This window comes from Neoarius graeffei, chromosome 4, assembly GCF_027579695.1.
Source record: "Neoarius graeffei isolate fNeoGra1 chromosome 4, fNeoGra1.pri, whole genome shotgun sequence".
In the NCBI taxonomy this organism is placed as follows: Eukaryota; Metazoa; Chordata; class Actinopteri; order Siluriformes; family Ariidae; genus Neoarius; species Neoarius graeffei.
Window position 1 is genome coordinate 82,237,005 of NC_083572.1, and position 72,089 is coordinate 82,309,093.

General features: G+C 41.2%; 1 protein-coding gene across 1 annotated transcript; it reads right to left on the minus strand.

Annotated features, from left to right (window-relative positions):
* Nucleotides 1–28,081: 28,081 nt before the first annotated feature.
* Nucleotides 28,082–58,384, minus strand: dpt (dermatopontin). The gene is made up of 4 exons (XM_060918339.1): nt 57,825–58,384; nt 29,021–29,146; nt 28,764–28,871; nt 28,082–28,583 (listed from the first exon to the last, which is right to left on the minus strand). Exons 1-4 carry the CDS (start codon nt 58,109–58,111, stop codon nt 28,517–28,519), a joined length of 588 nt encoding a protein of 195 aa, XP_060774322.1. The 5' UTR covers nt 58,112–58,384; the 3' UTR covers nt 28,082–28,516.
* Nucleotides 58,385–72,089: the final 13,705 nt, after the last annotated feature.

Genomic DNA, 72,089 nt, shown 5'->3' on the forward strand with positions numbered 1-72,089 from the left:
CGCGGTTGGGTCATACCATCATAAAAATGGTACCTACTGCCGTCTGGCAAGGCACACTGCAATACAGATGTGAGTGGTGAGTCAAACTCTTGTGGTTACCAGAGGACTAGCCCACCACTGTAACCCTAGCTATGTAATAGGCTAGAGGCCGAGGGCTACGGAAACGGAGATCGGCGCTGCCTTATGCACCATATGGCATGGGAAGGGACTTTGACTATTCCAAACAAGCAAGTTTGCATGAATGTTTGACCAGTTCTCTTCAGAGTGCTGTACTGCAAATTAAAGAAGTTTAGTGGCTAAATCGCCAAGTTATAATAGAATAATACTGCATTTCTGTTTACTGAGGGGCAACATAGTGGTGTAGTGGTTAGCACTGTCGCCTCACAGCAAGAAGGTTCTGGGTTGAGCCCAGTAGTCAACGGGGGCCTTTCTGTGCGAAGTTTGCATGTTCTCCCCGTGTCCGCGTGGGTTTCCTCCGGGTGCTCCGGTTTCCCCCACAGTCCAAAGACATGCAGGTTAGGCTAATTGGTGGCTCTAAATTGACCGTAGGTGTGAATGTGAGTGTGAATGGTTGTTTGTGTCTATGTGTCAGCCCTGCGATGACCTGGCGACTTGTCCAGGGTGTACCCCACCTCTCACCCATAGTCAGCTGGGATAGGCTCCAGCTTGCCCACGACCCTGCACAGGATAAGTGGTTACGGATAATGGATGGATGGATATTTACTTAGATAATGTTCCAGGGGTATTCATCTATACATATTGAATATGCTTTAAAAACAAAGTCAGTATCTTGTTATTTATTTGGCGGGTAATGTATAAACAGGGGATTTTTAATTAAATGCTTAGGGCTCCTAGCCTAGATTCCATTCATGTAATCTTATCATACTTACATAGAACATCATATGCAGTGTATATTTCAAAGCAGACAGTTAAAAACTTAAATCAAATCAATATTAGGCTCCAAATAAAATAATTTACATTATAACTTGACAATGAATTTCAATCTTGGATATGTTGGGCAGTTTTTGTGTGAACACTTTCTATTAGTTATGAAGAACTTCAAATACATCATTTATTGTTTTATAAATCCCTAATAGAGACGGATAAGTCTGGGAGCACAGGATTATTGCAGAGCACCAGTCCAGTTAAACTACTTGAATATTGTTTAGCTGTACTATAAATGTTATATGTTAGATATTGTTTATACTATTAGTCTGTGTGTCAGTGTGTGCATGGAAAAGTGGAATACAAAGGCTTTCTGCTTCAGTGGTGGTGGTACATGCTCCTAATGCAAATAAAAACATTTTTAAAAATATAACACCTGTGTGAGAGTAGTGTTAATTCTGCTGTTTCATTCCATATCATTAGGGTCCTCTAGATACATCATCTCATCTCATCTCATTATCTCTAGCCGCTTTATCCTGTTCTACAGGGTCGCAGGCAAGCTGGAGCCTATCCCAGCTGACTACGGGCGAAAGGCGGGGTACACCCTGGACAAGTCGCCAGGTCATCGCAGGGCTGACACATAGACACAGACAACCATTCACACTCACATTCACACCTACGGTCAATTTAGAGTCACCAGTTAACCTAACCTGCATGTCTTTGGACTGTGGGGGAAACCGGAGCACCCGGAGGAAACCCACGCGGACACGGGGAGAACATGCAAACTCCGCACAGAAAGGCCCTCGCCGGCCACGGGGCTCGAACCCGGACCTTCTTGCTGTGAGGCGACAGCGCTAACCACTACACCACCGTGCCGCCCTTAGAAACATCATGTAAATAGTAATTATTAATTGCCTATTTTATCAGTATTAAGTATATTTTGATTTAGTTCAATAAAAAATGGGCCTCTACTTTAGGCCTTGTGTTAAACTAGCTATTCAGCTGTTTAGTAAAAGGTGTGTGTGTGTGTGTGAGTATGATTAAATAAATGTTACAGTCTGACAGAGAGGACTCTGTAGACCGTTGCCAGGCAACTGAATGACTCATCATCCATCTCTTTTTAGCTGTATCAGTTAGTTGATGTCCTTATCTATCCTACGCAGCTTTAAGTCCAGCCATTTTGAGTACCTGAATCTTCTTTGCTGCCTAATATTGTGGTGGTGGTGGTATCCTATATTCATGTTTAATAATAATAATAATAATAATAATAATAATAATAATAATGATGCAAAGAATATATCTAGAATTATGTGAAACTTTTTAATTGAGGAGCAGCATTTCCATCCATCCATTATCTCTAGCCGCTTTATCCTGTTCTACAGGGTTGCAGGCAAGCTGGAGCCTATCCCAGCTGACTACGGGCGAAAGGCGGGGTACACCCTGGACAAGTCGCCAGGTCATCACAGGGCTGACACATAGACACAGACAACCATTCACACTCACATTCACATCTAGGGAAGAACATGCAAACTCCACACAGACAGGCCCTTGCCGGCCACTGGGCTCGAACTCAGGACCTTCTTACTGTGAGGCGACGGTGCTAACCACTACACTACCATGAGGAGCAGCATTTGCGTTTATTAATTTCATGGAAACTTTTTACAAGTCCAATGGTCGTGCTCTTTCAGTCCTGGGATTTGAACTAACAACCTTCTACTGTAGTTACCACAGAGGTACCATTGATATGGGTTAAAATGTATCCATCTTTCTTTTTTTAGGTTGTCTATTGAAATTAATTGGTCCTTTCTAGACTTAATTAACCTTCCTAGGGAAGGACCCTAATTATCTCTTGGATATGTCATTGTTGGAACCTGCTGATCTGACTAAGACTGTACTAGGTCTGTTTTATTTAAAAAGAAATAAAAGGGCTAATACAAGTATAGCATCACACTCATGGAGGGACCCGGATTCCATTATATTCAAATTGCTGACTATATCTCGGTGAAGAAGAGAAGGAGGGCTACGGAGAGAGCAATCACATCTGCAGCACCTCTGAAAAATGTTGCTAGGCAACCAGACTGACCTGTCACCTGCTCCTGTGATGATGTGTGAGCGGCATTAGTTTGTCCACACTCTTTGTGTGAGCAGCATTGGTTTGTGTCTGCCCTTATCAAGCCTACTATACATTCCTTCCACTGGAAAATTTATCAATGTCAGCCTGACACTGATAAATCAGCAATATATAAACAACTAAAATAAAAATGTGCAGGGTTACACCTGATCCTACACACACCGTCACACAGGTGGAGATATAGTACATACCGTATACACACACTCAAGGACACACATGTGCACAAACTTGGATGAGGAAACTGTCATGTACAGTGCACACATGCACAAGGTGTAAGAATTTGTTTTGTTAGAAAGAAAGTTGCACTAAATGCATTGCCTTGCTTCTGTCTATAAGACAGTGCGTTTATATTCTGGCTGATAAATTGGTAATGGAAGGGACAGAAATAGACATGAAGATGCCTAGCTTATGTGTCATTGCTGGATGTCTTTCCATCATAAGAAAGTGCTGTGCTTCAGCATGGCCTCATCTGTTATATAAATAGTCAGTTCTGCCATGTATGATCCGCAAATCAAAAAACAAATGATCCGTATTTTCATACTCACACACCTAAAAGGTATTTTTTGCATTGTTTGTTGCAAGTAGGTGACGTAAAAGTGTATAAATTTTCTACCTAATCACTATTTCATTCAATTCTAATTTATTTTAAATGTTTTCATTTGACTCACCATTGTACATAGCGTACACACAGCAAAATCTCTAATGTTGAAATGGCTAAAAGTTTGAGGTGTCATTTCATTTCATTTCAAATTTCATCCTTTAATTAACAAAAATTAAATTTTTGGACAAGTTGCTGAGGTGTAAGAAAAATTAAACTGTTTGAAATGTATTGTTATAGGAAACAACATGCTACTTAAGCACTTAAGCAGTAAAGAACAGACTAGGTAACACAAAACTGGCCTTCAAGGCATCAGTGGCCTTCAAGGCAATCATTGGGTTTTTTTTTTTGTCAATTACTAACTAAAATACTATTATGTGATATTTGATATTCTCGTTATGTTGGACACAGGAATTTGGCCACTGCTTAAGGAGATATACGCACTTCAGGTTTACGTAACATGGTGTGAATGTTGCTAGGTTGCCTACAAGGAAAAGGGAGGTGTGTGTCTGTGTGTGTTAGTGCATTTATGCTTGAATATATGATAAAGAGCTTTGCATTTTCATGTAGAACGGGGTCGCTGTTGTGCTTTCATTTGGTGTCAGATGGAACACTTTGTGTTCCTGCCAGGACAAAGGCTCTGAATCGTGACTTAGGCAGAACTGAAGGAAATTCCTCCTGATTCCATTCAGTGACTACAAACTACTACCTGTGTCCTATTCACTCATAAAAAACAAACAAAACAACAACAAAAAAAACCAATGTGTCTATTACTTTCACTATAAAACCCACAATATCTACAGTGGTGCTTGAAAGTTTGTGAACCCTTTAGAATTTTCTATATTTCTGCATAAATATGACCTAAAACATCATCAGATTTTCACACAAGTCCTAAAAGTAGATAAAGAGAACCCAGTTAAACAAATGAGACAAAAATATGATACTTGGTCATTTATTTATTGAGGAAAATGATCCAATATTACATATCTGTGAGTGGCAAAAGTATGTGAACCTCTAGGATTAGCAGTTAATTTGAAGGTGAAATTAGAATCAGGTGTTTTCAATTAATGGGATGAAAATCAGGTGTGAGTGGGCACCCTGTTTTATTTAAAGAACAGGGAGCTATCAAAGCCTGATCTTCACAACACATGTTTGTGGAAGTGTATCATAGCACAAACAAAGGAGATTTCTGAGGACCTCAGAAAAAGCGTTGTTGATGCTCATCAGGCTGGAAAAGTTTACAAAACCATCTCTAAAGAGTTTGGACTCCACCAATTCACAGTCAGACAGATTGTGTACAAATGGAGGAAATTCAAGACCATTGTTACCTTCCCCAGGAGTGGTCGACCAACAAAGATCACTCCAAGAGCAAGGCGTGTAATAGTCGGCAAGGTCACAAAGGACCTCAGGATAACTTTTAAGCAACTGAAGGCCTCTCTCACATTGGCTAATGTTAATGTTCATGAGTCCACCATCAGGAGAACACTGAACAACAATAGTGTGCATAGCAGAGCTGCAAGGAGAAAACCACTGCTCTCCAAAAAGAACATTGCTGCTCGTCTGCAGTTTGCGAAAGATCACGTGGACAAGCCAGAAGGCTATTGGAAAAATGTTTTGTGGATGGATGAGACCAAAATAGAACTTTTCGGTTTAAATGAGAAGCATTATGTTTGAAGAAAGGAAAACACTGCATTCCAGCATAAGAACCTTATCCCATCTGTGAAACGTGGTGGTAGTAGTATCAAGGTTTGGGTCTGTTTTGCTGCATCTGGGCCAGGACAGCTTGCCATCATTGATGGAACAATGAATTCTGACTTATATCGGTGAATTCTAAAGGAAAATGTCAGGACATCTGTCCATGAACTGAATCTCAAGAGAAGGTGGGTCATGCAGTAAGACAACAACCCTAAGCACACAAGTCGTTCTACCAAAGAATGGTTAAAGAAGAATAAAGTTAATGTTTTGGAATGGCCAAGTCAAAGTCCTGACCTTAATCCAATCGAAATGTTGTGGAAGGACCTGAAGCGAGCAATTCATGTGAAGAAACCCACCAACATCCCAGAGTTGAAGCTGTTCTGTATGGAGGAATGGGCTAAAATTCCTCCAAGCCAGTGTGCAGGACTGATCAACAGTTACTGGAAATGTTTAGTTGCAGTTATTGCTGCACAAGGGGGTCACACCAGATATTGAAAGCCAAGGTTCACATACTTTTGCCACTCACAGATATGTAATATTGGATCATTTTCCTCAATAAATAAATGAGCAAGTACAATATTTTTGTCTCATTTGTTTAACTGGGTTCTCTTTATCTACTTTTAGGACTTGTGTGAAAATCTGATGATGTTTTAGGTCATATTTATGCAGAAATATGGAAAATTCTAAAGGATTCACAAACTTTCAAGCACCACTGTAAATATCTAAACACCACTGTATTTGAAAAATACCCATAGTAGACTATATTAAAACCAGTTGCAGAGGCTGAATTGACTGATAGCTATACTGTTATAGATTAGATTAGATTAGATTAGATTAGATTAGATTAGATTAGATAAAACTTTATTGATCCCTTTGGGAGAGTTCCCTCAGGGAAATTAAGATTCCAGCAGCATCATTACAGATAAACAGAGAAAAGAAATAGAGAAAAACTTCTAGATAAATTAAAATAAATTAAGTATTTACATATACAAATATAAAAGAATAAGATATGGGGAAGAGAGAAAGGGGGAGGGGGGAAAGGGGGAGAAGTGGGGTTAGGGTAAGTGTGTGTGTAGTGGGGGGGGAGCAGAAAAGATATTGCACTTTATATTGCACATTATATTGCACATTGTCCGGTATTGCTTATTGTTAGGCTAGGCTAGGCTAGGCTATTGCTCCTTCCCATCCTCTGTCCTAGCTTATATAAGGCTATATAAGCATTTTCAAGTGCATATTACATATAACAGTATGGGACAGTGGTGGCTCATCGGGTTAATGCTCTGGGTTACTGATTGGAGGGTTGGGAGCTTGAGCCAAGCACTGCCAAGTTGCTACTGTTGGGCCCTTGGGCAAGGCCCTGAACCCTATCCACATCGAACCCACATACAAGTGAGGAAAAAGACAGAAGAAGAAGAGCACATATAACCCTGTAACACGCCTGCACCATAACTGTTTCATAATCATACAAGCATGCTTATGTGGTTATGAAACAGTGTGCTTTGATGATAAAAGTAGCTCTGCTTTCAGGCAATTTAATGCACTGATAGAGGTACTCTGCAAACACAAAAGATAAATAAGAGCGTAAGATAAATGTAATCGCTCTTCACTATCTGTCAGTGTGGTCTATTAACCATTTATGAAAAATGAAACCGACAAGGCTAATTTTCCATGACATCATAAATCAGATCGTTCATTAAATAAACTCCATCATATTTTAATCCTGAAGTCAAGTTTATTTGTATAGCTCTTTTAACAATAAACATTGTCGCAAAGCAGCTTTACAGGATTTGAACAACTTAAAACATGAGCTAATTTTATCCCTAATCTATCCCCAATGAGCAAGCCTGTGGCGACGGTGGCAAGGAAAAACTCCCTCAGATGACATGAGGAAGAAACCTTGAGAGGAACCAGACTCAAAAGGGAACCCATCCTCATTTGGGCAACAACAGACAACATGACTATAACATTAACAGTCCTAACATGAAGTCAGCTTCGTTGATGCTATAAACCCCCCACTGACGGAAACCCGAGCGCAAAATCGTTCACGACAACTGCAGTACCAAAGTCAGCAAGTCAACTGCAGGCCCAGCCATCTTGAAGGGCAAATGAAATTGGAAACACATTTTGAGATCAGGTGTGTTGTTTCTTGAAAAAAAAAAAGGCTTAAGATACAAAATGCGTGTATTTTTAGCAATGTCTATTATAACTTGGACTCTGCTTGAATTGAGAATGCACGCACGCACACACATACACACAACTACATAATTCTATGCATACACCTGAATCTAGCCCTAACCTTAACCTCAGTAAGAATAATCAAAAGAAAAGGGAGACTGTCATTGCACTCCTTGCACTTTGCCCTTAATTAAGATATTATAATGCCCTTGAAATGCACTGGGATGGTGGGTAAGTATTACTACTTAGGCGTAGTAGTAGTAGTAGTAGTAGTAAAGACACCAAGCCGGGACACATTACTTCTGTGCCCTCATGGGTACACCCTCAGGCTCTCAAATGTGTGTTTACACACATGTCCACTAATTAAGACTCATACCTGTTTACACCAGCAAGCCAGTGTTTATAGTATACATGATATTTCCAGCAAAATATGACTTTTACCACTGAAGGGCACTAGGCTCATTCACAGCATTTCAGTGGAGTGGAAAATCTGCTAATTTCTCAGAAAAGAACAGCTTTCATTCAATATCGCACCTGGATTTACTACGATAGGCTCTCTTGCTGGGAGAAAGCAGAGAAGGTAAATACTGATTCAACACTCGGATAAAAGCTATGCCTTACGAGAGGGAACTCTGTGTGTCATTTCGACTCCTGAAACTTAAAAGCCTGAGAGTTGTAACCACTGTCAGTAACTGTTAGTGATCCATTCTGTTCAGGAATGTTACTACTGTTATGTCTGACATGCTGAAACATGCTGTGTGTGTAAAATACTAAAGGGAATGGTAGTGATTTATCAGTAGGGGGCACACTAGTTCATTCACAACAACTCCATGGCATTCACTAACTCACATTTCAGTGCAGAGGGAACATGAAGCAGTGTCAGAAAAAGGCATAATAAAGGTTCTTCACTGCTGACACAAGCAAATAATATGAAATAACAGGCATGACAGACTGGGTCACTTATGTTATTGTATTCTGTCCTCTGAAATTTCTGGGTTGATATCGAGAATCCTATGCAGACGTTTTAGATCCATTTCTCTGGACAATAAAGTAAAAAGTCACAGTTTTGTATCAGAAGAGATATGATCAGATGACAACAGGTTACCAAACTGGATTTTCCAGACGTGATGTCCAAAACTGTGACTAGAACATATAGGAACTATCCAAGCTGAGGACAGAAAACATGTCTGCTTTGGATGAACAGCCGTTAAAGGTCATTTCCCTAAGGGAAAGAAGAAGAAAAAAATCTAGTCAAATGCTTCCACCTGGCATGCTGTGAGCAGAAGTCTTGGACAAATGATCTAAGAGAACCTCAGAAACCATTTTCCGTAGCATGACTAGTCCACATTTTAAATTTGTGGCTCAAAAAGTTACCAGTATATCAAAAGAAGAGCTGGAGAAAAGTGTAAGGCTACAGGAGTACAAGTTTCTGTCGTGGTTTGGGATCAATTTCATCCAGTGATGTAGGATATCTGGTGAAAATCAATGGCATGGTCAATGCTAAGGAATGTAAACAGATTTTGATTAAACGTACTAGGCCTAAGTGCTATAAACCTTCCTTTAGCATGGTAATGACTTCCTGCACAGACAGCACACATCATTAACATCTATGTCAGCTGGACGAATACTGTATTAAATCAGTCACGTCAGATTCCTAACATACACAGAGCTGTAGCCATGTGAGATTGGGAGAAAAGTTATAGTAGATTCATCATGAGGTACTTTTTAATTCTAAGTGAGCTCATGCAAATTAAGAATAATAAAATATGATTATGGAAATATTGTGTCACCAAAAGGAGTTGAAATAAATAATTCGTCTTGTACACGTTTCAAAGTTTTCCAGGTAACCTTGTTGACAGCTTTGTAGACTCTTAGTAGTAGTATTATCATGAGTTTCATGATGAGCCACAGGAGATGCTTTAATAACAGTCTTGAAAAAGGTCCCACTCATGCTGAGTGCTTTATTGGCTGCTTCTGTTTCACTTGCAAGTTATCACAACTCATAGTGGAATTAGTCAGATGCGTATTTATTTACTGAAACAAATTAAACATAAGCCATCATATTTAAAGGTTTTTAAAATAATTAAGTGCACACATTCTATTCAGATATGTCCAGACCTTGACTGTGTGTATGTATGTGAGATCATGTGTACTGGAAAAAAACAGACAAAGACAAATAAAAATAAAAATAAGCTACATTAACTAGCTCAGTTGTACATTCTAAGACAGCTCACTCAATGAAACAAAAAGAACAAAAAAAGTGTTCAACGGATCAAAACCATGTTATAGCTCTCTGTAGATAGAGTACATACACTCAATGGCCACTGTATTAGGAACACCCATAGACCTGCTGTTTTATACAGTTCTCTAATCAGCCGATCCTTTGACAGCAGCACAATGCCTAAAACCATGCAGATACAAATCAAGAGCTTCAGTTAATTTTCACTTCAAACATCAGAATGGGAAAAATTGAGATCTCAAAGTGTGACTTTCACTGTGGCATGGATGGTGGTGCCAGATGGACTGGTTTGAGTATTTCAAAAACTGCTGATCTCCTGGGGGTTTCACACACAACAGTCTCTAGAGTTTACACAGAATGGTGTGATAAACAAAAAACTTTAAGTAAGTGACAGTTCTGTGGGTGGAAATGCTTTGTTGATAAGAGAGATTAAAGGAAAATGGTCTGGGGTGGGTTTCCCAAAAGCATTGTAGCACAAAGATCATCATTAAATGGTAGAGCGAGCGGCACAATGAACACTCTGTCTCATAGTTAAGATGTTCTTAGTGTTTGGGAAACCCACCCCAGCTTGGTTGGAGCTGCCAGGAAGGATATAGCAACTCATAGCAACTCTTTACAACTGTGGTGAGCAGAAAAGCATCTCAGCATGCAACAGCAGAAGACCACATTGGGTTCCACTCCTGCCAGCCAAGAACAGGAATCTTAGACTCAAGAGCAAGTTCCTATTAAAGTGGCCAGTGAGAGTATTTATTGTATATGTATATATACACACAGTGTACTGTATATGCAGACCTATATAAGTGCATGTCTTCAGTGGGGTCTGTGATTGCCAGCGAAAATGCTTCTATTTTGCATTCTTCATTGCACAAAATTTTTAATTACAAATTATATTATCAGAAACAAATCATTGGACTCCACAAGTTTGTCCAATACTTGACAATCCATGTTAGATGGAAAAGATAAGACTGAAAACAAACAAACAAACAAACAAACAAACAAACAAACAAACAAACAAAAATGGTTAGAGAAGCAGCTTTAGGACCAAAAGGTTGCCAGTTTGAGTTCCTGGACCAGCAGGAACAGCTGAAGTGCCCTTGAGCAAGGTACCTAACCCCTAACTGGTCCCCAGGCTGTTCTGGGTATGTTGTACCCAGCGTCTGTTAAATGCCTGTAATGTAATGTCCTTGTTCAAATGGAGGCTCTTTTTTTTTAATATCTCGTTTTTCATCTGGGCCTGGTGGAACAATCAGGAAAGATGAAAAGCAACCCAATGCAAAAGCATACAGCTACATTGCAAAAGATAATCTTCACATACCGTCCATCTATTATCTCTTCGAAAAGAGATATTTTTCAGATAATTATATTCACATTATAGCATTGTAAAGAGAAAGATAGTAACACCTGTCTGAACCCAAATAGGCAACCGTTGTCTCTTACTGTTATCTGTGGGGTTACACAGAGGTCTGAAGGTCATATCATGAGGCTAATGATTGTGAAAATTGCAAGTGCTGTTGAGAGATTATGTCCCGTGTGTCGGCTAAGAGCAGCACATCAAACTAATAGATAAGAGGCTAGAAGTGCATGTGTTCAGGAGAGAACAGGATATGCTACAAGGTGACTTTTTGTCCCTCTGGAAAAATCCCAAGCGTTTATGAACATGTAAGTGACCTTGAAATCTGAGAAGACTTCCTGGAATCACCTTCTTGTTATTCAGGCGAGCTCAGACCTTTATATGATGCTAATTATTAACACAAAATACATGTTTTATTTTAAAATGCACCACTAACCTTACACTGAAATGCCATTAATAAAATTATAAATATCAATTGTTGATATCATATTGTATGATGAGTGCATTTTATACATTTATTCACATTGGCATAACAAGACCATTACAGAGAGTAGTGCTGTGTAGTTACTGTAGGTTACTTGGTCAGAGCTGCAGTACCAGTGTGACAGCTGGTGTAAAAACAGAGATGAGTTTAACATGAAACCCTGTTGGGAAGTGAAATGGTGTCTTTCCAATGCTCCGTACACAGAGAACAGGATTAGTAACACCCTGATCTCCCCTCCCCAACGCCTCCATTACGCAATCAAGCCATGAACTCTCAGCTATTAGCTTGGCATGGCTATATGAGTGAGCCACTCCTAAGGGTTGTGGGATCAAAGTACTGCTATTGTTTCCAGTAACTTTCCCATCTAAAGTGTCTCTCATTTACCACATTAAGACACTGCTTCAAACTTCCTATCAAAAAAAAAATCTTAAAGCAGTTTTGAGGTGCATTAAGGAGGCTATTTAAAACCTGAAAGCATGCAAACGAGAAAATAAATAGTAAATATTTAATGATCTAGACACACTTCCACTGATGCACTCCTGCATTCATTTCAACAGGAAATGACGGAAGGCCTAAATGTAGCCAAGGGAGATTAGTGCACTATTCATTCTGCATTGGTATTAAACCCGTGATTTATCCTGTTTGGACTAATCACCCATGAAGTGACCCCAGCACAAAGCACTAGCAATAATGAGACCTTTGTTAGCGTACTCTCTCACCACATCGAGAAGAAAAAACAGGAGTTAGTGTCTCATGTTATAACTAAGGGCCTCTCTGTTTCCAATAACACAGACACCCACTCAAACTAGCACACTAGCTGTGACCTTAAGTTGACATTGCTGGGAAAGTGGTGATGGATGACTCTGAGAGAATCAGCAAAAACAATACAGTGGACTGACTCGCTTGCTTGGGAAGTTGCTTAATGATATGCGAGTCATTCAAGGTTTATCTATAAAAACTGCTTAAAGGAGTTACTGGTGCATAAGTACAACCTTTTAACAATAGACTGTGCACTTCCGTATATAACAGTCTGTTGCATGTAAGCTCTTTTAGTGAAGCGGGGAAAGCCATCATCTCTTTTATGCATAAAATCAAAGGGTACTTTATATTTCTATCATATTTATTAGCATACCCTTTGGTTTTAATGTTCCCTGGAAATGCTTTCAGTAGGATTAAACTGCATACCTGCAGCTGTGCAAGTTCTCAGAAACCTGTTTATCTTCTGTAGAGTTTATATTAATGTAAGTTAATAAACACCCGAGTGCTTTCATAAAAGCCAGTTATTTGTAGATATAGAAAAAAAATTGCAATTTAATTACAAGCTTAATCAAAACAGAAAGAAGTGAGGGCAGTCCGAAGGATAACATGAGGGAAGAATGTTTAAAATAATGGATAATGTGCTGACTCTTCTTCATTTAAGCTTGACCTTGAAATGAAGACCTGAGTGTCCGAAGCACTACATGTGCATATGCATGCTTGCCATAATGCACATTTAGCAGGCATGAGTGCTATGAAGCAATGAAAACTTGCTGACAGGCTAAAACTTATTACCTTAGCCAGTAGAGATTGTGCCCTCCCTCCCTATGGAGTATCAGCCCTGCCCATGACAGAAAGTAGCACGAGACAGAGGACAAGGAACAATGGAGAGAAGGAGGGAGGGCAGGAAAGAGGGAAGGAACTGAAATGGAAGGGGGAGAGGAAAGAGCATGAGATAGCGCTGTATTTTGGAAGGTCACAGGTTTGGATCTTGCTGCAGTGCCATCATGCCAGTGTAATGATCTGGTCTTCAGACACAAAATGAGCAAATTCACAAATAAATAGATAAAATTCAGCATTTACTATATATACTGTACCTATTTGTGTATCATTAAAGTATATATATATATATATATATATATATATATATATATATATATATATATATATCCGGGGCAGCACGGTGGTGTAGTGGTTAGCGCTGTCGCCTCACAGCAAGAAGGTCCTGGGTTCAAGCCCCATGGCCGGTGAGGGCCTTTCTGTGCGGAGTTTGCATGTTCTCCCCGTGTCCGCGTGGGTTTCCTCTGGGTGCTCCGGTTTCCCCCACAGTCCAAAGACATGCAGGTTAGGTTAGCTGGTGACTCTAAATTGAGCGTAGGTGTGAATGTGAGTGTGAATGGTTGTCTGTGTCTATGTGTCAGCCCTGTGATGACCTGGCGACTTGTCCAGGGTGTACCCCGCCTTTCGCCCGTAGTCAGCTGGGATAGGCTCCAGCTTGCCTGCGACCCTGTAGAAGGATAAAGCGGCTAGAGATAATGAGATGAGATATATATATATATATATATATCCTGATCTTTTGCATAAGCTCGCATAGTTTTCAGTATAAGCCGTTCGAAGTCCAAGTCTTAAGTCCAAAGTCTTCCAAAAACTTCCATTCTTTTCCATCGTATTCAGTAAAGCCATCAGTTCAGACTTATTACATGTACAAATATACCAGTGAAAATACAATGTGCCAATGTATCCTTGGGGGAAAAAAAATCTAACCACAGGTCAAAGAGTAACTTTTTATGAGACATATGCCCCTTCAAAATTGCTGTCTTTAATAATGTTTGTCATAAATACTGTCCATAACACAAAAAGCAAAACCAAAATGAACCTTAAATATAATGAAATAGAGCCAAGAAATAAAAAATCCTTAACAAGTTTCGTGTCACTTTGCAGGGCTTGGTGTGAGAAGTGACAATGTGAACAGATTGCTTAATACATAAAGATGGCAGAAAACGTGGTGTGATAAAAGCCTAGCCAACAGGCTTGCTCACAGCCAACAGGATTAATAAGTATTGTATTACTCAAAAGCAGTTACATAGTAACCAGACATACAATCAAGTGTTACAGAGGAGTAAAAAAAAAAAAAAATATATATATATATATATATATATATATATATATATATATATGGACACCATCCAAATCACTTACTTTTAAGACAGAATGGAAACCAAACTTAATTGTACATACTACTGTTCTGTGTGATCTGTGGGTCACTTTTCACTTAGAACTAGCGATAATGAATAATAAAACACAAACCCAAGTCACAAACCCAAGTCCAAAGTCACAGAAAAAAAAATCACTCTCGTCCTCTGGTTGGTAGTGTAGTATGTTTCATGTGTAAACTGGCCTGTGTAAGCTGTAAGAGGAGGAAAGGAACAGAGGTATTTACACTGACCTATACCCCAGTAGGGGTCTGGAAAGGTTCTGTTGCCTTTTGGTTATTTAGATGTTCTTGATCATACTGGTGAAGCAAAGGGAACACAATGGTGAAGGTTTAACCTACAGAAATGTGCTGCTCTCATTACACAGTTTCAGCAGGCAAACACTCAGAGGCACACATACTCCCTCTCTATCGATCTACACACACACGCACACACACACACACACACACATCGGCCACTTTATTAGGAACACCCAAACACCTGCTGTCTTATGCAGTTATCTAATCAACCAATCCCTTGAATCCCTTGATAAAATCATGCAGATACAAATCAAGAGCTTCAGTTAATGTTCACTTCAAACATCAGAATGGGAAAAATTGTGATCTCTGTGACTTTCACTGTGGCATTGGTGTTGGTGCCAGATAGACTGGTTTGAGTATTTCAGAAACTGCTGATCTCCTGGGGTTTTCACACACAACAGTCTCTAGAGTTTACACAAATAAACAATGAGTGAGCAACAGTTCTGTGGGTGGAAACGTCCTGTTGATCTTCAGGGCTGCAGTTGACTTGCTGACTTTAGGACTGCAGTTGACTTGCTGGGTTTGGGACTGCAGTTGTCGTGAATGGTTTTGCACTCGGGTTTCTGTCGGTGGGGGGTTTATAGCATCAACGAAGCTGACTTTATGTTAGGACTGTTAATGTTATAGTCATGTTGTCTGTTGTTGCCCAAATGAGGATGGGTTCCCTTTTGAGTCTAGTTCCTCTCAAGGTTTCTTCCTCATGTCGTCTGAGGGAGTTTTTCCTTGCCACCGTCGCCACAGGCTTGCTCACTGGGGATAGATTAGGGATAAAATTAGGTCATATTTTAATTCATTCAAATTCTGTAAAGCCGCTTTGAGGCAATGTTTATTATTAAAAGTGCTATACAAATAAACTTCACTTGACGACGATAAGAGAGGTCAGAGTAAAATGGCCAGATTGGTTTGAGCTGCCAGGAAGGATATAGTAACTCATAGCAACTCTTTACAACCGTGGTGAGCAGAAAAGAATCTCAGCATGCAGCAGCAGAAGACCACATTGGGTCCTGCAGCCAAGAACAGGAATCTTAGAATCAAGAACCTGTTCCTTAGAAATCTATCTATCTATCTATCTATCTATCTATCTATCTATCTATCTATCTATCTATCTATCTATCTATCTATCTATCTATCTATCCAAATAATCAAAAAAGTTGTCTGGTTAAAAAAAATAATGGAAAAGCATCAAAGAACAAAGTAATGCCACTCTTACATTAAACCAAAGTGAAAATAATCAAGCTAAGGAAGGAAATGGCTTTTCTCTAACGTCATCAGCCTTGTGGACAAAACAAGGACTACTGTGCCAAGGACACAATCCTCTTCCTCCACTGTTTCTGCCCAGTTTCAAACAGTTTGTGTACTGATTAAATGGTGGATAATTATAGTAGTGACACATTAGCCACTTAAGGTCCATCAGTCACATCACACTATGCTGACTAGAGCTAGAGATGTAACTGAAAAACAAATATGTTTTAAATGAACAGAGAATGTGTTCTAAATGGATACAAATGCAGATATGAATATGGGACACATTATTCAGTACACAGGACATTGGGTTGAGATTAGAATTGTGCCTCGGGGTTGGAATCTCACTGGACACAACAAAAACATCATACAAGTGCTTTCATACATTTTACTTTCATGTGGGCATGAGTGGGTAGTTAGATATGAAGTTTGGGGGATAATGAAAGACAAAGAAAGATGATGCGTAATGCATTTACAGCTTCCTTAGTAACTGCCTGGTTAGGGTCATGGTGGTTTCAATTAGGCTCTGTGTGTATTTATATTCTGGGAAGTAGAACCAACTAAATTCATTAGAAAACACTGTGAACATCTCATCTCATTATCTCTAGCCGTTTTATCCTTCTACAGGGTCGCAGGCAAGCTGGAGCCTATCCCAGCTGACTACGGGCGAAAGGCGGGGTACACCCTGGACAAGTCGCCAGGTCATCACAGGGCTGACACATAGACACAGACAACCATTCACACTCACACCTACGGTCAATTTAGAGCCACCAATTAGCCTAACCTGCATGTCTTTGGACTGTGGGGGAAACCGGAGCACCCGGAGGAAACCCACGCGGACACGGGGAGAACATGCAAACTCCGCACAGAAAGGCCCTCGCCGGCCACGGGGCTCGAACCCGGACCTTCTTGCTGTGAGGCGACAGCGCTAACCACTACACCACCATGCCGCCCACTGTGAACATGTATAAATAAAAAATAATAACTGCACAAGCAAAATAAATTTTAAAAAAAGTCCTGCGCACATCTCTAGCTGAGATCAGTTATTAACTTGAGTGATGTAGTTCAGGTCATTGACATTTCTAACTGTCATTAAACTGTCATTTCTACCTCTAGGTTCTACCAGGGCATCGTGGTAGCTTAAAAAATAAAAAATGATTCCGGTTCAGGCCATACCCACTTTGGATTTAAAGCAGCATTATACGAGTATTTTTTACTCCTGGGCACCTGCTGCAGTTGTGAAGCGTAATTCATTTTTACACCACTGGCATAAATACAAATCGTGCTTTGAGTTCCCCTCATGGACAGTTGTACATGTACAGTATATGGTGACAAGTTGAAGGATACAGATCTGGCAAAGACAACATCACACAATTATGACTGCATAGTTTTATTTATTCTATCCATATTCACTGGATATGAACAATTGCGTGCGCTGATTGGCTACTCTACTACTAGGATATCAGCTCATACTGTATACCATGAGTAGAGAAAAACAAAATGGCGGCGTGTGTTGCTGAACCAACCAAGGACGAAATAAAAACTACTCGAAAACAAAACCCCCCAAAATACAAAAAAAGAACCAACAAAATATGGAATAAAAATATTTTATGGTAAGAACATATTTTTTATTTTTCAAGAATTATTATTATAGCAGGCGGCACGGTGGTGTAGTGGTTAGCGCTGTTGCCTCACAGCAAGAAGGTCCTGGGTTCGAGCCCTGGGGCCGGCGAGGGCCTTTCTGTGTGGAGTTTGCATGTTCTCCCCGTGTCCGCGTGGGTTTCCTCCGGGTGCTCCGGTTTCCCCCACAGTCCAAAGACATGCAGGTTAGGTTAACTGGTGACTCTAAATTGACCGTAGGTGTGAATGTGAGTGTGAATGGTTGTCTGTGTCTATGTGTCAGCCCTGTGATGACCTGGCGACTTGTCCAGGGTGTACCCCGCCTTTCGCCCGTAGTCAGCTGGGATAGGCTCCAGCTTGCCTGCGACCCTGTAGAAGGATAAAGCGGCTAGAGATAATGAGATGAATGAGATTATTATAGCATTCTTCACAAATTGCTACTGTCATTTCGCTGGTTTGTTTACATGCTAAGCGGAAATGATTTTGTTGGACATTTTGTATAAAGTTTTTATTCATCGAATTTCCAAAAAATAAAAATAAAACTGCTCTGTTTCTCAAAATCCAGTGAATGTGGATAGAATAAAACAGTTATTCCACTCAATCTCGTTATACAGGGCTAATAGCCAACTTGGTGCTACGCGCCTCGTCGGCTATCAGCTCATGTACGATTCGATTTCATGGAATAACTTAATTATTGTGACATCTGAGATGAACACTAACATAAAAACAATAAGAAAGAAGAATGACAAAGTTTTTAGTTTTGCTGAAATAACATGTTTGCATTTTTAGGCCATTTACATTGTTTGCTAAGCATTTGAATGAGGAGTATGTGTGTAATTGATTAAAATATTGTTGGCAACACAGATATAGGCACATATTGCACATAGTATACATTGGACAGTGTAATTTATTACAAGCTAGCTGAGATAGGTTTACAAAGTTGCAAGCTTTCAAGACTTATTTGGTGTGAGATTGACAAACTGACCAAACATTTAGGCTTGAATTGAAGTTATTTGCATGCTAGCCTGAAATGGGACTGAGGTTAGGTGACTTTTCTCATCATCTTGTTATTCCAAGACTGTAATGGTCTTGTTATGCCACTGCCTACAAATCTTCATGAGACTGTAAATGATAAGGTTACCACATACTTTGTAATCTTGCATAAATAACATTGGCAGGGATGTACACTCTGCTGTTGGACTGTCGTTGTTTTTCCATTAGCTGTGAGACAGATCAATTCAGCTAAGGTCAGGACAGTATAAACAGCTTGTAACCCTGCATTAGTTCCCTCAGTTAGAAAATAAAATTCATGCATTGCTAATGGTGTACGCATTTTGGATTTTTATAACAACAGTTCTTTCTTTCTCTCTTTTTTCTCTTCCTGGCTTCCTCTGCCAGTGTCTACTTTGGTCTCTTCACTTCTGCCATGTTGTTTTCCCATTATTCATGAGACAGATCACTACTTATGTCTTAAACATGAATGTTCAGACTATTTTTTGCTGTGCAGCAGTCAGCGTCTGCACAAGCATTGCACACAACTTGGGATAGTAGCATGCTAAGCTAATGTAACCAGAACCAAAGACAATATGCTGCAAACACCAACATACAGTATCTAATGCTGGGGAATGCTCATGGACAAAGAACAGCTAGTGTAAACTAGACTGCATTTCTGCAGAGAAAATGCAAAGTGTGCTTGCTGAGCTGTAGCAGAACAGCTATCATGCTAGCATGCTAAAAGCTAGCATGCCAACATGCTAATGCCAACATGCTAACAACTAGCATGCTAACAGTTAGCATACTAACATGCTAACAGTTAGCATACTAATATGCTAACAGCATACTAACATGTTAAAAGCTAACATGTTAAAATGTTAATGCTAACATGCTAATAGATAACACGCTAATAGATAACATGCTAACAGCTAGCATTCTAACATGCTAATGATTAGCATGCTATTTGTTAAAATTCTAACACTTTAAGGCTAATATGCTGACAGCTATCATGCTAACAGCTAACAGGCTAACATGCTAATGGATAGTATGTTAACTTTTAGCATGCTAACACGCTGAGGGTGACATGCTAACAGCTAACATGCTAACAGTTAGCATGCTAACATGCTCAGGCGAACTCGCTAACAGCAAACATGCGAACTCTGCATGCTACCATGCTAATCCTAACATGTTAACAGCTCTCATGATAACATGCTACCGTTAAATAAGCATTGCTTGTGCAGTAACGTTATGTCATTACAACGGTGACCCACTTTTAACGTGCCGAGTACCGACTGTAGCCGGTAACAAATGCTGATTAGCTTGCTGTCAAAAGTGCAAAGCCCTTAAATTGCTCTGTGTAAATTAGAAAATGGCGCAACTTCCTCTGTAGCCGTCAACAGACAAGCACAGACTTGTCTTGAGCCAATCACAACAGGGCAGCACTGTGGCCTGAGGTAAAACATGATAGTTTAAGTTTGTTCAAATTACAAAAATGAGTACACCCAATGACTGTCTCATATACTCTTCATATACTCATACTGTTTAAGTAATGCAATAAAACTAATCTTTAAAAGTGGTATTTACTCAAACTGTTTGCATAGAATGAACTTTCGGGTTTACTGTGTAATAGTGTTGCAGTGTTCTGCAAATTTGCAATTTAATATTTCAGATCTTGAGACATGAAAGTGCTATTTTAAAAAATAAAAGGTCAGAAATGTTTTCTTTGTCGTCTATTTAGTTCATTTTATTTCCTCAATAATTTTCATTGATTGAGAAATCGGTCTGGACTCTTATGGGTTAATCAGTAGCCTGCATGCTAGTATATGTTCCATTTACAGTCAAACATTTTGATGTACTCCAGGCTCAATTTTGATTAATCAAAAATCTGTGTAGTAGTACAGTCTGAAGATGCTCTTGCACATTTGGTGTCAATTGAACAAAAATTATGGGAGGATATAGGTTTAATAAGTTTTACAATTTTTGAAGTGAGTGATGGATTGATAAGTTTAGATGTGTTCAATATTTTCTTATCTTCAGACATAATAGTGTAGATGTTTCTTTACCTGCTTGATAGTTTCGACTGAGACTCCAATCTTCCTCAGAAGAGTCATTAGTCCTTAAATTAAATTCATTATAGACATGAACTTAAAATCATTGTTTTATTTTATGGCCTTGGTGCCCTGGCTTTTGGCCTTTGTGCCCTCAAAAAATTGACAGCACAAAAGGCCAAGTGGCCTTGCCCCTAAAATGACGAAATTCCAGGCCTGCTCACCAGTATGGGCAAGATTATGTCGTGCACACAAAATCAGCTCAGAGCTAAACAATTCATGCTGGATAATCGCTGGCACATTAAAAGCAACACCCCTACCAGTTTTATACAGATTGGCTGGCATAGCACCACCCCACCTCCGACAAAACACCAATGCAAAAACAGAAAAATATGCTTGCTTATGGTTGTCCGTCATTACTGATGACAACGTCTCTCAAATAATCTCTTCTATGACTTTTCTCTTAACTGAACATGCCAATTCTGGATTTGCATTGCTTCTCACAGAACTGCCATGTCCACATTGGATCATCCAGATTATGTGCCTGTTGTTTAGGGTGCTGGTGTCACTGCTGCCGCCTCTCTTGTGAAATACTCTGGGTCTCAAAGTATTCAACTCCAGTGACTACAAGCCTGCTCCATATACTACAATCACTCGCCAAAATCTCCAGTTCATTAAATGGAATGTTACAGTTACTCAGTAATTGCTTGATGTAATCGCGATATCTACAGAACTTGAAAACTAACTTGAAAACTTTGGTTTTGAAATCAAAGCTAACTTGAAAACTTTTCTCTTTACCTCACACTACTCTTCCTAGTGTGGCTTTTTTTTTTTTTGGGCAACTCCTGTGTAAAGCGTCCTTGGGTTTGTGAAAGGCGCTATATAAATTGAACTTCTCATCTCATCTCATTATCTCTAGCCGCTTTATCCTGTTCTACAGGGTCGCAGACAAGCTGGAGCCTATCCCAGCTGACTACGGGCGAAAGGCGGGGTACACCCTGGACAAGTCGCCAGATCATCACAGGGCTGACACATAGACACAGACAACCATTCACACTCACATTCACACCTATGGTCAATTTAGAGTCACCAGTTAACCTAACCTGCATGTCTTTGGACTGTGGGGGAAACCGGAGCACCCGGAGGAAACCCACGCGGACACGGGGAGAACATGCAAACTCCACACAGAAAGGCCCTCGCCGGCCACAGGGCTCGAACCCGGACCTTCTTGCTGTGAGGCGACAGCGCTAACCACTACACCACCGTGCCGCCCCCTAAATTGAACTTATTATTATTATTATAATAAAGGAAATTGAAAAGAGGAGAGAGAATGTATTTGAGAGAAACCTGTGCAAAGAAAATTGTTTAAGGCGATGAAAAGGTTGCACAATCCGTAGCCACACCATCTTCATCTCTCCAGGAAGATTCCAGTGGCGAGGAGGAGTTCTAGGACAACTGGGATCCTTAGTGAGACTGCAGTGAAGTGCCAGATTCACTTATTGTTGTGGTCCGCCTTAAAGCTACTCCACCTGGCTTGTAGGGGTGGACTAACTTTAGTCAGGCCTCTACCCTTCAACCTCACTGGCTTGGGTGACTCTACCAGGACCATACGCTCTCGCCAGTACAGCTCTAGGGGTCGCTGAGGCACGCAAGTCTTCCTACCGCGGCAAGGTATTAGTCCATGAGGAAGGACCGAAAATTAAATAAACAACAAAATGACCCCAGGCACGCACTTTATGGTCACTAGGAAGTAAGACGATGATTAAAATCTTGTAAAAGCTTCATAGTAGTGGAGAGCCTGGAGCAAACACAGTCCATGTCCTATAGATTGGAAAAGTGGAGGGAGAGCAACCACTGCCCACCCAATGAGGCCCTGCCAAACCCAAGTGAAAGCCTGCCCAGTGGAACAACTCTCACTAGAAAACATGGGGCAACTCTAAATAGAGCAAAAGCAAAAGTGAGTAAAACTGGAGACAATCTCCAAAAGTGGGGATTCATCACCAGTGCTGAGTGTCCCTGTGGTGAGACACTACAAACCATGGACCACATCCTCCGTAGATACCCACTGCGACCCACATGCTCTGACCAAGACACGATGGAAGCAAACATTGCTCTTCTATGGATACAGCAGTGGCATGACAAGATATGTCGAAATTAACCTTACAAAACTTGGATGTCACTGACACAAAGTGATGCAAACTTGGGTGGCAAGCTAGACAACAAAGCTAAACAGCAACCAACACAAGAGCACTTATTGCCACTGCTGATGTCTGAGTGTTATCTACTAAGTGCTGTAAAGCATTATGTAGTTCTTGCGGTGCCATAAATTGTTACACAGTTCTCATGAGAGGTCTCTAGAATGCACCACCAGAGTTATATAATACTATAACTGGTGAACCGGACACAGAGATGAGATGGAAGACAAGCCATTCTCCTTATTTCAAGTCACTGTACCATCAAAAGGATTTTGAAGCTGATATTTTAAGGTAAAATTCCTACATAATGCTGCATTAAATCTAAATATACAGTGTCTTGCAAAAGTATTCATCTCCCTTGGTTTTTGTCCTGTTTTGTTGCATTACAAGCTGGAATTAAAATGGATTTTTCGGGGGGTTCACACCAGTTGATTTACACAACATGGCTATCACTTTAAAGGTGCAAATTGTTTTTTTTTTATGTGACACAAACAATAATTAAGATGAAAAAACAGAAATCTGGAGTGTGCATAGATATTCACCCCCAAAGTTGATAGTTTGTAAAGTCACCTTTTGCTGAAATTATAGCTGCAATTCTCTTGGGGTATGTCTCTATTAGTTTAGCACATCTAGCCACTGGGATTTTTGCCCATTCCTCAAAGCAAAACTGCTCCAACTCCTTCAGGTTAGATGGACTGCGTTGGTGTCCGGCAATCTTCAAGTTGTGCCACAGATTCTCAATTGGATTGAGGCCTGGGCTTTAATTAGGCCATTCCAAAACATTTAAATGTTTCCCTTTAAACCACTCCAGTGTACCTTTAGTAGTACATTTAAGGTCACTGTCCTGCTGGAACGTGAACCTTCATCCCAGTCTCAAACCTCTGGCTGACTCAAACAGGTTTTCCTCCAGAATTGCCCTGTATTTAGTGCCATCTATCTTTCCTTCAATCCTGACCAGCTTTCCTGTTCCTGAAGATGAAAAACATCTGCACAGCATGATGCTGCCACCACCGTGCTTCACTGTAGGAATAGTGTTCTCAGGGTGATGGGAAGTGTTGGGTTTGTGCCACACGTGGCGTTTCCCATGATGGCCAAAAAGTTCGATTTTAGTCTCATCTGACCAGAGAATCTTCCTTGTGTTTGGAGAGTCTGTCACATGCTGTTGAGCAAACTCCAAATGTATTTTCTTATTTTTTTCTTTAAGCAATGTCTTTTTCTCTGGCCACTTTTTCTTTGCAGCTCCTTTGGTGTTATTTTTGGTGTCTTTGTTGAATCTCTGATTAATGCTCTCCTTGTCCGGTCTATGAGTTTTGGTGGGCGGCCTTCTCTTGTCAGGTTTGTAGTGGTGCCATATTCTTTCCATTTTGCTATAATGGATTTAATGGTGCTCCCTGGGATATTCAAAGTTTGGGATAGTTTTTATAATTCAACCCTGATCTATACTTCTCCACAACTTTGTCTCTGACCTGTTTGGAGGCTCCTTGGTTTTTATGTTGCTTGCTTTGTAGTGTTGCAGAGTCAGGGTCCTTCCAGAACAGGTTGATTTATACAGACATCATGTGACAGATCATGTGACATTTTGACTGCACACAGGTAGATCTTGATCAACTAATTATGTGACTTATGAAGTTAAATGGCTGGAGCAGCTCTTATTTAGGGGTTTCATATGAAAGGGGGTGAATACCTATGCACACTCCAGATTTCTCTTTTTTTTTTAATCTTAATTATTGTTTGTGTCACAATTAAAAAAAAAAGTGCACCTGTAAAGTGGTAGGCATGTTGTGTAAATCAAATGGTGCTAACCCCCCAAAAATCCATTTTAATTCCAGCTTGTAATGTGACAAAACAGGACAAACATCAAGGGGGATGAATACTTTTGCAAGAGACTGAAGATACGGATCCAGACAGTCACACTCCTCCTCCCCCTACACATATACAGAGAGAGAGAGAGAGAGTGACTTATCCCATCTTAAAGATCTTATTAAGACAGACACGTGGCATCTTTCTGTTAATTCAGTCTTGCTAGCTTATTCTTTGAAAGGTTTTTGTCTAGACTTATGTATTGAATGCTTTCTGGCTAGTTAAGAAATGCTTACTTTTTTTCCTGATGCTAATTGTTGCCGAAGACTCTATTTATCCAGCATTTACACAATAAACTAAGGAAATGTTCTGAAACCAAATACAGTTAAAATGGTTTTTACAGCCAGCTCTTTCCTGCAAACAAACCATAATTACAGCATGGTCTCTTTAGAAAAAAAAAGGCATTTTGCCATCAACACTGCTTGTCCACCATCTGTAACTAAAGTGAACAGAGAGAGAATTAAGCTGGGAGAAAGGTGGGACAGGCTGTTAAATCATGCTGTTGTCAGTTTTTCATTTTAATGAGCACTGAGGGGTTGTACAGCAGGTCTGTGAGTCATGACAGAGTGTTGGTTGCCATCACTGAAGTAATTTGACTTAAGCAGCTGTCTTTCTCTGTGACGTCTCTCTTTTTGCCTCTGAACAACAGCTTCCATAAATACACAATGTTGAGAGTCACTCATATGCCAAATCACTGAGCTGTAGTTGGTCCACACAAAATTAGCTTAAGAGGTATTTTGGGTGGGAAGCTTGCCAAGGTTAGCAATGTGAAGTAGGTGTAAATTACACCGAGGAGCAAATATCAGAACACTGTGTTCAGGAAAAGTGTTAACATGGTGCTTTATTTTTTTTAGATACAACACAATAATCACAATAATAGACTGTTCAAACAAGTTAACATAGTTCAGATATGGTAGATGCTATTTGCATCCAGGTGTCAGTGAGCCAACAAAGCTATTTGTATCTGGGGTGGAATAACCAATGTGGCGATTTACACCCAGGTGTATATAGCACTATGCATAGGCAAGCACCCAGATGTCCATAAACCAACAATTCTATTTACAGTCTAACCTTAATCCTAACCATAACTGCTTGCAAACAGCCAAATAGCTAATTTAGGTGTAAATAATCTAATAGCTGCTACGTGATAATAGGTTGTATTCAGTTACGTGACTTTTACTTGCGAGTTTACTTCCGGTGAATGAAGTGGTGGTCAGGCAAACCAATTTGGCTGCCATTATGCAAAGAACAAGTGAAACAAGATACCTTCAGGCAGTTGCTCTTTGCAATGGGATAGATCCTTATACGTTATCAAAGAAGGACTTTTCCTTATGAGCTGGAAAATTATTCATCCGTTGAGTTCCCCGACATCTCAAACTACCTGGTGCTGCAGATATCGTTCTACACCGACAAACAGATGAAAACCTGGAAGAGCATGGAGGTGTACAACTTTTTATATGTGGCTGGGCTAAAGATCTGGAGATCAGGACACTACAAGATAAATCCTGTGTTGTTTATGCCCAGGTAAGTAGGTATTTTTGGGTTCTTTGTACACATCTTTGCAATGGTTGCTAGGATGCTACAGGTTTTAGTATCGGGTGTAAACAAACCACAGCCGCTCGATTTTCAATCCTCCCTGCTCTTCTTTTCCAGGTAAATCATTCATAAAGATCCACAGAAACCCCTTTAAAGACCTGGGTATTAAGTGTATTATATACAATTTAGTTTAGAATATGGCAACTACGATCAAACAGTAAACAAAAACACATCTGAGGACTGAAGTGTCTCCTGAACTTCAAAACATCAGAAAATAACTGAAAATGGTGAGAAAAGTCATTTGCGAATCCAAACGAAATAAATCAGAGGAGTTTACAAACCTTTCACGACATGATCACTGCAAACTCGAGTGTTTTTCGACTTGGCTCCCTTCGACTGCAGCGAAAGGTTCAAGAGCCGTCTTTTGGTAAAATCCTTTGCTCTTTCAGGCTTTATCACTTCACAGGGAACCCAGAAGAAACTTTTATCAGTTTCATGGTTTGTTTGATTCAAGCAGCCCAAAACAACGCAAGCGTAAGGCATTTTAATGACTAGCAAGGCACCCCACCAATAGTAACGTTTTGTGAACAGTGAGCTTAGTTGACCACCACTTCATGTCTTGCATATCGAATGAGGCGGATGTGACTTCAAATGGAACCCACCTATTCTCACTTGGGTTCAAATGGACACTCTGTTAAGATATTTTATTTCAAATGTTTATATATATATATATATATATATATATATATATATATAGAGAGAGAGAGAGAGAGAGAGAGAGGGAGAGAGAGAGAGAGAGAGAGAGAGAGTCTGGTCTAAGGCTGACCTAAAAGTCTAACATCTTCAAGTAACATGTAATTCTCTCTCCCTTCTCACTTGTAATTCATTTTCCCTTTCATACACACACACGCACAGAGCATGCAGTATACATGTATAATTACTGTAGGTCAACCCCCATGCATAAACATTTCTCCTCAGGAAACAGTGAGTCAGAATATAATTGAATGCACCATAACTGCTACTGTAATTAGCGAGCAGCACATCATACAACAAAATATGAATTTCCTTTTTAGTTCTGTGCTGAGAAGCAAATCTGCAAACAAATAAAAAAAATGGTATTTAAACCATTCCTGTGAATGAGGACCTGCAAAAGCCAGACATCTTATGAGAGATGAAAGTAACAAAATTTGAATCGATTAAAACAATTAAATAAAAAAAACATGTGACTTAAAAATAAAAAAGCAACTGATAACCATTTCATTAGATAAATAAAAAAAATCTAATTAAAACTATGGCACTGTATAAAAGTCAAGCTGTATTCATCATTTACCATCGTGTCACTTACCAGTTTTTATCTCATCTCATTATCTCTAGCCGCTTTATCCTTCTACAGGGTCGCAGGCAAGCTGGAGCCTATCCCAGCTGACCACGGGCGAAAGGCGGGGTACACCCTGGACAAGTCGCCAGGTCATCACAGGGCTGACACATAGACACAGACAACCATTCACACTCACATTCACACCTACGGTCAATTTAGAGTCACTAGTTAACCTAACCTGCATGTCTTTGGACCGTGGGGGAAACCGGAGCACACCCACGCGGACACGGGGAGAACATGCAAACTCCACACAGAAAGGCCCTCGCCGGCCCCGGGGCTCGAACCCAGGACCTTCTTGCTGTGAGGCGACAGCGCTAACCACTACACCACCATACCGCCTACAGTTTTTATACATTGCTCAAATTCAAATGGAATCCAAGGTCTCAGGGGGAAAGTGCTTTATTGGTTGTTATATAGCTGCTTTAAACATCTAAGACAAAACAAGATACACTGCAATAACTTTCTTTTGTCAATATAGGTGATGCAGATGTCAAAACTACACGCCATTTGCAGTGCTTTGATCTGTTTTTTTTATTAAAGCTTTACACTAAAATATAGAAGAAACAAATTGTATGTAAAGAAATTACATTGTTTTTAATTGATGTTACTGATATTATTTAAATCAAGATGAGCCTCTTAAACCATGCAAGATTACATAAAATGTCAAAACATATCACATAGAAATGAACCATTTGAATTCCTGGGTTATAAAATTTTTACTTGTATTACATATGCAATCGTATACTTGTATAAGTCCGTGGCTATTTATGTGGACTTTATTTTTTTTTTTTGAGTTTGGTGCTTAACAAATTCCAGATTTATAAATTCTGAAATTCACAATCATGGTCTGTCATCCTGCACAGGATGTACTTCCACTGGCGGTCCCTGCAAAAGAGTAAAACAGAGGCTAATGAGAGCACACTTTTTAAAAAGATTCTGTTTCTTTCTGTTAATTTAATTACACCAAAAGCAGAGTCATGAGCAACAGTTGAATATGACCATGAACACAAACATATTCAACTCTGTTCCCTTCATACTGAGACACTCATATATACATATACATACCTGACCACCCCACTAAAGGTGGTCTGAGCTCCCCGGATGAAGTAGCCATAAGCAGGGACGACCAATTCACCCTCTTCTTTGGAGTACTCTGGAATATCAGAGGTCTTCCTGTTGAAAATGAAGGAGGAAAGGATTACTGGTCAAAGAATGAGCATACATTTGGGGAAAGCTGTAATAGCTTTCTGAATCCAGTGTGACTGAATGCAATCAAAGATGAATACCTTTAGTACCTTAAGCCTGAGCCTTTGCCTACTCACCAACAGGAATAAGGGCATCTTTTACTGTAGCGGCAACAGTAGAATCGCCACTCTCTGTCCAGAGTAGAAGGAAAGTACTGACTCTGCACTCCAGCCACTATACCATTGTCACTACATGTGGAGGTCCTTCAGAAAAAGACAAGAAATTGAACATGACACTAAATGGTTAATTGCTGATAAATAGACTGAACAGGATTGGCTTTACGGTTAAGCTTATAAATTACTAATAAGGCACCACAAGATGACTGTTGAATTCCATCCATCCATCCATTATCTGTAGCCGCTTATCCTGTTCTACAGGGTCACAGGCAAGCTGGAGCCTATCCCAGGTGACTATGGGCGAGAGGCGAGGTACACTCTGGAAAAGTCGTCAGATCATCACAGGGCTGACACAGACAAACAACCATTCACACTCACATTTACACCTACGGTCAATTTAGAGCCACCAATTAGCCTAACCTGCATGTCTTTGGACTGTGGGGGAAACTGGAGCACCCGGAGGAAACCCACGCAGACACAGGGAGAACATTCAAACTTCATATAGAAAGGCCCTCACTGGCCGCTGGGCTCAAACCCAGGACCTTCTTGCTGTGATGCGACAGTGCTAACCACTATACCACCGTGCCGCCGACTGCTGAATTCATTGTAAGAAAAATTATAAATTTAAATATAAGGCATGCTTATGTCACCGTGTCAGCATGTTAAATAGCTATCCTGCTCATGTGGTTGTGATTAAAATCCATAGAATATATTTGGTACTTTTATCATTATTCCATATTTAAGGTATGTCAGGATTCCACTATCACTTTGAGCTTAAGCATTTTGCCTAATACACATAGTGCAGATGACAGAAGCAAACTGGTGCCTTAATATCTTTCTGAAAGTTCTCAAAACAATTAACGCAATCATTTAAAACACATTACAGATGAAGCTGGGGTTTGGGTTTGGCCTAGTGATGTATAAAGTGTCATGCTCCGCCCCAGACATCCACTCGGGAGATTACGGATCTCTCACGCCAGTGCCAATCCAGATCCGGGACAGGAATTCCTTCTCACCCGTATTCGCTTTCTGGTTTTTACTGCTGTGTATAAATAAGCCGTTCTCAGACTCAGACTTTGCCAGAACATCTCGTTTGCTTCTTTAGCCGTTTCTGTGCCTCTCTTGCTGTTCATGGTTATTCTCTCTAATGACTTTTTCTTGGGGCGGCACGGTGCTGTAGTGGTTAGCGCTGTCGCCTCACAGCAAGAAGGTCCTGGGTTCGAGCCCCGGGGCCGGCGAGGGCCTTTCTGTGTGGAGTTTGCATGTTGTCCACGTGGGTTTCCTCCGGGTGCTCCGGTTTCCCCCACAGTCCAAAGACATGCAGGTTAGGTTAACTGGTGACTCTAAATTGACCGTAGGTGTGAATGGTTGTCTGTGTCTATGTGTCAGCCCTGTGATGACCTGGCGACTTGTCCAGGGTGTACCCCGCCTTTCGCCTGTAGTCAGCTGGGATAGGCTCCAGCTTGCCTGCGACCCTGTAGAAGGATAAAGCGGCTAGAGATAATGAGATGAGACTTTTTCTTGTTCATGGTTTTTGCACTAGCATTCTTCTGGTTCATGGTGTTTTTTTGCACTAAGGGTTATTTCTGATTCATGGTTTCTTGCACTAAGGGTCTTTTCTTGTTCATGGTTTTTTGCACCAGCGTTTTTGTCTTTGCCTGTCTCATGTTTTTGTGAAGTTGTTTGTCTCATTTTGTCTGGACTATTTTTGCCATTTGTTTTTTGTCCTGTTTGTTTACCTTTTTGCTATGCCCTTTTTTCCCTGAATTAAATCATATTATTTATTGGATTACTGTCTGTGTTCTGCTTGTGGATCCTAACTTCACCATACCTCCACCCACCCTAACAGTACGTTCTAGCCAACATTGATCCAGCGGAACTCGCCCATCTGAGAACGGCCATCCAGCAGCAAGGGACTCTCCTCGAGACCCACCAACAAGACCTACAACAAATTACCCAGAACCTAAGCACCCTGTCCAACGCACTCAACCTTCTCACCATGCAGATGCAGCACTGTCAAGCCGTGCCTACCCCTGCTCAGCCATCTCCTACTTCAGCTCCTGCCACCGCCTTTCTCCATGAACTGAGACTTCCAGTGCCTCAGCCCTACGATGGAGAACCAGGTACTTGCATATAATTTTTGTCTCAGTGTTCGTTGATCCTAGAGCTGCAACCTCTGGCCTTCCCCACAGAACGCTCCTGGGTAGCATATACAATTACGGTCCTCACTGGCAAGGCCAGAGAGTGGGGAATAGCGGTCTGGGATGCCAATGCACCCTTTTGTTCCACTTTCAAGGATTTCTCTGAGGAGATGAGGTGAACTTTTGACTGTTCTCTGTCCGGCTGGGAGGCGGCCAGAGAGCTCATGGAGCTGTGGCAGGGGTCCCGGTCTACCTCGAATTACGCCATCGAGTTCTGGACGTTGGCAGCTTCATGTGGTTGGAACGAGAACGCCCAGATCGACACGTTCCTGCACGGCTTGTCCGAAGCCATCAAGGATGAATTGGTATCGCGGGAACTGCCGTCAGACCTCTCCAGCCTCATGGACCTCACCAACCGCATCGACGCTTGGCTCCAGCAATGGAGGAGAGAGAAGAACTACCCCAGATTCACCTCCTCTCCACCTCCTGCAGTGTCCGTCAAACCCATGCAGGTAGACCGGGTTTGGGTGTCAGTGGAGGAACGACATCGCCGGTGGAGCATGGGGGCCTGCTTCTACTGCTGTCAGCTGGGACACATCTGCCGAGCCTGCCCGCTAAAAGGACGAGCCCACCAGTGAATCAAGGGGCCCTGGTGGGCAACACTCGGAACCAGTCCCCCGCTAATCGTCTGTTACTTCCTGTCATCATTATCCGTGACAACCAGCATCACCACTTCCAGGCCCTCATCGACTCAGGGGCGGACAGGAACCTGATCTGCTCTGCCACTGCCAAGCATCTGGGAATCCCGCTACTTGCTCTTGACGTCCCTCTCACTGTCCTGACACTCAATGGCACCGGCTTGACCAGCATCACCCACCTTACTGCCCCGCTCACCCTAAGGATTTCCGGTAACCACTCAGAAACCATCCAGCTTCACGTCATGAACAACCCCCATGTACCCATCGTCCTAGGATTACCATGGTTAATGCAGCACAATCCCCACCTTAACTGGACTAATAGCACCATCCTAGGCTGGAGTTCTTCCTGCCTGGTCTCCTGTCTGAACTCCGCTCTGCCTCCCGCCAAACCACCACAGCCCTCAGCCAGCAAGTTTCCCGACCTCTCTCACGTGCCTCCAGAATATCTGGACCTTAAGCTAGTTTTCAGTAAGACCTGAGCAGTGTCCCTCCCTCCTCAAAGACCCTATGACTGTGGTATTGAGCACCACTCAAGGGATGCCTCTACTCCAGGGGTGTCAAACCTGATCCATAAAGGGCCTTGTGGCTGCAGGTTTTCATTCCAGCCATGCAGCAGCACACCTGACTTGGCTCATTCAATCAACTGAACTGTCTTCACACAGTCAAATACTTGCAGCCACACCCACCCTTGATTAAAGGGTGGGTGTGTCAGTTGATTGAATAAGCCAAATCAGGGTGCTGCTGCATGGCTGGAATGAAAACCTGCAGCCACACGGCCCTTTATGGATCAGGTTTGACACCCCTGCTCTACTCTCTTTCTCCCGCCAAAAGACAAGCCATGGAAAAGTACATCACTGAATCGCTGGCAGCTGGGATCATCTGCCCTTCCTCCTCCCCAGCAGGGGCAGGGTTCTTCTTCATCGAAAAGAAGGACAAGTCACTCCACCCCTGCATTGACTATTGGGGTCTCAATGCCATCACGGTCAAGAACTGCTACCCACTACCGCTCATGACCACGGCCTTTGAACTACTCCAGGGAGCCAAGGTATTCACCAAGCTAGATCTACGCAATGCAACGCATCTTGTCAGGATCAGGGAGGGGGATGAGTGGAAGACAGCCTTTAACACCACCACTGGTCACTACGAGTACCTCGTGGTCCCTTTCGGCCTGACCAACGCGCCCGCAGTCTTCCAGGCACTCGTTAACAACGTCTTAAGGGACTTCCTAAACATCTTCGCTTTCATGTACCTGGATGACATCCTGATCTTCTCCCGCTCCCTGGAGGAACATTGGGGTCACATCTGGCAGGTCCTCCAGCGCCTGCTAGAGAACAAGTTGTTCGTTCAGGCAGAGAAGCACGAGTTCCACCAAGGCTCTGTCTCATTCCTGGGGTTCATCATCTCTCCAGCTAAGATCCAGATGGACCCCCTCAAGCTGGAGACAGTTGCTGACTGGCCCACCCCATCTTCGAGACGAGAGCTCCAGCACTTCCTGTGGTTCGCCAACTTCTACAGGCGCTTCATCCGCGACTTCAGCACAGTGGCCGGACCTCTCTCAGCCCTGACCTCAACCAAGACCAAGTTCAAGTGGGGGGGAGGAAGCAGATAAAGCCTTTTCCAGTCTCAAGTGCAGGTTTACCACAGCACCCATTCTCACCATACCCGATCCAACCAAGCAGTTTATTGTCGAGGTCGGCGCTTCCGAGTCAGGGGTTGGAGCTATACTTTTCCAGAGGGCCAGTGATGACAAGGTCCACCCATGCTCCTTCTTCTCCCACCAGCTATCCCCAGCTGAACGGAATTACAACATCAGCAACCAAGAACTACTGGCTGTTAAACTAGCCTTGGAGGAGTGGAGGCACTGGCTTGAGGGGTCAGAGTTCCCCTTCCTAGTCTGGACCGACCATAAGAATCTGGAGTACCTCAAGTCCACCAAACGCCTTAATTCCCGTCAAGCCTGTTGGTCTCTCTTCTTCTCCCAGTTCAACTTCACGCTTTCCTACTGCCCAGACCCCAAGAACGGCAAACCCAACACCCTGTTCAGGATGTTCTCCTCCCACCAAGAGGAGTTCAAGCTGCCTGAGACCTTCCTCCATGCTGCCTGGTGGGAGCCGCCATTCTAGAGGTTGAGACGGTCATGCAGAAGGCCCTGGAGCAGGACCCCAGTGAAGGTAACCTCAACAACATTCCTCCTAACCATCTGTTTGTTCCCGGTACTGTGCAAACCCAGGTGCTGCAGTGGGGTCATGGCTCCAAGCTGGCCTGTTATTCAGGAGCCACCCGAACCCTGGCAGTCACCCATCAGTGCTTTTGGTGGCCATCCATCAAGGAGGACATCCAGGAGTTCATGGCAGCCTGCAACACATGCTCCCGGAACAAGACAGCCAATCGACCCCCTGACAGCTTGCTAAGACCCCTCCCAACTCCACATCAACCTTGGTCTCACATCGCCCTGGACTTCGTCATAGGACTCCCCAACTCAGGTGGCAACACATGCATTCTTACTGTCATTGACTGTTTCTCCAAGACAGTTCATTTCATCCCTCTGCCCAAGCTCCCCTCAGCCAAAGAAATCACTGAACTACTCATCCAGCATATTTTCCGCCTACATGGACTGCCTACTGATATCGTTTCTGACCGGGGTCCTCAGTTCACTGCACAATTCTGGAGGGCTTTCTGCAAACTCATTGGGGCCACCTGTAGTTTTTCCTCAGGCTTCCACCCACAGACCAACGGCCAGGCAGAACGGGTGAACCAGGCTTTGGAGGTTGCACTCAGGTGCATGGCGTCCAGGGATGCCAGTTCTTGGAGTAAGCACCTACTCTGGATCGAGTACACTCATAACACTCTTCCTTCATCTGCCACAGGTCTCTCACCCTTCCAGTGCTCCCTAGGTTACCAACCACTACTCTTCCTCAACCAAGAGGAGGAGGTCACCATACCCTCTGCCCAGATCTTCACACGCCGCTGCAGGAGGATGTGGGCATTGGCCCAGAGAAAACTCATTCGCTCCGCCCTAGCATCCAAGAGGCAGGCCGACAAACGCCACTCTAAGGCACCCACTTACCAGGTAGGGCAATGAGTCATGCTCTCCACACACCATCTGCCACTCAGAACCATCCCCCGTAAGCTGGCTCCCAGGTACCTAGGACCCTTCCTCATCAAAAAGGTAATCAACCCATGTTCTGTCAGACTGGCACTACCACTCACCATGCAACGCATCCACCCCACGTTCCACATGTCACAGCTTAAACCTCTGGTCTCTAGTTCTTTGCTGTCTGTGTTCTGCTTGTGGATCCTAACTTTACCATACCTCCACCCACCCTAACATAAAGTGGCACTGAAAGTGCATTTACTGGAGATAATGATTTTCCTTAGAAAGCACAGACCAAGCCCTGTGATAGATTGGCAACCTGCCCAGGGTGGACCCCACCTCCAAAGTCCAAAGTCAGCTGGGATTATCTCCAGCTTCCACTGCAACCCTGACATAAGCAGTATAGATAATGGATGGATGGATGGATGGATGGATGGATGGATGGATGGAAGTCTAGACCACTTTAGAAAATTAATTATATTGTTATTAGATGTTTTATTTTCTTTCTTTCTTTCTTACAACTATTAAATCTATTCTATACTATGCCATAACCACGAGTTGGCCTAGTGGTTAGCATGTCTGCCTCTCGATCGGGAGATTGTGAGTTCTACTCATGGTCGAGTCATACCAAAGACCATCATAAAAAATGGTACCTACTGCCATCTGGCAAGGCATGCTGCAATACAGATGCGAGTGGGGAGTCAAACTCTCATGGTTACCAGAGGACTAGCCCCCCACTGTAACCCTAGCTATGTAATAGGTGAGAGGCTGAGGGCTACAGAAACGGAGATTGGTGCCGCCCTATGTACCACATAGTGTGGGAAGGACTTTGATACTATGCTATAACTGATTATATGTAAAATATTATGTAGTTTTTATTGTTATACTTTATTATAGCATGATATCACTATAATATTCTATGCTACAATATACTACACAATATTGCCTCAATGTCTGACTTCACTAATGCTTTTGTGGCTAAATGGATACAAATCCCCACAGCCATGCTCCAAAACCTAGTGAAAAGCCTTCCCAGAAGAGTGGAGGTTAAAGGGGGGCTCAATCTGGCATGGAATGTTCAAAAAGCACTTTTGGCCACATAGTCTATCTTATATTTTTTATGATGCTTTATTGCAGAATAGTATCTATACTACACTACACTGTAGTATACTATATACCACAATATAGTAATATTCAGTACATAGTACATGTTATATTATGTGTTTAATATTATATATTATTATACATACGGGCCACTTTTTCCATGGAATAAAAATGTATTCTATTCCCTTCTAGAGGGTTTATTGCATTCTAGAGGCATGCAATATTGTTATCATATCGCTTATCCTCCATGTGTTATGCCACTCTCCCCAATGGAAAATGAGCGTGCAATATTGTTATAATATTGCACATTGTCGAGACAACATGACATCACACCTCAGAGGTCATGCAAAGATCCGATGACAAAACATTTCTGCTGCACATACAAAGAATCATTTCTTTGTCGGCTGGAAGAGAGAGAAGACGAGGCTAATCCAGTGGTAGGTCTAAGCGTTAAATAAATAAACTGAAACTAAAGACGCACTGAACACCCGAAAGGCTACCAAAACTTTATTATATATTCTTCACGCATATTTACAAGAGAAAAACATACTAATGGACATCGAAAAACTGGAAAAGAGACATGTCGGCGATGTAAAACTTCCGTGCTAGCGAGTGACTGTGACAATTTGTAAACAAACATGGCTGTGAGTTTTGCTTCATTAAAAGCGGAAGATTTTGAGAGAATTTTGGCTGCAGCGTCGCTCCGTTGTGTATAGTTGTCAATGTTGATTTTAAAAGTAACTAAGTAAATTACAAAGGGAAAACAATAATAATAATAATAATATTTGGCTTGACTGCGCTAGCATTGGTCTGTGCTAGCAATGGTCTGCAATAACACTACACCAGCTAGAAGGTAATTGGACTGCCACGCTAACAGCACCGGGTCGCAGGTAAGCTCACGTTGGCCTTCACTAATGCTACTGCTACGTCGGCTGGAAGCTAACTGGACTGCCGCACTAACAGCACCAAGTCGTGGGTAAACTAGTGTCAGCCTTCACTAACGCTACTGCTACGCCGACTGGAAACTAACTGGACTGCCATGCTAACAGCTCCAAGTCATGGGTAAGCTAGTGTCAGCCTTCGCTAACGCTACTGCAACGCCGACTGGAAGCTAACTGGACTGCCACGCTAACAGCTCCGAGTCACAGGTAAGCTAGCGTTCCCCTTTGAGAATGCTGATATGAAGAGTGTATAATAATAATAATAATATTGGCTGGCTTTTTTGTGGTCTATCAGATATATTCCATTCAGTTAGCATGATTTTGAACTCGTCTTCGACTCATTCAACATTGTGCTAGCTGAATGGAATATATCTGATAGACCACTCAAAGCCAGCCAATATTATTTAATTATATTATTTATGATTATAATTTATTATAGCAGAATATCACCAAACTATACTATATTATACCAATATATGTTATACTGTACGTTGAACATTATAGGTTAATAGACAAAATATCCATTTATAAGGAAAAATCAAAATTAGCTTGTGTTCTTTCCTCAGATTTTCAGTTGAGCACCATTCATAATTTCTTTTCAATCAGTGTGCTCCTATGGCCTAGGATTACAGTAACCAGTGTGATTGTAACCAAAGCATCCATTTCACAGCAGGACGTAGCCTTGAACCGATTTCATCCGTCAATAATACTGAAGAATTCTTGAGGTCAAAAACCAAGCTTGAACCTCATGTCATAAGTGGGGTGAGAAACAAGAGGTGCTTGCTCGATTTTCCGTAAATACAGGTCTGTTGATAGTTTCTGCTTGTGTATGACCCATACAGGATGTTGTCGTCACAACAGAGCTGCCACCATCAGGCCACCAGCAGCTCAGGCTTTTTGTCATGACAATGCTTACACCATGGGGATCAGCTCCGCCAATGGGGAGAGGGACAGGCTTCTCTCAGTGGAATTTTATCTTTAAAGGTGTGCAACTCCAAGTGACTCTTTCTGGAGCATGAAGGGTGAGGAAAGAAATGAGTCCCTCTCAAGAGACTGCTCCTGATAAAGACCACAGGCTGCTGAGAACAGCACTTGAGATTAACAAGCATGTAAACAACATTTATATGAGAGTATAATATCTCGCATATATAGACTGATGTTTATTATCAAACTGATGTCTACTTAGAAGTGTGTGTTCAATAGGAAAGACAGTGCTTCTGATTCTCACTGGAGAATCAGATTTCATTACATTCGCTCAGCATTTGTCCCCCATGTGGTAACTCTATAAAACTTTGGCTTTTTGGTGTAACTGTGAACACAGACTAAAATAAGAATGTGAGCCAACTTGCGCAAGATATTAAGAGTGAATGTGTCAGGATGAATTGTAGTAGTTGTATAGGTACCACTAATTACCCCATGCACGTACTGACAATCATTTATGAGGCAAAAGAGCAAGCTTGCACTGTAAAGAGCAAGAATGTAACCTTTAACTGGCAATTCACCAACAGGTAACATATCTAACTGTGTGTATTCTCAAAGTCCCATCTGGCCTGGGCAGGCAGTAGGAGGTTGAGCCTGCATGGCTCCAGGTCAAAGGAAATCTCCTATAGCGGGTAGATTTGCAGGGGACTCAGTGAGGTGTGTGCAGAGCCCAATTGATTCCACAGTGTATGCTCTCAGAGCAGGAAAGAACCTGTTGATATGCTCCTCTAGGACCTAAAGGCCCTAAGCACTGTCTCTATTTAAATCTCATATGGCAGATTGTTCCTGTCCATGCAAGCCATGCATTTGTCTAATTAAAAATGTCTTTTGCTAGTGTGAGTGAGGCAATTACAGCCAACATGGATAAACTGGAACTATTAAATTCATCTGGTGTTTTTTGCACTTTACCAAACACTGCACAAACCCCCCAATAATCCAGAGATACAGTTGTGGTCAGAAGTTCACATACAGTGATATGTATACACATACATCTTGGATATGAATGTCATGACAATATTTGGGCTTTCAGTAATTTCTTTGAACTATTCTTTTTCTGTGGCAGAATGATTGTACAGCATACATCTTTAGGAAAAAAACACTAGAATTTGGTGCACAAGTTTTAATTTTCTTTGGTTTTCTGAAATCAACACAGGGTCAAAATTATACATACAGGGTTTAAAAAATGTACATACTCTCACTTAGATTATTAATTCAGAGGTGCTGAAACTTCCAAAATGTCTCTTATCTTGACAAGGTCTTTTAACTTCCTGTCAGTGATCATGATTGACTACAGCTGGTAGCTTCTCTGTGTCTTCATAAAAAGAGTTTGTTTACAGCACTCACTGGATTGACCAACACACAGTAAAATGGGAAAGTCCAAGGGGCTCAGTGCAGATCTGAGAAAGAGGATCGCAGATATACACAACTCCGGAATGTCTCTTGGAGCCATTTCTAAACAACTGCAAATTCCTAGATCAGTTCAAACAATTGTATCCAAGTTACTGTGAGGTGTAGTCACTTTGCCAAGCCACTTTGCTTCAAGAAAACCCAAACTGTCACCTTCAGCTGAAAGGAAATTGGTTTCGATGGTCAGGAACAACCTGGGAACCACCATGGCACAGCTCTGCCATGAACTGGAAGCTGATGGATCACTGTCTACAGTTCAGCTCAACATGGACTAAGAGGCTGCTATCCAAGAAATAACCCCTTGCTCCAAAATTGACACCTTCAAGCTTAACTAAAGTTTGAAGCTGACCACATGGACAAAGAAAAAGCTTTCTGGAGGATAGCTGTATGGTCAGATAAGACAAAGATTGAGTCGTTTGGCCACAATGACCATCATGTACAGAGGGACACTGTACCAGCTGGTGGTGGTGGTAGGATCATCATACTCTGGCGCTGTTTTGTTGCCAGTGGAACTGGTTCATTGCACAAAGTGGATGGAATAATGAAGAAGGAGGACAACCTCAGAATTCTTCAACATAAACCATCAGAAACTTGAACACAACTTGAGACTTGCAACAGGACAGTGAACCCAAACACACATCAGAGTTGGGTGTGGGGGGTAAAGCAGGCTAACATTAAGCTTAAAACAATTCCTGACTTCAAACCTATTGAAAATATATGGACCATACTTATAAGTCGAGTCCATGCCAAGAAAAAAAAATTAATTGAACTCTACCAATTCTACCATGAAGAGTTGTGAAATATCCAACCAGAATTCTGCCAGAAGCTTGTTCATGGTAAACAAAAATGTTTGGTCAAGGTGAATCTTGCGAAGAGACATTTTACCCAAATATTAGGTGTGTTGTATGTATATTTTTGACCCTGTATGTTTAATTTTGACCCTGTGTTGATTTCAGAAAACCCAAAGAAAATTAAAACTTGTGCACCAAATTCTAGTGTTTTTTTTATTAAAGATATATGCTGTACATTCTGCCACAGAAAAAGAACAGTTCAAAGAAATGACTGAAAGCCCAAATATTGCCATATTCATATCCAAGATGACATTCATGTCACTGTATGTAAACGTCTGAACACAACTGTATCTTTTGTTTAATTCCTGAAAGAATCTGGATCATGATTTTTCTGAGAATGCCTTAATCAGACAGTACCCAACATGGATTTCATCAGGAATATCTATGCAAAGCCATCTCCAGATCCTGGGATATTGTACACAGTGAAATTCCATATGCATGACATGCAGTGCTGAAAAAAATACTTTGGTTTCACAAATGACTTTGAAATTCACAGAGTACATATTAAGCCTGCACTTCAACTGTGCTCATACTGAAGCCGGAACCACATGGCATTTTCACGAATCAAGTTTAGTGCTGATATTAACATCTGTCTCGCTTGATTAGAACACAAACAGACAGCGCTAAATACAAGTCTCAATGGAGTCAAAGAGAACACTTCTTTATTCTCTAAAGCAATCCCTAAAGCACTCATCTGGCCTTCCTTTCAGTCATAAATGAGAAGATTCTGCATGAGGATACAGTATGTCTTTATGGACACTATATATAAAGTCCATGCCAATAGCTCAGGAAATGACTCTGACATTTCAAACGTTTGCACATATACATTTGAGAGACAGTGAGGATTATGTTCCTTTCTGCCAGTTCCAATAATCTCTGAAGTGACTTTTCTGGTGAATATCATAATAATAACAGATTATTCATATTCAGCTATTTATAACAGTTCATCGGGTCTAATTCCCACTGACTTTTCTTATATTCTGCATTTGTTTAAAACTCTGTCACAAAAATATCTGATTTTTCCATGTCCTGTGTTCTCCACAGCTGGCTCTGGCTCAGCCTTAACAGTAAGCTTCTGAGACTCGGAAAAGATGAAATGCTTGCTCTTTGAGTATCAATGCCTCAGAACTGCACCAACCCTTTCATGAATCTGCTTGTCCAGGAATCAAATATCGTGGTAATTTACTGAAATGTTCTAATATTGATGTCTCAAATATGTATGTAACCAAAGTACCATAATTAGTTTAAGGCTAAGCTTTTGTTCTCTTGCCATTTCTATTTCGAATTTAGCTGATTTTAAGTATGAGCAAAACAAAACCCCACAATGCTGTTCTGTTTTAAAAGATAATCTGGTTACCACGCAGTGGACTAGGGGTGTAATGCAATATTTGTGTCTGTATCTATTTAATGTTACAAATATACTTATCTGTACCTGTGTTTACAGTGTGCATGGAAGCATGCATGGTCTAAACATGGTCTTTTATATTTATTAAATATCAACCCTACCACTACACAGGAAAACGTGAAAGAACAACAAAAAACAGGACTGCTGGAAAAAAGTAATTTTTCGTTCACACAATATGTTAGAAAAAATTAATTTACTTGTATGCTTGTACACTTAATAGCAAGACAGAACGATGAAAAAAGAAAGATGCAATGAAAGTACATGTTATGGTACTTTTTTTTTAATTAATGAAATGTATTTTTCAGAGACCCCAGCAGGGGTATGTTGCCCTGTTCACAGTGTGTGGTCTGCATGAGCTATCTGGATGGGAAGTGACCATTTTATTTTAAGGAAATGTTCAACTGAAATCATTTTGCACAAGTTCCAATAATAAAGCAACAGACATGCCATTGCAACCTACAACCCAGACACAAATCATGCATGAAAGATGAAGGCGAGGAGAAATCAGCTTCTCAACCAGCAACAATCAACCAATGAATAAATTTGACAAACAAACAAACGAACAAACAAACAAAAAAGGAATGATGTGCAGCCTGTTCATAACTGTATTTGTATCTGTTTAGGACACATTATCAGTTAATTCCAAAGAATGTATTTGTATTCAGTTACATCCATACCGTGGACTGAAATATTGGTTATATTGGTTCATATGTGTGTACTAATGAATTATTGCAAATAGATAACTCAGTGGTTAATCTGTGTAACTGACGAGCATATTGTGAGTGAAATCTGTGTCCGGAGTGAGACCCTTAACCCTTAAATTCTCACCTGTGCTTAGACTGGATTCTGTCTTGTTTGTCACATCTGAATACAATGTTAAATGCATAATTCTTCATATGCAAGTATACATTATTGCAATGAAATGTGCATACAAATGAATGTAATACTTTATTGTTAACTCATGTGAGAGTAATTCTACATTATTAAAATGCTCTGTTATTAACACTTGGCAAATTATGTATTCTCCTACACACACACACACACACACACACACACACACATACACACACACACACACACAAACAAACAAACTACCACTACCGCCATCACTATCACTAATCTATTAATGCAACAACACAGCTAAACATAGTAAAGGTCACATTACTGCACAATAAGGGCATCTAGTGTATGCTAATAGTGTTCATTCCTAGTGTTCAGTTTTAGTGGCATGGAAAATTAAATAATATGCCATTTAACACAAACAATTTATTGTGAACATTTACATTAAACCTGTTTCCACCTATCCATCCATTATCTATACCACTTTTTCATCAGGGTCGTGGGCGAAGCTGGGGCCAATCCCAGCTGACTTCAGGCAAGAGGTGGGGTGCACCCTGACACCCTGGGCAGGTTGCCTATAGGCACCTATGGGCAATTTAGAGTGGCTAGTTGACTAGAGCATATATATTTTTATTCTATCCGCATTCACTGGATATGAGCAATCACGCACTCTGATTGGCCACTCCACTACTAGGATATTAGCTCATATACCATGAGTAGAGAAAAACAAAATGATGGCGTGTGTTGCTGAACCAACCAAGAACAAAATAAAAACTCTACTTGAAAACAAATCCCCCCAAAAAATATTTAAAAGAAACAGAAATAGCTAAAAGATAGTTTTTGTTTGCTTGTTTGAGTGTTTGTTTGTTTTCCCCCAATATCGCCTATTCCAAACTCCAGCCCAGTAGGTGGCAGTAATGCACCTTTAAGTTGGTTTGCCAACCGCCAAAAAAACCTCAGAAGAAGAAGAAGACGAAAACTCCAAAAAAAACAAAAAGCAACAAAATATGGAATAAAAGTATTTGATTGTAAGAACATCCATCCATCCATCCATCCATCCATCCATCCATCCATCATCTGTAGTTGCTTATCCTGTTCTACAGGGTCGCAAGCAAGCTGGAGCCTATCCCAGCTGACTATGGGTGAGAGGCAGGGTACACCCTGGACAAGTGACCAAGTTATCGCAGGGCTGACACAGAGACAAACAACCATTCACACCTACGGTCAATTTAGAGCCACCAATTAACCTAACCTGCATGTCTTTGGGCTGTGGGGGAAACCGGAGCACCCAGAGGAAACCCATGCGGACTCCATACAGAAAGGCCCTCGCCGGCCACTGGGCTCGAACCCAGGACCTTCTTGCTGTGAGGCGACAGTGCTAACCACTACATAGCATTTTTCACAAATTGCTCCTGTCATTTCGCCAGTTTGTTTACATTCTAAGCGGAAATGATTTTGTCGGACATTTTGTATAAAATTTTTATTCATCAAATTTGCAAAAAAATAAAACTAAAAATTATCTGTTTCTCAAAATCCAGTGAATGTGGATAGAATAAAACAGAAATTCCACTCTTTCTCATCATACATGGCTTATAGCCAACTCAGTGTTACGGTACGCGTCTTGTCAGCTGTCAGCTCATGTATGACTCAATTTCATGGAATAACTGTTAAATAAATAGCAAGCTTCATTAATAATACAAGCTTAAGTCTATTAGGTGTCCACTACATTAATTGCATTGACCTTGGAGAAGAAAATGTCCTGCTTCAAGTATCTCTTGTATTTTCCTCATTATTAATGACAAAATATTGATTAACAGTGTGTCTGTGTGTCACATTAAAACCACACTGTTGCAGTTAAGGCAAGAGAACAGAGTATAATTATGTGAACACTGGCCTTTTTCCTGCTACAAAATAGCTGTTAGAAACACACATGTCTGTTTATATGTCCTTGTTTATAGTTATCCTTTGAGCATATGAGTGATGGTATATATGAGTGATAGAATATCTTCATTTATCATTTCTACTACCTGACTTTTTAAGCTGGAAATATACTATATGGCCAAAAGTATGTGGACACCTGATTATAAAACCAGTATGTGCTTTCTGAACATCCCATTCCAGATCCTCAAACTACATATAATAACTTCCATACTTCTGGGAAGGCTTGCCAATAGATTTTGGAGTGTGGCTGTTGGGATTTGTGATCATTCAGCCACAAGAGTATTAGTGATATCAGACACTGATGTCAGGTGATGAGGCCTGGGGCATAGTCATCATTCCAGAAGTGTTCAGTGAGGTTGAGGTCAGGGCTCTGTGCAGGACGCTCGAATTCTTCCACTCCAGACTTGACAAACTTTGTCTTCATGGAGCTCGCTTTGAGCACAGTGATACTGTCATGCTGGAACATGTTTGGGCATCTTAGTTCCAGTGAAGGGAAATTGTAATGTTATAGCATACAAAGACATTCTATACAAATGTCTGCTTCCAACTTTGTAGCAACTCTTTAGGAAAGAGACTTTATTTCCATAAAGCTCACGCTAATCTTACACCTTCAAATCTAGAAGAAGAAGCCTTTATTTGTCACATGCACACTCAAGCACAGTGAAATTCATCCTCTGCATTTAACCCATCTGAAGCAGTGAACGCACACACACTCAGAGCAGTAGGTAGCCCATACTACAGCACCCAGGGAGCAGTTAGGGGTTAGGTACTTTGCTCAAGGGCACTTCAGCCCAAGGCCACCTCATGTTAACCTAACCTGCATGTCTTTGGACTGTGGGGGAAACCAGAGCACCTGGAGGAAACCCATGCAGACACGGGGAGAACATGCAAACTCCACACAGAAAGGCCCCCTGTCGGCCACTGGGCTCAAACCCAGAACCTTCTTGCTGTGAGGCGATAGTGCAAACCACTACACCACCGTGCCGCCCCGAATCTATCTGGGCTTGGGAGTGGCACTATGTATGCACTGTCTTGTACAACCCGGGTGGCTGGGTATTTTAGTTAATCTGCATGTCTTTGAACTGTGGGGGAAACCAGAACACCCAGAGGAAACCCACACAGACATGGGGAGAACATGCAAACTCCAGACAGAAAGGCCCCTGTTGACCGTGGGGTTTGAACCCAGAACCTTCTTGCTGTAAGGCAACAGTGCTAACCACTATGCCACCCAACAAGGCCCTCCTATGTTATGGTCAAGTGTCCACAAACTTTTGGCCATACAGTGTAGAGTTAACACCACCTGAGAAGCAGGAAACCAAACCAAACAAATTTTCTCATTCTGAATGAGCTCTAACAGGCTGTGATTCATTCTGAAGTGTCCTTCTGTCTCTAAAGCTCCAGCCTAAACAGTGAAAATGTTACAGGGAAATGAACAGCTCTTTGGAACACACTTGAACATCATTTTATAAAGCAGAAGCAGGTGTTTTAGTTTTGCAAAATCACAAATAACTGTCTTAATTTTATAATGGAGGCGGCACGGTGGTGTAGTGGTTAGCGCTGTCGTCTCACAGCAAGAAGGTCCTGGGTTCGAGCCCCGGGGCCGGCGAGGGCCTTTCTGTGTGGAGTTTGCATGTTCTCCCCGTGTCTGCGTGGGTTTCCTCCGGGTGCTCCGGTTTCCCCCACAGTCCAAAGACATGCAGGTTAGGTTAACTGGTGACTCTAAATTGACCGTAGGTGTGAATGTGAGTGTGAATGGTTGTCTGTGTCTATGTGTCAGCCCTGTGATGAACTGGCGACTTGTCCAGGGTGTACCCCGCCTTTCGCTCATAGTCAGCTGGGATAGGCTCCAGCTTGCCTGCGACCCTGTAGAAGGATAAAGCGGCTAGAGATAATGAGATGAGATGAATTTTATAATGAACAAATGCTCAAAGCAACGAAAATGTCCCCACACAGTGACCAATTTAATTTAAGAGCTGCTGTTCATTTTATAAGAGTTTGTACATTGTACATTTGCTAATAGTTTGTTCTGTGGGACTAATTTCAGCTGTTTCAATGTTTCAGTTTAATAATACGAAATAAAAAGTTTCACATTTGGACTTGACCTAATTAAACCCTCATGTTGCCACAGCCAAGTTTTTCTTTGCATAAAAATGAGGCAAAGAATTTTGGGCACAAAATATCCATCAGTTGTTATCTTTGGAAATGATCTTTTTGAAGGGCTGTTTGAAGTAAATGCTTTTAATTAGTTTGTTTGGATTGAATCCACAAATGGTTGGTCCCCTTCAGAGTGCCCTTCATCAATGCAGAATGTACCAAAGTGTTCACAGAGGTCTATCTGAACTTAATTAAAGGCATTATGTGTTAATTTAACATTGGGGATTTAATGGTAGCTTGGCCTTTACTGGTCTTACTGCAGCATGATCAGCATCAGTGCTCCTTCAGCATGTACTTTTTAGAATCAGATTTTTTTATTTTTATTTTTTACAGATGAGATTTTTACAAGTCTTGGTGTTAAAAATTCCATTTTGGACAGCGTATCAAGAAAAATATGTTATATTCTCCATATCACCTTGTAAAACCTCAATACCCCATTCAAACTCCAACCATTAATACATCTTCTTCTAGCATCACTATGTGTTCTCGTCTCATCACTTAAATAAAATTGCCCTACAGAAAATTTCACCTTGGGCTACCAAAACAGCTGGTAGACCATCTTTAATTTAAGATAAGTTTCCAGCATCTGTATTAATTCACTAAATTGATTAATGAATATTTGAAATTGCTTGACTGTTGTGTTATTTTCTTAAAAGCTCAACAATTAATTAAAAATTATTTTCATTACATTAATAGACTATTATTTAAAATTCAAATCTTTCTGTCACTTTTTCTGCTTCCATACATTAGCATTTGTAACGGTGATTCAGACTATTCAGAAAATAGTCTACTCGTTTGATCAGCTCACCTGAGATTTGGCCACTGGTATTTGAGCAGACTATGCGAATGTTTTGTATGGTCTGCATAGATATTTAGCGTATTTTGCACTTCAATTTACTGTGGCGTATGTTCTGTATAATACAGTGTCTTGCAAAAGTATTCATCCCCTTTGTGTTTGTCCTGTTTTGTCGCATTACAAGCTGGAGTTAAATGGATTTTTGGAGGGTTAGCACCATTTGATTTACACAACATGCCTACCACTTTAAAGGTGAAAATTGTTGTTTTATTGTGACACAAACAATAATTAAGATGAAAAAACAGAAATCTGGAGTGTGCATAGGTATTCCCGCCCCAAAGTCAATACTTTGTAGAGCTACCGTTTGCTGCATTTAGAGCTGCAAGTCTCTTGGGGTCTGTCTCTATTAGCTTAGCACATCTAGCCACTGGGATTTTTGCCCATTCCTCAAGGCAAAACTGCTCCAACTCCTTCAAGTTAGATGGGTTGAGTTGGTGTACAGCAATCTTCAAGTTATGCCACAGATTCTCAATTGGATTGAGGTCTGGGCTTTGATTAGGCCATTCCAAGACATTTAAATGTTTCCCTTTAAACCACTCCAGTGTGGCTTTAGCAGTATGTTTAGGGTTACTATCCTGCTGGAACGTGAACTTTCGTCCCAGTCTCAAACCTCTGGCCAACTCAAACAGGTTTTCCTCCAGAATCGCCCTGTATTTAGTGCCATCCATCTTTCTTTCAGTCCTGACTAGCTTTCCTGTGCCTGCAGATGAAAAATATCCCCACAGCATGATGCTACCACCACCATGCTTCAGTGTAGCAATGATATTCTCAGGGTGTTAGGTTTTGTGCCACACATGGCGTTTCCCATGATGGCCAAAATGATCAATTTTAGTCTCATTTGACCAGAGAATCTTCTTCCATGTGTTTAGGGAATCTGCCACATGCTGTTGGGCAAACTCCAAATGTGTTTTCTTAAGCAATGGCTTTTTTTCTGGCCAATCTTCCATAAAGCCCCACTCTGTGGAGTGTATGGCTTAAAGTGGTCCTGTGGACGGATACTCCCATCTCCACTGTGGAGCTTTGCAGCTCCTTCAGTGTTATCGTTGGTGTCTTTGTTGAATCTCTGATTAATGCCCTCCTTGCCCGATTTGTGAGTTTTGGTGAGTGGCCTTCTCTTGTCAGGTTTGTAGTGGTGACACATTCTTTCCATTTTGTTATAATGGATTTAATGGTACTCCCTGGGATATACAAAGTTTGGGATAACGTGGGGCAACTCTAAATAGAGCAAAAGCAAAAGTGAACAAAACTGGAGACAATCTCCAAAAGTGGGGATTCATCACCAGTGCTGAGTGTCCCTGTGGTGAGACACTACAAACCATGGACCACATCCTCCGTAGATACCCACTGCGATCCACATGCTCTGACCAAGACGCGATGGAAGCAAACATTGCTCTTCTATGGATACAGCAGTGGCATGACAAGATATGATGATGTCGAAATTAACCTTACAAAACTTGGATGTCGCTGACACAAAGTGATTCAAACTTGGGTGGCAAGCTAGACAACAAAGCTAAACAGCAACCGACACAAGAGCACTTATTGCCACTGCCGATGTCTGAGTGTTATCTACTAAGTGCTGTAAAGCATTATGTAGTTCTTGCGGTGCCATAAATTGTTACACAGTTCTCATGAGAGGTCTCTAGAATGCACCACCAGAGTTATATAATACTATAACTGGTGAACCGGACACAGAGATGAGATGGAAGATAAACCATTCTCCTTATTTCAAGTCACTGTACCATCAAAAGGATTTTGAAGCTGATATTTTAAGGTAAAATTCCTACATAATGCTGCATTAAATCTAAATATACAGTGTCTTGCAAAAGTATTCATCTCCCTTGGTGTTTGTCCTGTTTTGTTGCATTACAAGCTGGAATTAAAATGGATTTTTGGGGGGTTCACACCAGTTGATTTACAGAACATGCCTATCACTTTAAAGGTGCAAATTGTTTTTTTTTATTGTGACACAAACAATAATTAAGATGAAAAAACAGAAATCTGGAGTATGCATAGATATTCACCCCCAAAGTTGATAGTTTGTAAAGCCACCTTTTGCTGCAATTACAGCTGCAATTCTCTTGGGGTATGTCTCTATTAGCTTAGCACATCTAGCCACTGGGATTTTTGCCCATTCCTCAAGGCAAAACTGCTCCAACTCCTTCAGGTTAGATGGACTGCGTTGGTGTCTGGCAATCTTCAAGTTGTGCCAGAGATTCTCAATTGGATTGAGGCCTGGGCTTTGATTAGGCCATTCCAAAACATTTAAATGTTTCCCTTTAAACCACTCCAGTGTAGCTTTAGCAGTACATTTAGGGTCACTGTCCTGCTGGAATGTGAACCTTCATCCCAGTCTCAAACCTCTGGCTGACTCAAACAGGTTTTCCTCCAGAATTGCCCTGTATTTAGTGCCATCTATCTTTCCTTCAATCCTGACCAGCTTTCCTGTCCCTGAAGATGAAAAACATCTGCACAGCATGATGCTGCCACCACCATGCTTCACTGTAGGAATAGTGTTCTCAGGGTGATGGGAAGTGTTGGGTTTGTGCCACACGTGGCGTTTCCCATGATGGCCAAAAAGTTCAATTTTAGTCTCATCTGACCAGAGAATCTTCCTTGTGTTTGGAGAGTCTGTCACATGCTGTTGAGCAAACTCCAAATGTATTTTCTTATTTTTTTCTTTAAGCAATGTCTTTTTCTCTGGCCACTTTTTCTTTGCAGCTCCTTTGGTGTTATTTTTGGTGTCTTTGTTAAATCTCTGATTAATGCTCTCCTTGTCCGGTCTATGAGTTTTGGTGGGCGGCCTTCTCTTGTCAGGTTTGTAGTGGTGCCATATTCTTTCCATTTTGCTATAATGGATTTAATGGTGCTCCCTGGGATATTCAAAGTTTGGGATATTTTTTATAACCCAACCCTGATCTATACTTCTCCACAAGTTTGTCTCTGACCTGTTTGGAGGCTCCTTGGTTCTCATGTTGCTTGCTTTGTAGTGTTGCAGAGTCAGGGTCCTTCCAGAACAGGTTGAGTTATATAGACATCATGTGACAGATCATGTGACACTTTGATTGCACACAGGTGGATCTTAATCAACTAATTATGTGACTTATGTAGTGAATTGGTTGGAGCAGCTCTTATTTAGGGGTTTCATATGAAAGGGGGTGAATACCTATGCACACTCCAGATTTCTGTTGTTTTTTTTTTCATTTTAATTATTGTTTGTGTCACAATAAAGCAACAATTTTCACCTTTAAAGTGGTAGGCATGTTGTGTAAATCAAATGGTGCTAACCCTCCAAAAATCCATTTTAATTCCAGCTTGTAATGCAACAAAACAGGACAAATGCCAAGGGGGATGAATACTTTTGCAAGACACTGCATATACATAATACATCTCTTTAGTATGTCCCCAAAATGTCTGAGCAGCAACAAATGTTTCAACTGCTCTACGTCCTCGATGTCTACCCTGGGTAGCTCTCCTGAGCTAGCTAACAAATATGTAGTAAACAGTCATCTATGGCTAACATACGAGAAGAAGACCACATGTTTCCAAGCAAATGGAAACAATGTGTCATGGTGAACAAAAGAGATCTTGATTAAAATTACCATGCAATTCACAAAGCACATGTTAACCCTGTGATTCAGCTGTGTTTATATTGAAACCTGCACCACATAACACACTCTATAACAGAACCCGGTTCTTTACTCTACAGCAAAAACATGCTGACTGAAATTAGCTAAAAATGTTCCATGCAGACTGTGGACAGGTGAGGGATTGAAATCATGCTAATAGACTACACTGTATTATTGTGGGGTATTTAGGGTACTGTGCAAAAGTCTTAGGCACATGTAAAGAAATGCTGTAGACCAAAATTGGTTTAAAAAATAATGAAATGAAATGTTTCAACATTAAAAAATATTATAAACAGCAGTAAGACATAATAAATGAAACAAAGTCGATATTTGGTGTGAGACGACCGTTTGTTTAAAAAAAAATAGTAGTCTCAGGTACAACGAGTGCAGTTTTGTAAGGAAATGAGCTGTAGGTTTTACTGAGCATCTTACAGAACCAGCCACAGTTCTTCTGGACACTTTGACTGTCACACCTGCTTCTGAATTTTGCAACAAAACCCAGCAGCCTTCATTATGTTTTCTTTTTTAAATCTGAAAAGTGCTCTCTTATGTAATATGCTGCTCAGATACAAACGTTTGGGTTTTTTCCTGTAACATTTAATTTTGTGCTGGACAGCGAACACGTGTATTCTAAAATATTTTTGTACTGACTAGATAATGTAGAAGTCATAAAACAGAAATCTATAACAAAGTTTGTATGAAAATTTTTTTGGGGGGTGCCTAAGACTTTTGCACAGTACTGTATACTTTGGTTGAGTACTATTTAAATCAAATACTTGTACTTAATTACATTTCCAAATATTTTTCCTCCATATACTACTGCATCTCAAAAAATTAGAATATTGTGAAAAAGTTCAATATTTTCCATCAGTTATTTAAGAAAGTGAAAATGTTATATATTATAGACTCATTACACATAAACTAAAATGTTTCAAGCATTTTTCTATTTTAATTTTAATCAGTATGGCATACAGTACAAAACATAAAAAAAAACCCATTTCAAAATATTAGAATATTTCATTTCAAGTTTGAGTAAAACAGTATGAACACAGTGTATCTCTCCGTCTAGTTCAGTACACACAACCACAATCATGGGGAAGACTACTGACTTGACTGTTGTCCAGAAGATGATCACTGATGTCCTCCACAAGGAGGGTAAGCCACAAAAGGTCATTGCTGAAAAGGGTGGCTGGAAAAGGTGCACAAGCAACAGGGATGGCCGCAGTCTTGAGAGGATTGTCAAGAAAAGTTGATTCAAGAACTTGGGAGAGCTTCACAAGGAGTGGACTGAGGCTGGTGTCAGTGTATCAAGACCCATCACGAACAGACATCTTCAAGAAAGGGGATACAACTTTCGCATTCCTAATATCAAGCTACTCCTGAGCCAGAGACAATGTCAGAAGTGTCTTATCTGGGCTAAGGAGAGAAAGAAATGGACTGTTGCTCAGTGGTCCAAAGTCCTCTTTTTAGATGAAAGTACATTTTGCATTTAATTTGGAAATCACGGTTCTAGAGTCTGGAGGAAGAGTGGAGAGGCACAGAATCCAAGGTGTTTGAAGCCCAGTGTGAAGATTCCACAGTCTGTGATGATTTGGGGTGCCATGTCATCTGCTGGTGTTGGTCCACTGTATTTTATCAAGTCCAAAGTCAACACAGCCATCTACCAGGAGATTTTAGAGCACTTCATGCTTGCATCTGCTGACGAGCTTTTTGGAGATGCTGATTTCCTTTTCCAGCAGGACTTAGCACCTACCCACAGTGCCAAAACTACTACCAAATGGTTTGCTGACCATGATATTACTGTGTTTGATTGGCCAGCCAACTTGCCTGGCCTGAACCCCATAGAGAATCTATAGGGTATTGTCAAGAGGAAGATGAGAAACACCCGACCCAAAAATACAGATACGCTGAAGGCCACTATCAAAGCAACCTGGGCTTCAATAACGCCTCAGCAGTGCCACAGACTGATCACCTCCATGCCACACCGCATTGATACAGTAATTCATGGTAAAGGATCCCCAACCAAGTATTGAGTGTATAAATGAATATACTTTTCAGAAGTTGGACATTTCTGTATTGTAAATCCTTTTTTTGATTGATCTTAGGGAATATTCTAATAATTTGAGATACTGGATTTCTGATTTTCATGAGCTATAAACCATAATCATCGAAATTAAAACAAAAAAAGGCTTTAAATATTTCACTTTACATGTAATGAATATAGAATACAGTGGTGCTTGAAAGTTTGTGAACCCTTTAGAATTTTCTATATTTCTGCATAAATATGACCTAAAACATCATCAGATTTTCACACAAGTCCTAAAAGTAGATAAAGAGAACCCAGTTAAACAAATGAGACAAAAATATTATACTTGGTAATTTATTTATTGAGGAGAATGATCCAATATTACATATCTGTGAGTGGCAAAAGTATGTGAACCTCTAGGATTAGCAGTTAATTTGAAGGTGAAATTAGAGTCAGGTGTTTTCAATCAATGGGATGACAATCAGGTGTGAGTGGGCACCCTGTTTTATTTAAAGAACAGGAATCTATCAAAGTCTGATCTTCACAACACGTTTGTGAGATTTCTGAGGACCTCAGAAAAAGCGTTGTTGATGCTCATCAGGCTGGAAAAGGTTACAAAACCATCTCTAAAGAGTTTGGACTCCACCAATCCACAGTCAGACAGATTGTGTACAAATGGAGGAAATTCAAGACCATTGTTATCCTCCCCAGGAGTGGTCGACCAACAAAGATCACTCCAACAGCAAGGCGTGTAATGGTCGATGAGGTCACAAAGGACCCCAGGGTAACTTCTAAGCAACTGAAGGCCTCTTTCACATTGGCTAATGTTAATGTTCATGAGTCCACCATCAGGAGAACACTGAACAACAATGGTGTGAATGGCAAGGTTGCAAGGAGAAAGCCACTGCTCTCCAAAAAGAACATTGCTGCTCGTCTGCAGTTTGCTAAAGATCACGTGGACAAGCCAGAAGGCTATTGGAAAAATGTTTGTGGACGGATGAGACCAAAATAGAACTTTTTGGTTTAAATGAGAAGCATTATGTTTGGAGAAAGGAAAACAGTGTATTCCAGCATAAGAACCTTATCCCATCTGTGAAACATGGTGGTGGTAGTATCATGGTTTGGGCCTGTTTTGCAGCATCTGGGCCAGGACGGCTTGCCATCATTGATGGAATGTTGTGGAAGGACCTGAAGTGAGCAGTTCATGTGAGGAAACCCACCAACAGCCCATAGTTGAAGCTGTTCTGTACGGAGGAACAGGCTAAAATTCCTCCAAGCCAGTGTGCAGGACTGATCAACAGTTACCGCAAACGTTTAGTTGCAGTTATTGCTGCACAAGGGGGTCACACCAGATACTGAAAGCAAAGGTTCACATGCTTTTGCCACTCACAGATATGTAATATTGGATCATTTTCCTCAATAAATAAATGACCAAGTATAATATTTTTGTCTCATTGGTTTAACTGGGTTCTCTTTATCTACTTTTAGGACTTGTGTGAAAATCTGATGATGTTTTAGGTCATATTTATGCAGAAATATAGAAAATTCTAAAGGGTTCACAAACTTTCAAGCACCACTGTATATGAAAGTTTACCTTTTTGAATTAAATTATGAAACTTTTTCATGGTATTCTAATTTTTTGAGATGCACTAGTATATTTTTATTAAGACTTTCAAGGAACTCTTCTCAAATCTTGAAGGTCTCCTCTTTTTTCAGCCAGCAAATGCCTGTATGCTATTTCAATTGCCGGAGTAAGCAAAGACTCATATAAAATAACGTATCTCCTATAGCTTCCTATAAGGCATGAGCTCCATTAAGTTGAAAAAGCATGTTGAAGTAACTGTTGCTAATTTACTAACATTAACTGGCTATATTTAAACTAAGTTGGCTGTTTCCTTTGCTAATGACAGGTCAGACTAGCATCTATTCCAGTAGCTAATATAATTGGCTAGGCAGAAATTCAAATTCTAGCTCATGGTAAAGAGAGAAGGGGTGGCACAGTGGTGTAGTGGTTAGCACTGTTGCCTCACAGCAAGAAGGTTCTGGGTTTGAGCCCAGTTGCTGACGGGGGCCTTTCTGTGTGGAGTTTGCATGTTCCCCGTGTCTGCGTGGGTTTCCTCCGGGTGCTCCGGTTTCCCCCACAGTCCAAAGAAATGCAGGTTAGGTTAAGTGGTGACTCTAAATTGACTGTAGATGTGAGTGTGAATGGTTGTTTGTCTCTATCAGCCCTGCGATGACCCCACCTCTTGCCTGTAGTCAGCTGGGATAGGCTCCAGCTTGCCTGCGACCCTGCACAGGATAATGGCTGGATGGTAAATAGAGACACGTCAAGTCAAGTTTTTTTGTATAGCACTTTTAACAACAGACATTGTCGTAAAGCAGCTTTACAGAAAATTATAGACTTTAAACATGAACTAATTTTATCCCTAATTTATCCCCAATGAGCAAACCTGCAATTACAGTGATTGAATTATGTTTTCAGGCAAAATGGTGTAGTTGCTTTAAAACAAACATCTCATCTCATCTCGTTATCTCTAGCTGCTTTATCCTGTTCTACAGGGTCGCAGGCAAGCTGGAGCCTATCCCAGCTGACTACGGGCGAAAGGCAGGGTACACCCTGGACAAGTTGCCAGGTCATCACAGGGTAAAACAAACATAATGTTCTGAAAATTTTAAATAAGTAATCAGATAAGTAATGTTTTTCATGAAAAATATGATACTGACCTAATTTCAGCAGTTTTAAAAACCTTTTTTAAAAACTTTTTAATATTTGAGTTCAACAACTTTTTTATGTTCAGTTGCATACGTTCTTTGGCTGGATACTTCCACTTTTAATTAAGTATGAATTTGACACATCATCTATATTTTCACTCGAGTACAGTTTTTCAGTATTTTGCCCACCCGTGGATGAAAGTAATATATGGCATCGGTCTGGTTTAGGATTTAGTGTAAGCTATCTGTCGAATATTATAAATTCTCCTACCTTTTCTTAGATTTTACAAATAGGTTTGTATTCTATTGCATCATTTTGTTTGGTGCACATACTGTTTGCTCATAAAAATTCCTTTTGGCATCATATAAAACCTTTAAATACTTCTCTCATGAGTTTTCTCAGGCCAGTGGTTGACTGGGCTTTGAAACAGCCAAGGTGAAATGCCGTGTGCATGTCCTGACTCAACCAAGATGTCTGTTTGTCTCATTTCAGTCTGGTTTGGTTGGCTTTCAACTTTATGTTTCTCCATGGTAAACAAATAACACTGATGTTTCCACAGCGACGGTCTGGCTTTGTAAACAGCTGGGAATCTAAGTTTTATCTCAGTTTTCTGCAAGTATTCACATCTGAGTTCTTACCAAAACACAGGAGACATGGGTTCTGCAGCATTGTATCATTGTATCACGTTAAGACTGAACATACAGTAACAACTGTGTATATATATATATATATATATATATATATATATATATATATATGCGCGGCACGGTGGTGTAGTGGTTAGCGCTGTCGCCTCACAGCAAGAAGGTCCTGGGTTCGAGCCCCGGGGCCGGCGAGGGCCTTTCTGTGCGGAGTTTGCATGTTCTCCCCGTGTCCGCGTGGGTTTCCTCCGGGTGCTCCGGTTTCCCCCACAGTCCAAAGACATGCAGGTTAGGTTAACTGGTGACTCTAAATTGACCGTAGGTGTGAATGTGAGTGTGAATGGTTGTCTGTGTCTATGTGTCAGCCCTGTGATGACCTGGCGACTTGTCCAGGGTGTACCCCGCCTTTCGCCCGTAGTCAGCTGGGATAGGCTCCAGCTTGCCTGCGACCCTGTAGAAGGATAAAGCGGCTAGAGATAATGTGATGTGTGTGATGTGATGTGTTTCATGGTCATGAGTTATAAGTATGGGAAAATTAATTTTCTGTACATTCCACAAACATAAGCAGTCCTCTTTGCACAGTGTCAAATACAAATTATGTAAATATATGTTGAAGTAGTAATTAGTTGTTTAATAATTAGGTAGCCTTGGTCCAACATGATAACCACTAACTAATCTGTTTCATATGTGAAATTTCTGTCTAGCTGCCCCTAATGAAGCATCTCTGGGGAATGTTTGCTCTCCAGATGTTCCGGCTCTGACTCCAGAAGTAAAATGTAATTTCCAGCCTTAATGCAGTTTGAGAAAACACTTTTGTTTAGTTGAGAAAATTGGTCCAAAATTGCCTTTCACAAACAGACTCATACTGAAATGTCTGTTGTTAAGGACAGTCTTTCTACCTCTGTGTTAAATATGGAGAAATTAAAATATTTAGTAAATACTTCAGGTAATTCTAGCTTGAATCCTGTTCTTTCACATCATATGTGGATTATATTTTATATTCGTTCAGTGAATAGTATTATTCTAGTTTGAAAAGCTAGCGGCTAAGTTTTACTGCAGGCTGTCATAATTCTCCAACTGCTTCAAACAGCTTGTGTGAAAGACTGGAACACAGATAACATTTTGGTCTGATCTTGCTATTCAGTCAGCCCAGATAATACTACATGCCACCTTAATAATAATAATAATAATAATAATAATAATAATAATAATAATAATAATAAATTATTATTATTATTATTATTATTATTATTATTATTATGTTGCTGTCCTTCAGGATGTGTCTTTACAAATCACACACATGTTGCACATTACATGTCCTTGAAGATACAAGCACAAAGACTTACCACTCCATGCCAGCAAGGTTGAGATCATCCCACCAACATGCACTGGGTTCTCCAAGGGTGGTAGGGGTCGGCTGACATTCAAAGCTCCACAGACGGTCCGAGCCCTCTTCCTCGCTGAAGTAGCTCTTGATGGCCACCAGTGCCTCGCCATGATGGCACTGAAAGTTAAAGCCCTGGCGCCATGCGTTGACCCACTCCTCTCCATGGAAGTAGTGGGGCTGAGTATGAATAATAGTAGCCAGCAACAACAGTTGGGCCAGAGCACGAAGAACAAGAGCAGAATTCATCCTCTACTTCAGCACAGAGCAACTTCTGACTACTCACTCTGTCCAGCTGCTCGACTTTAAGCCTCTCTGAGGAGGGCTTGCTCTCCAGATGTTCCCTGTCTAACTCTAGAGGTTATATGTAATTTGCAGCTTTAACACACAGTTATGGTCCACATTTTTCTTAGGTAAAACAGTTTTTCCTATGCAAAATCCAAAATTGCTTTACAGAGAATTAGCTGGATTCCCTAAAATTAAATCCTCCCTAGGGAACTTTGTTCAGGGAAAGAGCTCAGGATTGCCAAGTAATGATGCTATCCATTCCCTATCCATGTGTAAGGGGCTGTGTTCACTTTGTTCAGCGAGTTAAAGAGTTTAAAAGAGTCACTGGTGTTTGGAAAAAGCTGGTACCATTCAAGAAAACATTCAAGACAAATGCCAAATCTAGTCATGAGAATATTTCAGCAAGTCTGGAAATGTAATGTAAACATTCTACAGTGCTATTAACATGCTATCATGTAAATTTTAATTACTGATTAATATTTGCTTAAACTTTGACCTGTAGTGTTGTGCTCGAACATGAAATACCAGATTAAATGTTTCTGTATATGAGCCATTCCACCGAATCGGTGCCATTTCCGTCCCTAGAAAATTATATGTATAAATGCACATAAAAATGTACTTTAAAATACATTTCCTTATTACACAGAATGTCCTGCACATTGATCTGATTTCAAATTTCAGATATATAATTGTAAGGATTAATAAAAACTACCTAAAACACTGAAAAATAGCATGTGTTACCTGTCCCCCCCCACTCTAACTTTATACTTAACTATGAAATATTATGATTAAAATCCTTCAGAAACAGTATTTCTTTTGCACTGTTGTGTGATTCCATATCCTATCCATGGTTTAAATATATTTTTTTTCATAAGAAATCCACAATATCTTAGTTAAAATACACATTTTAGTCGTGTCCCTGGGTTTTCACTCAGTCCTGTTACCCAAACATATTACCCCATCTGACAAATTTGGAACATTCCATAAATCACATGCTCAACAGGAAGTTACATCAGTTGTGTCTTCTGAAGGCCATGGGAAGACCAAAAGTTAGTTCTCTCATTTACTTTTCTGTATATTTGATGATTTTTTAAACTTTGACTGATAAGGTCAATGTCAACATACTGTCCTGTTACTTAAATTATTTCTTAGATGATATTTGTTTATTTTAAAAATACAGATTTTTGGTAAATCACTAGAATGTGCTAAGTGTGGTCATGCTATTAGTGATGACACCATGTGGCTTAATTCCATGTATTAGCTCATCCTAGGCTAAAAACTCAGTCCTGTTACTTTCAGAGTTTTGGTAACAGGACTGAAAAAAATGCAGTCATCTTTGGCTTCCAAACCTTGTAACGTAGCCTGAGGTTGACCAATACACATTTTGAATAGTTAAATATGTGTGTTATTATTATCAGTGTTGAAAAGATATAACAAATTAAGTTTAATTTGGGAGTGGTACAACAAGCAAATGGCACCCATTCGGTGGAATGTCCCATATGTTGAAAGGTAAATTTGGGTTTCTCAAATCCATCCATTATCCGTAACCGCTTATCCTGTTCAGGGTCGCGGGCAAGCTGGAGCCTATCCAAGCTGACTATAGGCGAGAGGCGGGGTACACCCTGGACAAGGCTGACACATAGAGACAAACAACCATTCACACTCTCATTCACACCTACGGTCAATTTAGAGCCACCAATTAACCTAACCTGCATGTCTTTGGACTGTGGGGGAAACCGGAGCACCTGGAGGAAACCCACGCAGACACGGGGAGAACATGCAAACTCCACACAGAAAGGCCCCCGTCGGCCACTGGGCTCAAACCCAGAACCTTCTTGCTGTGAGGTGACAGTGCTAACCACTACACCACCGTGCCGCCCCAGTTTCTCAAATGCCTTTGTGAAAATGTATAATATGCAGAGAAACAAGCTAATTATTTTAGAATAGGAGCATCTGAAGTAGATGATTCACTGGCTGAATAGTAGCAGATGAGTAAAGTATGATTGGATGAAATTGGAAAAAGCCTCATGCGGAGCTGCCACTCTTCTGCTGCCACTCTTCCCATGAATGCATTACTTCATTGAACTTTGACACAGAAAAATGTTGTATGGAAGCAAAAACTTGTATGTATTGCTGAATTTTCTTTCCTTATGCCAGAAGAAAACAAAACAAAAAAAACCCTGACAAACTTCAGCACCTGCACAAAACAGCACAATATCGCTTCATGCATACCTTTAATTTATAGAGCTAAGCCTCACACCTAGACCTTGTAAATACATGCATAAATGCATGTCTTTCAGTTGTGCTGATTGTAAACTACACTCACTACTTATTCAGAGCCTTTGGTGTTATCAGCATTCCCTGTTTAAACATTAACTGATCTTACCAATCAATGGACAAGCGTCACGGTAAACTTTGTACTAACATGGTGATCTAATATCTGTAATATAATGAATTACAGACTTTGGTTAAAGGAAAATTAAAGGAGAACTTGAACATCTGCAGTGAGGGAAGCAAGCAGGAAGGTTGTTCTTTAATTCACATCTGAAGGTGACTCATATTCCATTATTCAGTGTGATGCAGGTTATGTAATCACACTCCAGGGGCAAAGGCATTTCAAGACCTGTATTATCATCCATGTTTTGCCCATGATCTTGAAAGACAAATGGCTTAAATGTCAATGGCTTGTCCTTGTCAGCTTAAAGTGGTACAGCAAAACCCATTCACACCTCCACTCACAGCAGTTATGCTGCGACATTCTCCAGAAGTAAAGCTGCTGTGTTATATATCCACTTTAAAGCAGATACGCAGAACCTCATCTCATCTCATCTCATCTCATTATCTCTAGCCGCTTTATCCTGTTCTACAGGGTCGCAGGCAAGCTGGAGCCTATCCCAGCTGAATACGGGCGAAAGGCGGGGTACACCCTGGACAAGTCGCCAGGTCATCACAGGGCTGACACAAAGACACAGACAACCATTCACACTCACATTCACACCTGCGGTCAATTTAGAGTCACCACACAGCAAATTCAGAAGTGTTAAATTTTGGGTGTTAGTGAAATTTGAGCAAAAGTAGAGTTAATTTTACTCTGATAGAGTTAAATCCATTATATTTGACTTCAGGGCGGCACGGTGGTGTAGTGGTTAGCGCTGTCGCCTCACAGCAAGAAGGTCCTGGGTTCGAGCCCCGGGGCTGGCGAGGGCCTTTCTGTGTGGAGTTTGCATGTTCTCCCCGTGTCTGCGTGGGTTTCCTCCGGGTGCTCCGGTTTCCCCCACAGTCCAAAGACATGCAGGTTAGGTTAACTGGTGACTCTAAATTGACCGTAGGTGTGAATGTGAGTGTGAATGGTTGTCTGTGTCTATGTGTCAGCCCTGTGATGACCTGGCGACTTGTCCAGGGTGTACCCCGCCTTTCGCCCGTAGTCAGCTGGGATAGGCTCCAGCTTGCCTGCGACCCTGTAGAAGGATAAAGCGGCTAGAGATAATGAGATGAGATGAGATATTTGACTTCAGTTGATAAGTAGTTGGTGTCAAAATCGGGTGTAAAAACAAAGCGTCACTAAATCAAGCCTGTCAGTGTAATTGTATAAATACTAACTCTGAACTTCTAACTCTCAACTCTGATCCTGGGTTTTACACTTGAAGTGTTCATGTCACCCCGCCCACTGCATAGACACACATCGATTGGCTAAAGCCAGAAGATCTATGCGCGCTTCACCGACTGCTGCATGAGGGACCGTGCTAATGACCTGCGTTTATTTTGATGAACACTTTCATGCATACTGTATACAGGAACAAAGTAATGAACATGCTTTGATTTTTGTTGACCAGTTGACTTACTTTAGACCATTTCAGAAGCAATATTCTAATGAGAGTGAAAGGACATATATTGTTCCATATTGTTACATTTTTTAATGTGACTTCATTTTTTTGGGGTGCAAATGTTTAAAATAACTGTTTAATTGTAAAACACAAAATATGTCCACCTTTATTTCAGCAAACTTTAATTTGAAAATAATTTCCAGGAAGAGCTGTATTTACACTTTTTAAGTGTTATGGGGCTAACACTTTTATAGTCAAGAAATAATCCTCTGAGGCTGCTGGGCCATAGAAGGTTCACGCTGCACGCTGCATGCTGCACGCTGCACGCTACACGCGTGTAAAGAAAAGTGGACAAACGTAGCATGACTTGCTCTGGGCCATAGAACGGCGTTCACGTTGCACGCTGCACACTTCACGCGTGAAGCGTGAAATGAACATGCACACTTTTTTCTAGGCGTGAAGATGGAAATTCCAGTCAATGCATGCGGTCACCGCCGCGCCAGCCAATCAGAACGGGTCTAGGGAGATAACTCTATGCTTTCAGGGGAAAACTTCAGAAAAAATATAATTGAATGGTATAATTGAAAAATAGTTCTTCATCGGGATTGTCAAGCAGATTATAGAATGTTCGGTGAAATTCACCACAGGTTTCTCTCAGAAGGAAGTGTTCTCGGCTCCAAATTCTGTTCCTTTTTCTCTTCCTCTGTCTCAGTAAAAGCAGAATGAGGCAATCGTCGTCATCCGAAGAGTCCATATTGTTGGTTACTCGGTCAAAGTAGAACAGACGCAACACGTGAACATCCAAGCATGAAGTTTAATGGCCCAGGGTCCAGTTCTTCACGTGAACGTGTAGCGTGCAGCGTGCAGCATGCAGCGTGAACCTTCTATGGCCCAGCAGCCTGAGAGAGTTAATGTCTAACACTACATATCAGTGTTGAGAAAAACTAACACTGGATGCTGTTAATAAGTGTTAACTTTTAACTCCAAAAAGAGTGGAAAATGACACCAAATTAGTCTTAAGGTACCAACACTGCAAAAAGAGTTAAATTAACACTCATGGGGTGGACCCATATAGACACTTTAAAAGTGTTTTTGAAATTAAATCTGACAGTGTTAATTTGGGTATGCGGATTTTGCTGTGCGGTTAACCTAACCTGCATGTCTTTGGACTGTGGGGGAAACTGGAGCACCCGGAGGAAACCCATGCGGACACGGGGAGAACATGCAAACTCCGCACAGAAAGGCCCTTGCTGGCCGCTGGGCTCAAACCCGGATCTTCTTGCTGTGAGGCGACAGTGCTAACCACTACACCCCACTGATAAAATGTAAAAGGCTAATTAAATAATCAGATGAACTGAGACAATCACATTCTGAAGCAAATTAAATAATATTATACTGGTAACTTAAACACACAATACAAGTTACATGTATTAATCTAAATGCAGGTAAACAACATGTTGTTTTTGTTGTTTTATATTCAAATGAGAGTCGGAGCTTACCTGTCTGTGTTCTCACTTCTTGAAGGCTGATCTTGTGGCTGATTGTTTTGAAACAATCTGACTTTCAGTTGTTCGTTCAGTTCTCCGTTCATTCGCTTCTTCCACGTAAGGGCAAGATGGCAGCAATATCCAGTTTAGAAATAAGACGGCTGGTCCATTCATTCTCTATTTTGTCCATATGGAGTACTCCACCATTACTGCTCCGCTCAGGCAATTACTAAAACCCGGGTCACCGGTTTTAGCAACAACTGTGGGGAGGTCACTGCCTGAGCGATATGTCACGTCACGTTCCATCCCAGGTTTTAGCAACAACCCTCGGCTAACTCCGGGAAGACTGGTGCAACTGAACCTTCCTTATAAAAAATAAATAAATACTTTCCTTTTCTTGTAGTTTTCTTTTTCTTTAACTGTTGATACTGCACCCTCTTTCAATACGGGCTTATAACCAACGCTCCTCAACAGATCAGAGGTTTCATACGAGTCTTCAGTAAAATGTGCAGAGCAGAGGAGAGACCACTTCCTAGGCCCCCAATGTGGCTGTGAACTTCTCGCAAAATGCATCCAAATCTTTGCAGTTTGAACATTCTTGGGCCATGAATGCAACGTAAATCCACCTTCTGTCGTGTTGGTGGTGGGTGCAGCAACACATCTACGTGGCATGGCGAAAAATTATCTCAAAATGGAGGCTCAGAGTTGCAGTCAGCTCTGTGTTTTAGTATAGCGGAAATGGAGATGAGACCGATAGACTTCCTGCTGTGACGTTACGGACGTCAAGGTCATTCACTCAGACCGCTACCTATATGAATCACTTTAATCATAAAAATTACTATATTAGATTAATTATTAATGCTTAAAACTATTCCTGTGCCATTCTTGAGGTCTCAAGGCATTTATAAATGAAAGTGAGGTCATGGCTCAGTGTATATGCTTTAAAAGGAACACCTGTACACCTGCTCATTTATGCAGTTATCTAATCAGCCAATCATGTGGCAGCAGCTCAATGCATAAAATCCTGCACATGCAGATCAAGAACTTCAATTAATGTTCACATCAAACATTAGAATTAGGGAAAAGTGTGATCTCTGTGACTTTAACAATGGCGTGGTTCTTGGTACCAGATGGGCTGGTTTGAGTATTTGTGATGTTGCTGATCTTCTGGGATTTTCACACAGAACAGTCTCTAGAGTTTACACAGAATAGTGCAAAAAAAAAAAACCTGAGCGAGGAGGGTCTGCAGATTGGCCTTAGCTGAGAGGAACCTTGAAGTGCATGAGCTACAACAGTAGAAGACCACACCAGGTTTCACTCCTGTCAGCCAAGAACAAGAATCTGTGATTATCATGGGTTTGACTTTGGGCTAGAGGTGGGGTACACTCTAAACAAACAGCCATTCACACCCATGTGCAAGAGTAGCCAGTTAACATAATCTGCATGAGAGAGAGAGAGAGAGAGAGAGAGATGACAACACAGTTGTTAGGCATTACTATTTTGACATACTGTTTCATATTGCAATATGCAGTCATTGCCAGGTTACAAATATTTGTAAATGGAAATAGAATTTGTTCCATGAAATGAAACCGTGGTTTCTACAGATGATGATAATATTGTGCAGCAAAGAAGAAAGGAAGAAACCTTGAGTGGAACCAGAAAAAAGGGTGCCAATAATTATAAAGTGGATGGTATAGCATATGCAACCATTGCATCAGTATATTTGATATATACTAGTGCAGCTCAAACAATTAGAATATTGTGAAAAAGTTCATTTTTTCATAATTTAATTCAAAAAGGTAAACTTTCATATATTCTATATTAATTATACGTAAAGTGAAATATTTCAAGCCTTTTTTGTTTTGATGTTGATTATTATGGCTTATCGCTCAGGAAAATCAGAAATCCAGTATCTTAAATTATTAGAATATTGCCTAAGATCAATCAAAAAAAGGATTTACAGTACAGAAATATCCAACTTCTGAAAAGTATGTTCATTTTTGCACTTAATACTTGGTTGGGGGTCCTTTACCGCAAATTACTGCATCAGTGCAGCATGGCATGGAGGCCATCAGCCCGTGGCACTGCTGAGGTGTTATTGAAGCCCAGGTTGCTTTGATAGCGGCCTTCAGCTCATCTGTATTTTTGAGTCAGGTGTTTCTCATCTTCCTCTTGACAATAACCCAGAGATTCTCCATGGGGTTCAGGTCAGACTAGTTGGCTGGCCAATCAAGCACAGTAAGATCATGGCCAGCAAACCATTTGGTAGTAGTTTTGGCACTGTGGGCAGGTGCTAAGTCCTGCTGGATAAGGAAATTGGAATCTCTATAAATCTTGTCAGTAGATGGAAGCATGAAGTGCTCTAAAATCTCCTGGTAGATGGCTGTGTTGACTTTGGACTTGATAAAACACAGTGGACCAACACCAGCAGATGACATGGCACCCCAAATCATCACAGACTGTGGAAACTTCACACTGGACTTCAAACACCTTCGATTCTGTGCCTCTCCACTCTTCCTCCAGACTCTAGGACCTTGATTTCCAAATGAAATGTAAAATTTACTTTCTTCTGAAAAGAAGACTTTGGACCACTGAGCAACAGTCCAGTTCTTTCTCTCCTTAGCCCAAGTAAAACGCTTCTGACATTGTCTCTGGTTCAGGACTGGCTTGATATTAGGAATGCGACAGTTGTAGCCACTTTCCTGAAGGCGTCTATGTATGGTGGCTCTTGATACACTGTCACCAGCCTCAGTCCACTCCTTGTGAAGCTCTCCCAAGTTCTTAAATCTACTTTTCTTGACAGTCCTCTCAAGGCTGCAGTCATCCCTGTTGCTTGTGTACCTTTTCCAGCCAGCCTTTTCAGCAATGACCTTCCTTGTGGAGGGTGTCAATGATCGTCTTCTGGACAACTGTCAAGTCAGCAGTCTTCCCCATGATTGTGGTTGTGTGAACTGAACTAGACCAAGAGATACACAGTATTTATCCTGTTTCACTCAAACTCAAAATGAAGTATTGTAATATTTTGAGATATGTTTTTTTTATGTGCTGTAGGCCATAATTATCAAAATTAAAAAAGAAAAATGCTTGAAACAGTTTAGCTTATGTGTAATGAGTCTAGAATAGATTAAATGTTCACTTTCTTAATTAACTGCTGGAAAATATTTAACTTTTTCAGGATATTGTAACTGTTTGAGATGCATTAGTATGTGACTGATATACTGTAAAGATTCCAGGACTCCACTGGCCATGACAGGTAGCGTGATATTGAAAATTCCCTTGGCTTATACTTTATCTAATGTGATGTATGTGGTAGTCTGGTGTTGGGATACTTTGATCTAATTGGAAATTTACTGCAATCAGAAAGACTAAAAATAAACAGAACACATCTAAAAATAAGCATGACGCAGTATGTCACATCTCATGGAGTTCCATACATGTCAAAATGGAACAGTTTACAGCAACCTGTATTTTTAGTTTAACAGTTCCATAAAAAGCATCTTTATCTGGGGCAGCATTTTGTTAGCGTTAGTTCACCAGCTTATATCATACAATACACGTCACTCAAAGAACACACCAGTGGATTGATATCTGACCTTAAAAGACAGACACTGTCGGGAATCCTTTTTTAAAAATGTTACATCTTTTTTAAAGAAATAATTTACTATCATCCATATTTCATAAAATGTTTTGGCTTGAGACATCTGGCCTGTTCTGCAAAGCTGAAAAGAATGTACAAAATTAACTCACGGATTTCCTCTTTATTATCCAGTGCTGAAATTAGGCTCAGTTTTGAAGGAGCAGAATGGAACACTAACACCAAACACAATATTTTGGAGCTCAGCCTCAACAGATTTTGATGCTCAAAATCAAGCATGGGAAATTTTCTATATGAGCCATTCTCTCATAACAATTTATAATACAGAACCTTTAATAATAATAATAATAATAATAATAATTTCAGGGCGGCACGGTGGTGTAGTGGTTAGCGCTGTTGCCTCACAGCAAGAAGGTCCGGGTTCGAGCCCCGTGGCCGGCGAGGGCCTTTCTGTGCAGAGTTTGCATGTTCTCCCCGTGTCCGCGTGGGTTTCCTCCGGGTGCGCTGGTTTCCCCCACAGTCCAAAGACATGCAGGTTAGGTTAACTGGTGACTCTAAATTGACCGTAGGTGTGAATGTGTGTGTGAATGGTTGTCTGTGTCTATGTGTCAGCCCTGTGATGACCTGGCGACTTGTCCAGGGTGTACCCCGCCTTTCGCCCATAGTCAGCTGGGATAGGCTCCAGCTTGCCTGCGACCCTGTAGAAGGATAAAGCGGCTAGAGATAATGAGATGAGATGAGATGAGATGAATAATAATTTCAACTTATATCGTACCTTTCTCACACCCAAGGTCACTTTACAATTACAAAAAAAAAAAAGTCCACCAAAAGAGGGCCAGGATGTAATTCCAGTGCGTAGCTACCCACAGTCCCACCAAAAGGCGCACACCGCCTGCACAGCCACTGCAACACCACCGGGCAACATAACTCGGAACACCATGCCATGGCTCCACAAACAAGCACAGAAGTACCACAGCACAGTCTGCTGATATGTCCCAAACTACCTGCACAGCCACCGTGATGCCACCAGGCAACAGCGCTCGGAACACCGCACCAAGCACAGAAGTACCTCCACACAGACTGCTGGACAACCCCGATGTTAAAAAGAGCACTAAGCTCACTGCAGTTCATAGCGAGGAGCACAGGCATCACCCATAGCGGACCAAGGCTTGAAGGGAACTGACACCTAAAACTGGGTCTGGAGCTACACCATAACCGGCGGATAAAACATTCAAACAAAGAACATCCAAACCAAGAACAAACATCAAATTATACAAACACAAAAAGAAAAACAAAGGAGGAAAAAAAGAAAAATAAAAAGCTCTGGTGAGAAGTGGCAGCCAAAATGTGCACAGCGTACTCTCAACTGGAAACATAAAATGTAATTGTTTTGTAGCCAGTTAAAACTGCCAGGGAGAACCTTTGAATGTGCAATTCAAAGGTTTCAAAGATTTCCAGTTGAGTGAACGCTGTGCGTGTCTGGCTGCCGCTATTCTCCGGTGTTTTTCGCAACTGTTTTTTGTTTTAGGACAGCCTAAACCCTCTGTTGTTGCGCTTTTCATTTCCGCTTCCAAAGCACAGTCCTGGAACCACAGTTTTTCTCGGAGAGGAGTCAGGACACAGCAGTGTGGAAGAATCAGATGTTACTGTGAGAGTAATAAAGTAGCCTGCGGTTCCTCTCACTCCTGATTACCTTCACCGGGAAATGCGGACAAACCGAAAGTTCACAAACTGTATGAAACTGTAAACCTGGACTTTACCAATATGTTTGGATTGTTTATCCTCACTGTATGATTGGATTACCTGTATCCTTGGGACCTGCCATCTTTCTCGTGGGTGTGCTAGCGTCTCTCTGGCCTAACTCGAACCCTCTCTGCCATGGAGGCTGTTGACCCCTGGCGTGAGAGTGTTTGGCTTATCGGAGTTGTCAATCTGGCTGTGAGTTTCTGCTGGCTCTCACGGTGTTCTATGGGGAGTTAGAATGCATCCCGTTGTGTGGATTATGTACAGCTTCTGCAGCCTTTCCAGCACACCACATTTGGCTATGGATCTGTGCTATTCTCCGGTGGACTTATTAAAAATGAACTCATCACTTCGTCTGTCCCCTGGAGTTTACAAACTTTGCGCCAGAGTTGGGATTGCTCGACAGCCTCGGTATCTGCACCGAGGCTGTCGCCGTCAATTCCAAATTCAGCCTACACTCGACGACGCTATCCCCACTGTGGTGTCGACGTTCCCCACTCGTTTGTCGGCTCTCAATCGCAGTGTTGGGGGCATAGACTCGCGAAATCTTCGGCGCCTGGCTCCTCCACCACTACGCACGGATCTTATCCCGGTGCGCTGGACTCCTCGCTCCCCCCTCAAAACCACACGCACTGGCGGAGTAAATGCAGCAAATCTTCGTTCACTACCAGCCTGTATGAACTTAACATTATCCCCGACACCAGCAGCTCAGCCATCACCGATCAGCGTCGCCCTAATAAATGTCCGATCCCTGACAAATAAGACTTTTATTTTAAATGACATTATAACATCTCGTCAACTGGATTTTCTATTTGTAACCAAGACTTGGCTTACTGTTGGTGATCACCTTTCACTCGGCGAACTCTGTCCCCCTCATTTTCGTTTTTTAAGCTCACCAAGGTCTTCTGGTCGTGGAGGTGGTTTAGTCACCATTTTCAACAACTTATTTAAATGCAGATTTATTCCCACCAGCGCTTATTCCACTTTTGAGGTGCAACTCTTATTGATTAATGGCCCTGCCCCTGTCCTATGTGCTCTGGTGTACAGGCCTCCCAAAGCCTCCAGCACTTTCATTCAAGAGTTTTCTGACCTTTTGTCTGTCATGACCTCTCGTTCTGATAAGTTGTTAATTTTAGGTGACTTTAACGTTCATGTGTGTTGTCCAAATAAGCCCATGGTGAGCGAATTTTTAAACCTGGTTGACCCTTTTAATTTAACCCAAATAGTATCTGGCCCGACACATCAGAAAGGCCACACACTTGATCTTGTCCTGTCATCTGGTTTTCCTGTCTCACACTTCGTCATTTCTGACATCACTGTGTCAGATCACTTCATGATACAGTTTAAATCTCTCTGGTCCTCCTCCTATCCCTCCTCCCCCATCATCCTCTGCTCTTTTACCCGATCTATAAACTCAGCCACTCCACAGCTTGTCTCCAATTCATTTTCTGACTGCCACCTATCCCGAATCACTGAAGCCCTAGCCACCTGCAGCGACACCTCCGAGCTCGTCAATCTTTTTAACTCTACTTGCGCCAACATTTTAAATGATGTGGCCCCTCTCAAGTCTCAGAAAGTTAGATCCAATACTACACCCTGGCTTAATGATTCCACCCGCGCTGCATGACATACCTGTAGACAGGCTGAACGTAAATGGAAAAAAGACAAACTACAAGTATCATATGAGATCTTGCAAGACCACCTAAAACACTACCAACTCTCTGTACAGATGGCACGAAAGGACTATTTTAGTAACCTCATAAACAAAGACGCAAATAGACCCAGAGTGCTGTTCAAGACAATCAACTCTCTTTTAAACCCAGCCACTCCAATTACCTCTGCTTCCAATAATGAAACGTGAGGAATTTTTAAAATTCTTTACTGAAAAAATTGACACCATAAGGGCAAACATCCCACAGTCACAGTTTGATTTCACAGATAGCCCCCATCCTGTTAATGTTCTCCAGTATTTTACACCAGTGACAACCTCCCAACTGTCTGTGGTGATCTCATAGATAAAGCCCATTGTCTGTCCCTCAAACATCATTCCTTCATGCCTTTTTAAAGATGTTTTCCCTTCCATTTGCCCCCTGATTTTAGCCATAGTTAACAGCTCGCTAAATAATGGTGTTGTCCCTTCTTGTTTTAAATATGCCACTGTACAACCACTTTTTAAAAAGCCAAGCTTAGATCCTTGTATCCTAGAGAATTACCGGCCCATATCCAAGCTACCTTTTTTGTCTAAGATCTTGGAAAAGGTGGTTGCTTCTCAGCTTTTATCCTATTTGAACATGTTTGATATCTTTGACAAATTTCAATCTGGTTTTAGAGCTCTACACAGCACCGAGTCTGCCTTGCTGAAGGTACTCAATGATATCTTGCTGTGTACTGACTCTGGGTCCAGTGTTGTTTTAGTCTTACTTGACCTTAGTGCCGCTTTTAATACAATTGATCATGACATCCTTTTAACTCGCCTGAAGAACTGTGTTGGTCTACAGGGCCCAGTTTTAAATTGGTTTACTTCATACCTGAAGGATCGAACTTTTTCTGTTCAATTGGGAAACTGCACATCATCCTCTACCCCCATCAAATGTGGTGTCCCCCAAGGTTCAATTCTAGGCCCTCTTCTCTTCTCACTGTACATGCTACCACTTGGCTCAATTCTACAAAAACACAACATTCAATACCATTGCTATGCAGATGACACACAGTTGTACCTGCCTGTGACAACAGACAACACCTCACTAACCAACCTGTTCAACTGCCTGGATGATATTAAAATTTGGATGGCTACTAATTTTCTTCAATTAAACGACAATAAAACTGAAGTAATGGTATTTGGATCCCCCTGTTCTGTAGCCAGCCAGACAATTGCACTTGGCCCCCTATCTGCGAATGTTCACGGTACAGTGAGAAATCTTGGCATTTTAATGAACAGTTCACTGAGTTTTAACAGTCAAGTCAGCAGTGTGGTGAAGGGAAGCTTTTATCAGCTCCGAACCATAGCCAAACTAAAGCCACTTTTATCTTCTACTGATCTTGAAACTCTCATTCATGCTTTTATTTCATCCTGTTTGGACTATTGCAACTCTTTGTATACAGTTTTAACCCAGTCTAATATCAATAGGCTACAAATGGTCCAAAATGCAGCAGCTAGGCTTTTAACTGGTACTAAAAAGAGAGAACATATCTCACCTGTCTTGGCTCATCTCCACTGGCTACCAATTAAATATAGAATCGACTTTAAAATTTTACTTTTTGTTTTTAAAGCTCTCAACGGTCTTGCTCCA

What these genes read in the sequence shown, in the direction of transcription:
- dpt (XM_060918339.1), bottom strand. Translation starts at nt 58,111, where the DNA reads ATGAATTCTGCTCTTGTTCTTCGTGCTCTGGCCCAACTGTTGTTGCTG. An exon ending in AGATGCCCTTATTCCTGTTG is followed by an intron (nt 28,872 to 29,020) that starts GTGAGTAGGCAA and finishes CATTTTCAACAG; the next exon opens with GAAGACCTCTGATATTCCAG. An exon ending in ACCTTTAGTGGGGTGGTCAG is followed by an intron (nt 28,584 to 28,763) that starts GTATGTATATGT and finishes ACTCTTTTGCAG; the next exon opens with GGACCGCCAGTGGAAGTACA.